At 50.2% G+C, this 72089-nt stretch overlaps 1 protein-coding gene across 1 annotated transcript; it reads right to left on the bottom strand.

The window, feature by feature from the left end:
* Positions 1–14826: 14826 nt before the first annotated feature.
* LOC140128407 (asialoglycoprotein receptor 1-like) lies at positions 14827–55337 on the bottom strand. The gene is made up of 9 exons (XM_072150109.1): positions 55320–55337; positions 53986–54061; positions 49286–49396; positions 48287–48382; positions 47760–47819; positions 31815–31889; positions 31457–31617; positions 24041–24147; positions 14827–14990 (listed from the first exon to the last, which is right to left on the bottom strand). The coding sequence occupies exons 2-9, from the start codon at positions 54056–54058 to the stop codon at positions 14846–14848; spliced, it is 828 nt and encodes a 275-aa protein (XP_072006210.1). The 5' UTR covers positions 54059–54061; positions 55320–55337; the 3' UTR covers positions 14827–14845.
* Positions 55338–72089: the final 16752 nt, after the last annotated feature.

Raw genomic sequence — 72089 nt, 5'->3', positions numbered from 1 at the left:
TTCCTGGTGCATGTGAGTGCTTGATCTTGCGACACAAATCGATTTTTTAAATTCTGCGGTTTTTCCAAATCCGACAGGTTGTCTGACGGCCACGCCCCCCGATTTCTGTCGCGTGAAAGCCGGCGCTGATGCACCACAATCCAATCGCGTGCGCCAAAAACCTGGGGCAATTTGGCGCAAAACTGCACAAATCGGAAATATTCTGGAAAACCCGACGCAATCGTGGCCGCTGGACCCTTAGTAAATGAGCCCCATTGTCTCTATTACCCTCCATGTCATGATCCATTTTAGTCTTTATTTTTTGATGCAGCTTTTCAGTTTTTCCTTCTTTGGTGCCCCCTTAGGATATCCCAGGATATGTAGAAGTAGGGCCCACTAATCCTGCAATCTGTATAGGTTCCATAGGACAGGCACCTTTAAGGAAGAGTATTATACCTAATGTGAAATGTCCTTGTCTTAGCAGAGCCGCCAACTTCTGGGCCTATCTGGCACCTCAACTGTTCTATTTGCCTGAGAAGGAATCCGGTGTCCCTATGTGACCAATCGCCTCGCGAAGGGGGCTTCTAAAACCTTGTGGCTGGAAGGTTCTCTCTCTTACATGGGTCTGACACCCAGCATGCTCAGTCCTGCAGGACCCTGAGCTATACCAGGCCCTCCCTCTGAACCCTGAGGCTGGAGCAGCCACTCATACCTATAACAGGCTACCACCATCCCACCAGCCATGGTGACCCAGGTGAATTCCTGTGTTCCTGAATCAATGAACTGTAAGTGTAATGGTTGACATTCCTTGTCTCCGAGTGATCCCTGCATAAGGCTGATACCACCAAGGGCTCCCCATTAACCATCACCCAGGGATCCCTACATCTACATCAGGTTGTCCCAGGGAGACACATCCTACACCTTCAGCCTCTCTTGTGCTCTCACCTGCCGGGCAGTGGATGAGGCCTCTGTCCCCTGGTACCCAGCCCCGTGACCGCAGACCAGCGCTAGGCCGTGCTCCACCAACCACTAACCTACCTAAGGATCCGGCTGCCCCCAGGCCAGGAGTAGGACCGGGGGGGGGGGGGGGTTGGGGGGTTGTATATGTACACAAATGGGGGGTACATCTGGGCTGTGTACAATGAGACGTCTTCCTCTGCACAGCATGCAGAGGCTCAGATATGAAAGGTCATAGGTTATAGGGAGGGCAAAATAATGGCAATGCCCGGTGGTTCCCAGGACTTGTACACCACAAAGCTGACACAAGTCCTGGTAAATGTCTCCTACCATACACTGACCTAGGAGGACATCTACCACCAGGATGAGGGACTGTATGCAAATGAGGGGCTCCAGGCCTGCGGGGGGGTGGGGGGGCCGGCCTGCGGGGGGTGGAGGGGCTGTGAGGTCACTGGTCTACAACTCAAGCAGCCGGGCTGTTCCCATCCCCTGTCTCTGCAGCTTGTATGTACCAGGATAGTACACAATCCCCCTGCACATAGTACACACACCCCCTGCACATAGTACACACCCCTGCACATAGTACTCACCCCCTGCACATAGTACACAGGACCCTGCACATAGTACACACACCCCCTGCACATAGTACACACCCCCTGCACATAGTACACAGGACGCTGCACATAGTACACAATCCCCCTGCACATAGTACACAATCCCCCTGCACATAGTACTCACCCCCTGCACATAGTACACAGGACCCTGCACATAGTACACACACCCCCTGCACATAGTACACACCCCCTGCACATAGTACACAGGACCCTGCACATAGTACACAATCCCCCTGCACATAGTACACAATCCCCCTGCACATAGTACACCCCCCTGCACATAGTACACACTCCTGCACATAGTACTCACCCCCTGCACATAGTACACAGGACCCTGCACATAGTACACACACCCCCTGCACATAGTACACACCCCCTGCACATAGTACACAGGACCCTGCACATAGTACACAATCCCCCTGCACATAGTACACCCCCCTGCACATAGTACACACCCCTGCACATAGTACTCACACCCTGCACATAGTACACAGGATCCTGCACATAGTACACAATCCCCCTGCACATAGTACACCCCCCTGCACATTGTACACACCCCTGCACATAGTACACAGGACCCTGCACATAGTACACAGGACCCTGCACATAGTACACAATCCCCCTGCACATAGTACACCCCCCTGCACATAGTACACACCCCTGCACATAGTACACACCCCTGCACATAGTACTCACCCCCTGCACATAGTACACAAGATCCTGCACATAGTACACACACCCCTGCACATAGTACACACCCCCTGCACATAGTACACAGGACCCTGCACATAGTACACAATCCCCCTGCACATAGTACACCCCCCTGCACATAGTACACCCCCCTGCACATAGTACACACCCCTGCACATAGTACACACCCCTGCACATAGTACACCCCCCTGCACATAGTACACACCCCTGCACATAGTACACACCCCTGCACATAGTACACCCTGCACATAGTACACCCCCCCTGCACATAGTACACAGGACCCTGCACATAGCAGCCCCCCCTGCACATAGTACACCCTGCACATAGTACACCCCCCCTGCACATAGTACACAGGACACTGCACATAGTACACAGGACCATGCACATAGTACACAGGACCCTGCACATAGCACACACCCCCCTGCACATAGTACACCCTGCACATAGTACACCCCCCTGCACATAGTACACACCCCTGCACATAGTACTCACCCCCTGCACATAGTACACAGGACCCTGCACATAGTACACAGGACACTGCACATAGTACACAGGACACTGCACATAGTACACAGCACCAGCACATAGTACACAGGACACTGCACATAGTACACACCCCCCTGCACATAGTACACTCCCCTGCACATAGTACACACACCCCCTGCACATAGCACACAGGACACTGCACATAGTACTCACCCCCTGCACATAGTACACAGGACCCTGCACATAGTACACCCCCTGCACATAGTACACACCCCTGCACATAGTACTCACCCCCTGTACATAGTACACAGGACCCTGCACATAGTACACAGGACCCTGCACATAGTACACAGGACCCTGCACATAGTACACAGGACACTGCACATAGTACACAAGACCCTGCACATAGCACACAGGACACTGCACATAGTACTCACCCCCTGCACATAGTACACAGGACCCCGCACATAGTACACAGGACCCCGCACATAGTACAAAGGACCCTGCACATAGTACACAGGACCCTGCACATAGCACCCCCCCCCCCCCTGCACATAGTACACCCTGCACATAGCACACAGGACACCCTGCACATAGCACACAGGACCCTGCACATAGCACACACCCCCCTGCACATAGTACACCCTGCACATAGTACACCCCCCTGCACATAGTACACAGGATACTGCACATAGTACACAGGACCCTGCACATAGCACACACCCCCCTGCACATAGTACACCCTGCACATAGTACACAGGACACTGCACATAGTACACAGGACACTGCACATAGTACACCCCCCTGCATATAGTACAAAAGACGTTGCACATAGTACACACCCCCCTGCACATAGTACACAGGACCCTGCACATAGTACACCCCCCCTGCACATAGAACACACATCCCTGCACATAGTACACCCCCCTTCACATAGTAAACACCCCCTGCACATAGTACACACACCCCTGCACATAGTACACACATCCCTGCACATAGTACACCCCCCTTCACATAGTAAACACCCCCTGCACATAGTACACCACCCCTGCACATAGTACACCACCCCTGCACATAGTACACCCCCCCAGCACATAGTACACCCCCCCTGCACATAGTACAACCCCCCCCCCAATGCACATAGTACACCCCCCCCCAATGCACATAGTACACCCCCCCCCCAATGCACATAGTACACCCCCCCCAATGCACATAGTACACACCCTAATGCACAAAGTACACCCCCTGCACATAGTACACCCGCCCCAAATGCACATAGTACACCCTGCACATAGTAGATCCTCTGCACATAGTACACTCCCCTGCACATAGTACACCCCCCTCCACATAGTACACCCCCTGCACATAGTACACCCCCTGCACATAGTAAACACCCCCTGCACATAGTACACCCCCTGCATATAGTACACCCCCCTGCACATAGTACACCCCCCCTGCACATAGTAAACCCCCCCCCCCAATGCACATAGTACACCCCCCCCCAATGCACATAGTACACAGGACCCTACACATAGTACACCCCCCCAATGCACATAGCACACACCCCAATGCACAAAGTACACCCCCTGCACATAGTACACCCCCCAAATGCACATAGTACACCCTGCACATAGTACATCCCCTGCACATAGTACACCCCCCTGCACATAGTACACCCCCCTCCACATAGTACACCCCCTGCACATAGTACACCCCCTGCACATAGTAAACACCCCCTGCACATAGTACACCCCCTGCATATAGTACACCCCCTCTGCACATAGTACACCCCCTCCTGCACATAGTACACCCCCCTGCACAGAGTACACCCCCTGCACAGAGTACACCCCCTGCACATAGTACACCCCCTGCACATAGTACACCCCCTGCATATAGTACACCCCCTGCATATAGTACACCCCCTCTGCACATAGTACACCCCCTCCTGCACATAGTACACCCCCTGCACATAGTACGCCCCCCTTGCATATAGTACACCCCCTGTACATAGAACACCCCCTGCACATAGTACACACCCTGCACAAAGTACACCCCCTGCACATAGTACACCCCCTGCACATAGTACACCCCATGCACATAGTACACCCCCCTGCACATAGTACACCCCCCTGCACATAGTACACCCCATGCACATAGTACACCCCCGCCAATGCACAAAGTACACCCCCTGCACAGAGTACACCCCCTGCACAAAGTACACACCCCCTGCACAAAGTACACACCCCCTGCACATAGTACACCCCCTGCACATAGTACACACTGCACAAAGTACACCACCCCTGCACAAAGTACACCCCCTGCACATAGCACACCCCATGCACATAGTACACCCCCCCAATGCACATAGTACACCCCCCCTGCACATAGTAAACCCCCCCCCCAATGCACATAGTACACCCCCCCCCCAATGCACATAGTACACAGGACCCTACACATAGTACACCCCCCCAATGCACATAGCACACACCCCAATGCACAAAGTACACCCCCTGCACATAGTACAACCCCCAAATGCACATAGTACACCCTGCACATAGTACATCCCCTGCACATAGTACACCCCCCTGCACATAGTACACCCCCCTCCACATAGTACACCCCCTGCACATAGTACACCCCCTGCACATAGTAAACACCCCCTGCACATAGTACACCCCCTGCATATAGTACACCCCCTCTGCACATAGTACACCCCCTCCTGCACATAGTACACCCCCCTGCACAGAGTACACCCCCTGCACATAGTACACCCCCTGCACATAGTACACCCCCTGCATATAGTACACCCCCTCTGCACATAGTACACCCCCTCTGCACATAGTACACCCCCTCCTGCACATAGTACACCCCCCTGCACAGAGTACACCCCCTGCACATAGTACACCCCCTGCACATAGTACACCCCCTGCACATAGTACACCCTGCACATAGTAGATCCTCTGCACATAGTACACTCCCCTGCACATAGTACACCCCCCTCCACATAGTACACCCCCTGCACATAGTACACCCCCTGCACATAGTAAACACCCCCTGCACATAGTAAACACCCCCTGCACATAGTACAACCCCCTGCACATAGTACACCCCCCCTGCACATAGTAAACCCCCCCCCCCAATGCACATAGTACACCCCCCCCCCCAATGCACATAGTACACAGGACCCTACACATAGTACACCCCCCCAATGCACATAGCACACACCCCAATGCACAAAGTACACCCCCTGCACATAGTACACCCCCCAAATGCACATAGTACACCCTGCACATAGTACATCCCCTGCACATAGTACACCCCCCTGCACATAGTACACCCCCCTCCACATAGTACACCCCCTGCACATAGTACACCCCCTGCACATAGTAAACACCCCCTTCACATAGTACACCCCCTGCATATAGTACACCCCCTCTGCACATAGTACACCCCCTCCTGCACATAGTACACCCCCCTGCACAGAGTACACCCCCTGCACATAGTACACCCCCTGCACATAGTACACCCCCTGCATATAGTACACCCCCTCTGCACATAGTACACCCCCTCTGCACATAGTACACCCCCTCTGCACATAGTACACCCCCTCCTGCACATAGTACACCCCCCTGCACAGAGTACACCCCCTGCACATAGTACACCCCCTGCACATAGTACACCCCCTGCATATAGTACACCCCCTCTGCACATAGTACACCCCCTCTGCACATAGTACACCCCCTCCTGCACATAGTACACCCCCTGCACATAGTACGCCCCCCTTGCATATAGTACACCCCCTGTACATAGAACACCCCCTGCACATAGTACACACCCTGCACATAGTACACCCCCTGCACATAGTACACCCCCTGCACAAAGTACACCCCATGCACATAGTACACCCCCCTGCACATAGTACACCCCATGCACATAGTACACCCCCGCCAATGCACAAAGTACACCCCCTGCACAGAGTACACCCCCTGCACAGAGTACACCCCCTGCACAAAGTACACACCCCCTGCACAAAGTACACACCCCCTGCACAAAGTACACACCCCCTGCACATAGTACACCCCCTGCACATAGTACACACTGCACAAAGTACACCCCCCCTGCACAAAGTACACCCCCTGCACATAGCACACCCCATGCACATAGTACACCCCCCCAATGCACATAGTACACACCCCCTGCACATAGTACACCCCCTGCACATAGTACACCCCATGCACATAGTAAACCCCCTGCACATAGTACACATCCTGCACATAGTACACATCCTGCACATAGTACACCCCCCAATGCACATAGTACACCCCCCAATGCACATAGTACACCCCCCTGCACATAGTACACACCCCCTGCACATAGTACACCCCCTGCACATAGTACACCCCCTGCATATAGTACACCCCCTCTGCACATAGTACACACCCCCTGCACATAGTACACACCCCCTGCATATAGTACACCCCCGGCACATAGTACACCCCCTGCACATAGTAAACCCCCTGCACATAGTACACCCCCCCTGCATATAGCACACCCCCTGCACATAGTACACCCCCTGCACATAGAACACCCCCTGCACATAGTACACCCCCCAATGCACATAGTACACCCCCTGCACATAGTACACCCCCTGCACATAGTACACACCACCCCCTGCACATAGTACACACCCCCTGCACATAGTACACACACCCCCTGCACATAGTACACCCCCTGCACATAGTACACCCCCCCCTGCACAAAGTAAACCCCCTGCACATACTACACCCCATGCACATAGTACACCCCCCAATGCACATAGTACAACCCCTGCACATAGTACACCCCCTGCACAAAGTACACCCCCCTGCACAAAGTACACCCCCTGCACATAGTACAGCCCCCAATGCACAAAGTACACCCCCTGCATATAGTACACCCCCCTGCACATAGTACTCCCCCTGCACATATTACACCCCCCTGCATATAGTACAGCCCCCAATGCACACAGTACACCCCCTGCAGATAGTACACCCCCCTGCACACAGCACACCCCCTGCACATAGTACACCCCCCCTGGCCATAGTACACCCCCCATGCACATAGTAACCCCCCTGCACATAGTACAACCCCCCCTGCACATAGTACAACCTCCCCTGCACATAGTACACCCCCAAATGCACATAGTACACCCCCCCAATGCACATAGTACACCCCCCAATGCACATAGTACACCCCCCCAATGCACATAGTACAGCCCCCTGCACATAGTACACCCCCCCAGCACATAGTACACCCCCCTGCACGTAGTACACCCCCCTGCACATAGTACACCCCCCCTGCACATAGTACACAGGACTCTGCACATAGTACACATACCCAATGCACATAGTACTCTACCCCAATGCACATAGTCCATACCCCCTGCACATAGTCCACACCCCATGTGCATTGTCCACACCCCCTGCACATAGTACACCTCCGCTGCACATAGCCCACGCCCCCTGCGCATAGTACACACCCCCTGCACATAGTACACCCCCTGCACATAGTACACACCCCCTGCACATAGTACACACCCCCTGCACATAGTACACACCCCCTGCACATAGTACACACCCCCTGCACATAGTACACCCCCTGCACATAGTACACCCACTGCACATAGTACACCCACTGCACATAGTACACCCCCTGCACATAGTACATCCCCCTGCACATAGTACACTCCCTGCACATAGTACACTCCTGCACATAGTACACACCCCCTGCATAAAGTACACAGGACCCCTGCACATAGTACACAGGACCCCTGCACATAGTACACACCCCCTGCACATAGTACACAGGACCCCTGCACATAGTACACAGGTAACTGCACATAGTACACACCCCCTGCACATAGTACACACCCCCTGCACATAGTACACACCCCCTGCACATAGTACACACCCCCTGCACATAGTACACCCCCCCTGCACATAGTACACCCCCCTGCACATAGTACACCCCCCTGCACATAGTACACCCCCTGCACATAGTACACACCCCCTGCACATAGTACACCCCTTGCACATAGTACACACCCCCTGCACATAGTACACACCCCCTGCACATAGTACACCCCCCCTGCACATAGTACACACCCCCTGCACATAGTACACCCCCCCTGCACATAGTACACACCCCCTGCACATAGTACATTCCCCTGCACATAGTACACCCCCCTGCACATAGTACACCCCCTGCACATAGTACACACCCCCTGCACATAGTACACCCCTTGCACATAGTACACCCCTCGCACATAGTACACCCCTCCCTGCACATAGTACACACCCCCTGCACATAGTACACCCCCTGCACATAGTACACCCCCCCTGCACAAAGTAAACCCCCTGCACATACTACACCCCATGCACATAGTACACCCCCCAATGCACATAGTACACCCCCTGCACATAGTACACCCCCTGCACAAAGTACACCCCCCTGCACAAAGTACACCCCCTGCACATAGTACAGCCCCCAATGCACAAAGTACACCCCCTGCATATAGTACACCCCCCTGCACATAGTACTCCCCCTGCACATATTACACCCCCCTGCATAAAGTACAGCCCCCAATGCACACAGTACACCCCCTGCAGATAGTACACCCCCCTGCACACAGCACACCCCCTGCACATAGTACACCCCCCCTGGCCATAGTACACCCCCCATGCACATAGTAACCCCCCTGCACATAGTACAACCCCCCCTGCACATAGTACAACCTCCCCTGCACATAGTACACCCCCCTGCACATAGTACACCCCCAAATGCACATAGTACACCCCCCCAATGCACATAGTACACCCCCCAATGCACATAGTACACCCCCCCAATGCACATAGTACAGCCCCCTGCACATAGTACACCCCCCCAGCACATAGTACAACCCCCTGCACATAGTACACCCCCCTGCACATAGTACACCCCCCCTGCACATAGTACACAGGACTCTGCACATAGTACACATACCCAATGCACATAGTACTCTACCCCAATGCACATAGTCCATACCCCCTGCACATAGTCCACACCCCATGTGCATTGTCCACACCCCCTGCACATAGTACACCTCCGCTGCACATAGCCCACGCCCCCTGCGCATAGTACACACCCCCTGCACATAGTACACCCCCTGCACATAGTACACCCCCTGCACATAGTACACACCCCCTGCACATAGTACACACCCCCTGCACATAGTACACACCCCCTGCACATAGTACACACCCCCTGCACATAGTACACCCCCTGCACATAGTACACCCACTGCACATAGTACACCCACTGCACATAGTACACCCCCTGCACATAGTACATCCCCCTGCACATAGTACACACCCCCTGCACATAGTACACACCCCCTGCACATAGTACACACCCCCTGCACATAGTACACCCCCCCTGCACATAGTACACCCCCCTGCACATAGTACACCCCCCTGCACATAGTACACCCCCTGCACATAGTACACACCCCCTGCACATAGTACACCCCTTGCACATAGTACACCCCCCTGCACATAGTACACACCCCCTGCACATAGTACATTCCCCTGCACATAGTACACCCCCCTGCACATAGTACACCCCCTGCACATAGTACACACCCCCTGCACATAGTACACCCCTTGCACATAGTACACCCCTCGCACATAGTACACCCCTCCCTGCACATAGTACACACCCCCTGCACATAGTACACACCCTGCACATAGTACACACCCCCTGCACATTGTACACCCCCTGCACATAGTACACACCCTGCACATAGTACACACCCCCTGCACATAGTAAATCCCCCTGCACATAGTACACACCCCCTGCACATAGTACACACCCCCTGCACATAGTAAATCCCCCTGCACATAGTACATCCCCCTGCACATAGTACACACCCTGCACATAGTACACACCCCCTGCACATAGTACACCCCCTGCACATTGTACACCCCCTGCACATAGTACACACCCCCTGCACATAGTACACACCCTGCACATAGTACACCCCCCTGCACATAGTACACCCCCCTGCACATAGTACACCCCCTACACATAGTACACCCCCTGCACATAGTACACACCCCCTGCACATAGTACATCCCCCTGCACATAGTACACCCCCTGCACATAGTACGCACACCCCTGCATACAGTACATCCCCCTGCACATAGTACACCCCGCACATAGTACACACCTTCTGCACATAGTACACACCCCCTGCACATAGTACACACCCCCTGCACATAGTACACACCCCCTGCACATAGTACACCCCCTGCACATAGCACACCCTGCACATAGTACACCCCCTGCACATAGCACACCCTGCACATAGTACACCCCCTGCACATAACACACCCACCCTACATCACTGCTGATAAATGTGGGCCAGAGTTTTCCAGGACTCGTATCTTGATGGACCAGGTTTGTCGATGACTAAAGAATCAGTGCGATTATTTTATTTGTTTCACTTGGTCATAAAGATTTGTAGCAAAGCCATAATAAGGAATATTCTCCATCTATGGATCCCCAGATCAGCGGTGAAGCTGGAAATTCATCTTGTGATTGTTTTGCAGTTTTAGGATAATCTGCTGCCAGTTTCCTGATTTTCCTCTGGGTCAGCACCGGCGCCGCTTCCACTGCTGATATCATCTGCTGGTGCACAAGTATCTTCTCCTCTTCCTGTTGTTGTCTTCATTATTTTCTGCAGAAAGAAGGGGCATTTAGGGGCAGAAAAGAGAGTGGATGTCCATCGCTATTACCTCCACCCCTCTGTGGTCAACCTGATGGACAACCACAGACAACCATGGCCACAGGGAGGAGCTCTATCTCTGTATAGACGCTGGTCCACCTGATGGACAACCACAGACAACCGTGGCCACAGGGAGGAGCTCTACCTCTATATACACGCTGGTCCACCTGATGGACAACCACAGACAACCGTGGCCACAGTTAGAAGCTCTACCTCTGTATAGACGCTGGTCAACCTGATGGACAACCATGGCCACAGGAAGGAGCTGTACCTCTGTATAGATGCTGGTCCACATGATGGACAACCACAGACAACCATGGCCACAGGGAGAAGCTCTACCTCTGTATAGACGCTGGTCCACCTGATGGACAACCACAGACAACCATGGCCACAGGGAGAAGCTCTACCTCTGTATAGATGCTGGTCCACATGATGGACAACCACAGACAACCATGGCCACAGGGAGAAGCTCTACCTCTGTATAGACGCTGGTCCACCTGATGGACAACCACAGACAACCATGACCACAGGGAGAAGCTCTACCTCTGTATAGACTCAGGGAGAAGCTCTACCTCTGTATAGACTCTGGTCCACCTGATGGACAACCACAGACAACCATGGCCACAGGGAGAAGCTCTACCTCTGTATAGACGCTGGTCAACCTGATGGACAACCATGGCCACAGGAAGGAGCTCTACCTCTATATAGACGCTTCTCCACATGATGGACAACCACAGACAACCATGGCCACAGGGAGAAGCTCTACCTCTGTATAGACGCTGGTCAACCTGATGGACAACCATGGCCACAGGAAGGAGCTCTACCTCTATATAGACGCTTCTCCACCTGATGGACAACCACAGACAACCATGGGCACAGGGAGAAGATGTACCTCTTTATAGACGCTGGTCCACCTGATGGACAATCACAGACAACCATGGCCACAGGGAGGAGCTCTACCTCTGTATAGACGCTGGTCCACCTGATGGACAACCACAGACAACCATGGCCACAGGGAGGAGCTCTACCTCTATATACACGCTGGTCCACCTGATGGACAACCACAGACAACCATGGCCACAGGGAGAAGCTCTACCTCTATATAGACGCTTCTCCACATGATGGACAACCACAGACAACCATGGCCACAGGGAGGAGCTCTACCTCTGTATAGACGCTGGTCCACCTGATGGACAACCACAGACAACCATGGCCACAGGGAGGAGCTCTACCTCTGTATAGACGCTGGTCCACCTGATGGACAACCACAGACAACCATGGCCACAGGGAGGAGCTCTACCTCTGTATAGACCCTGGTCCACCTGATGGTGAACCACAAATAACCATGGCCACAGGGAGAAGATGTACCTCTTTATAGACGCTGGTCCACCTGATCGACAACCACAGACAACCATGGCCACAGGGAGAAGCTCTACCTCTGTATAGATGCTGGTCCACCTGATGGACAACCACAGACAACCATTAGCGCAGGGAGAAGCTCTACCTCTGTATAGACGCTGGTCCACCTGATGGACAACCACAGACAACCATGGCCACAGGGAGAAGCTCTACCTCTGTATAGACGCTGGTCCACTTGATGGACAACCACACACAACCATGGCCACAGGAAGGAGCTCTACCTCTGTATAGACGCTGGTCTACCTGATGGACAACCACAGACAACCATGGCCGAAGGGAGAAGCTCTACCTCTATATAGACCTTGGTCCACCTGATGGACAACCACAGACAACCATGGCAACAGGGAGGAGCTCTACCTCTGTATAGATGCTGGTCCACCTGATGGACAACCACAGACAACCATGGCCACAGGGAGGAGCTCTACCTCTGTATAGATGCTGGTCCACCTGATGGACAACCACAGACAACCATGGCCACAGGGAGGAGCTCTACCTCTGTATAGACGCTGGTCCACTTGATGGACAACCACACACAACCATGGCCACAGGAAGGAGCTCTACCTCTGTATAGACGCTGGTCTACCTGATGGACAACCACAGACAACCATGGCCGAAGGGAGAAGCTCTACCTCTATATAGACCTTGGTCCACCTGATGGACAACCACAGACAACCATGGCAACAGGGAGGAGCTCTACCTCTGTATAGATGCTGGTCCACCTGATGGACAACCACAGACAACCATGACCACAGGGAGAAGCTCTACCTCTGTATAGACGCTGGTCCACTTGATGGACAACCACACACAACCATGGCCACAGGAAGGAGCTCTACCTCTGTATAGACGCTGGTCTACCTGATGGACAACCACAGACAACCATGGCCGAAGGGAGAAGCTCTACCTCTATATAGACCTTGGTCCACCTGATGGACAACCACAGACAACCATGGCAACAGGGAGGAGCTCTACCTCTGTATAGATGCTGGTCCACCTGATGGACAACCACAGACAAGCATGGCCACAGGGAGGAGCTCTACCTCTGTATAGATGCTGGTCCACCTGATGGACAACCACAGACAACCATGGCCACAGGGAGGAGCTCTACCTCTGTATAGACGCTGGAAACTTGATGGACAACCACAGATAACCATGGCCACAGGGAGGAGCTCTACCTCTGTATAGACGCTGGTCCACATGATGGACAACCACAGACAACCGTGGCCACAGGGAGGAGCTCTACCTCTGTATAGACGCTGGTCCACCTGATGGACAACCACAAACAACCATGGACACAGGGAGGAGTTCTAACTCTGTATAGACGCTGGTCCACCTGATGGACAACCACAGACAACCATGGCCACAGGGAGGAGTTCTACCTCTGTATAGACGCTGGTCCACCTGATGGACAACCACAGACAACCATGGCCACAGGGAGGAGCTCTACCTCTGTATAGACGCTGGTCCACCTGATGGACAACCACAGATAAACATGGTCACAGGGAGAAGCTCTACCTCTGTATAGACGCTGGTCCACCTAATGGACAACCACAGACAACCATACCACATGGAGAAGCTCTACCTCTATATAGACGCTGGTCCACCTGATGGACAACCACACACAACCTTGACCACAGGGAGGAGCTCTACCTCTATATAGACGCTGGTCCACCTGATCCAAGACTTTTCTCTCATCATCCAAAATCATTTATTTTATTACATATAATCATCAAACTGTCCCCTCTATGTGTGGAGGCCGCTGTGCACGGCTCATGACATCATGTGATGGGGCGTCTACGTAGGGGATGACAATCTCAATGTATAAGTCTTCCACCTCCATGTCTGACGATGTCACCCACCAGATCCAACATGGAAGCTTTAGATTTCTTTCTCGCAGATGTATTGAAATTTTCTGGAGCAGTGGTCATCATTCCAGGCATCTCTATACCACAACAGCGCACAGTCCTCCCCTCCACCAAGACCATGGCCGTACCAGTTATCTGGCTGATCCTTAGCCCAAAATCTGGAAAAGAGAAGACAGGAAATGGTCAGAATGGACATGGAGATTGTGGTGGAACATAAACGTGGAACAAGACTCTCCCAGGTCCTGGCTCTTCCCCCTCAGTTAGGAGGACTTTGGATCCTGAACCTCTTGCTCATTTCCTGGTCTTGTTTTGTTTCCCAGTGAGCTTCACCCTTGGACTTTGTATATTAGTCATCCCTCACCACCCCATCCCTGCCACGTTATCACCCCATCCCTGCCACGTTATCACCCCATCCCTGCCACGTTATCACCCCATCCCTGCCACGTTATCACCCCATCCCTGCCACGTTATGAGGCCTCCAGCTCCTGTCCCTGAGCGTCTTATGGAGCAAGTTCCTTCTCAATGTCCTGTGCTTGGATTGTTAACAGACTCCCGGCGCCCATATTGTCTTTCCTCTGAGTCTTTACCTATAGGAGGTATTAGAGTATGACTGAAGACTCCAGGATCACGGAGGAAACCTGAAGGCACCAAGGAGGAGCGTAGAAGAAGACCAGATCTCCTCATGTCCATGTAATTACATCCACAGAATAAATCAGGACCCTCAGACACATAAGATTTGTGTAACGGCACATAGTACACCCCCTGCACATAGTACACCCCCTGCACATAGTACACCCCCTGCACATAGTACACCCCTTGCACATAGTACACCCCTTGCACATAGTACACCCCCTGCACATAATACACAGGACCCTGCACATAGTACACACCCCCTGCACATAGTACACCCCCCTGCACATAGTACACCCCCCCTGCACATAGTACACCCCCCCCTGCACGTAGTACACACCCCCTGCACATAGTACACCCCCTGCACATAGTACACACCCCCTGCACATAGTACACACCCCCTGCACATAGTACACTCCCCCCTGCACATAGTACACACCCCCTGCACATAGTACACGCCCCCTGCACATAGTACACGCCCCCTGCACATAGTACACGCCCCCTGCACATAGTACACACCCCCTGCACATAGTACACACCTCCTGCACATAGTACATCCCCCCTGCACATAGTACATCCCCCCTGCACATAGTACATCCCCCTGCACATAGTACATCCCCCTGCACATAGTACACACTGCACATAGTACATACCCCCTGCACATAGTACACACCCCTGCACATAGTACATCCCCCTGCTGTCAGGTTCGCTAGGGAGAATGCTGGTACTTCTGGTGGTGCCAGCAGCGTTCTCCGAACCCCGGCGCGTGTCCGTGCAAACTCCACCTCTCGTCCTGAGCAGCGGCTGCTAAGATCTCGCGCTGTCTAGGAGTGGCTGGGACTTTTTACCTCTGCTTGGTGCCTGTTGTTGCACCGTTAGGGGTTAATTCCCAGATGCTGTCCAGCTCCTATCAGGTTCTGGAGGTGGAGTTCTGGCTGCATAAATTGCAGCTTCACTGGTCACCTGTGCCAGTGTTTGAAATCTCTTCTCCACTTGCTTGCTGCACTAGGTTGTATTGCTCTGTATCTGTATTGTTGTTACCTCGGCTAGTTTTTTGTGACATTGACTCTTTGCCTACTGATTTTGCTATTGACGTACCCTCCCGTTGTGACTCCGGCTAGTTTACGATTCTTTTGTGTTTTATGTTTGTCAGTCTGTTTGTAATTCCCTTCCCACACTTATCCAGTGTATTCCGAGTCTTCAAGTAGTCGCCCCACGGTTTAGCGTGGGGGGGCAATAGGAAGGGACAGAGGCTGGGGCAAGCTCAGGGCACACACTCCCCTGTCTTTTGTGTACCCTATCCTAACAGAAACACTGGCCAATACATAGGTCTGCATCCTGTATCCGACCTGCTACATTCTCTCCTCCCATGGAGCCTTTGTCAGCTGTGGTCGTTCAGGTCCAGACCCTAACTCAGCTTGTTCAGGATCTAGCTTCCCGTCTCCAAATTCAGGAATCTATGCAGGTTCCACGGCAGACATCACCGCAGGACCCACTGCCACCCACGCCTGAACCTAAGGTTCCTCTTCCTGACGTGTTTTTTGGTGACCGTAAAAAAATTTTTTCATTTCGGGAGGGCTGTAAACTTTACTTTTCTTTACGCCCTCGTTCATCGGGCACAGAGATTCAAAGGGTGGGCGTGGTCATTTCCCTGTTGCGTGGGGATCCGCAAAATTGGGCTTTTTCACTCCCACCTGACTCTCCATCCCGTTCTTCTCTTGACGCTTTTTTTTCTGCTTTAGGCCAGATTTATGACGAACCTGACCGCCGAGCACTTGCAGTTTCCCACCTTAGATCTCTGTGTCAGGGAAAACGGACAGCAGAAGATTATTGTGCCCAGTTCAGACAGTATGTGACTGACTCGCAATGGAATGACTGCGCCCTAAAAGACCAATTTATGTCCGGACTGTCAGACCGAGTACAGGACTTAGTCTTAGCTTATGCCGAGCCTCAGACATTAGATGATGCTATGACTCTGGTCATCCGGGTTGATCGTCGCCTAAGATCCAGGCGATCACCTCGGGTGTCCTCTGACTGTCAGCCAGCGGCCAGTCTGTCTCCAGGTAGTCCAGAATGGGAATCCATGGAGCTGGATAGCATCTCTCCTGCACAGCGGAAGCAACATCGACTGAGACGTCATCTTTGTTTCTGCTGTGGAAGTCCTGATCATCAGATACACACCTGTTCCAGGAGGCAGCAGCAGGAAAACTTCCGCTCCTAAGCAGTAGTCGGGGGGACTGCTTAGGAGCTCAGGTACTCCCAGTTGTGTCTAGAATGTATTTACCTTGTACGGTTAAGTTTCAGTCTGTCTCCTGCACTGGTCGCGCCTTTTTGGATTCAGGCGCTGCATCTAATTTAATTGATTATAATTTTGTCTCTCAGTTTTCTGTGTCATTGATTCCATTGTCCACTCCTATCCAGATGTTGGGTGCGGATTTGACCCCTCTACAGGCAGGGTTGATTAAATTCCGAACCCCGCAGATAAAGCTTATGGTAGGAGCTATGCATGAAGAATGGTTCTTTCCTAGTTATGGAAAACTTGTCTGAAAATGTCATTCTTGGTCTACCCTGGCTCCGGATCCATAATCCGGTAATTAATTGGGAAACTCTGGAGCTGGTTCATTGGGGTCCTCACTGTAAGGATCACCTGACCAGAGTTTCATTATGTACAGTAGTGGCGGAAGATCAGAGTCTTCCAGGTTTTCTCTCTGATTACTCAGATGTCCCAAGTCCTTCCTCCTCACAGGGAGTATGATTGTAAAATTGACCTTCTTCCTGATGCTAGATTGCCAAAGGGTCGTATATATAACCTGTCAGTACCTGAACGGGAGTCACTGAAGAGTTATATTGATGAGAGTTTGGCAATCGGACATATCCGTCCCTCTGAGTCGCCCACTGGGGCCGGGATCGGATGGTGGTTTACGGCCGTGCATTGATTATCGAGAATTAAATAAGATAACGGTAAAAAACTCAGGTCCTCTCCCCTTGATCATGGATCTCATAAATCAGGTTTCTGGGGCCCATGTTTTCTCTAAATTAGATCTGAGGGGCTTATAACCTGATTCGGATCCGAGAAGGGGATGAGTGGAAGAGCGCAGTTAATACACCTTTGGGGCACTTTGAATACCTGGCTATGCCCTTTGGTTTGAGTAATGCCCCAGCGGTTTTTCAAGGGTTTATGAACTCCATCTTTCATGATTACCCGTGTGCTTATGGTGGTGTATCTGGACGATATCTTGATTTTCTCTCCTGATATAGTTTCTCACCAGCAACATCTCCGCCAAGTACTTACCAGGTTGCGCAAGAACCACCTCTTCGCTAAACTGGAAAAGTGTGTTTTCTGCGTCCAGAAGGTTTCCTTCTTAGGTTATGTTGTTACTCCCTCTGATGTTCAGATGGATCAGAGTAAGGTTCAGGCGCTCACGGACTGGGTTCGGCCTACCAATCTTAAGGCTCTACAACGTTTTTTAGGTTTCGCTAACTATTATCGGAACTTTATAAAAAACTTTTCCGTGATCGCCAAACCCCTCACGGATCTAACCCGTAAGGGTGCTGATCCGAACAATTGGTCCCCTACCGCTTGCTCTGCGTTTGGAACTTTAAAAGCGGCATTCTCGTCAGCCCCAGTTTTGGTTCAACCTGACCTCTCTCTACCGTTAGTTGTGGAGGTAGATGCCTCCGAGGTAGGAGTAGGTGCAGTGTTGTCTCAGGGGTCCTCCACTCTCACCAGACTCAGGCCCTGTGCATATTTCTCTAGAAAGTTTTCTTCTTGTGAGAGGAATTATGATATTGGTAATCGAGAGCTCCTTGCCATTAAGTGGGCATTTGAAGTCTGGCGACACTTTTTGGGAGGAGCTCTTCATCCGATAACTGTGCTCACGGATCATAAGAACTTAGCATATTTGGATACGGCTAAACGCTTGAACTCACGTCAGGCTAGGTGGGCCTTGTTTTTCTCTCGCTTCAATTTTGTGGTCACCTACCGACCTGGGTCAAAAAATGTGAAGGCTGATGCCTTGTCCCGTAGCTTCGGGACTCCTGAGCTTCCAGAGGCTGCTGACAGTAATATTTTGTCTCCAGGTGTTGTGCTGGCAGCTGTCTCCTCCCACCTCTCCTCTCAAATTTTAGCAGGACAAAGATCTGCACCTAAAGACCTTCCGGAAGGCAAATTATTTGTTCCTCTTGCTTGTCGTTTGAGAGTGTTGGAGGAGATGCATTGCTCGGTGTTGGCAGGTCATCCGGGAATGCGGAGCACCTTGGATCTCTTAAAGAGAAGTTACTGGTGGCCTCACATGACTAAAGATGTGCACGCATTTGTCCAAGCCTGTCAGGTCTGTGCGCGAGGAAAGACTCCCAGGAGACGTCCTGAGGGGCCTCTTCTTCCGCTTCCAGTTCCCACCAGGCATTGGTCTAAAGTGTCTATGGACTTTGTCACTGATCTGCCAGCGTCTCAAGGCTGTACAGTGGTTTGGGTGGTAGTGGACCGTTTCTCTAAAATGGGACACTTTGTTCCATTAAAAAAGTTACCTTCAGCTGAAGAATTAGCTGAATTGTTTATACAGAATATTGTACGCCTCCATGGTATACCAGATGATATTGTGTCAGATAGGGGCGTACAATTTGTTTCCAAATTTTGGCGAGCATTTTGTTCTAGACTGGAAGTTAATTTGTCGTTCTCGTCGGCGTTTCACCCTGAGTCTAATGGTCAGTCCGAGAGAATGAATCAGGAGATGAGTCAATATCTGCGACTCTTTGTCTCGGACAGTCAGGACCAGTGGGTGAAATTCCTTCCGTTGGCAGAATTTGCTATTAATAATCACTGTAGTTCGTCCACACAGGTATCTCCGTTTTTCTGCAATTATGGTTTTCATCCTCGTTTCTCTTTTTCATCTGTGCCTGTCTCTAACATTCCTCGGGCAGAAGCTATTACATCCAAGTTGCGCTCACTCTGGTCACAGGTTCGGGGGAATATTCAGAGGGCACAAAGTTCTATGGTCCAACAAACTGAAAGAAGACGCACCAACTCCGATACGTTTGTGGTGGGGGATAAAGTGTGGTTATCCACGAAAAACCTTAAATTGAAGGTCCCCTCTTTGAAGTTTGCGCCCAGGTTTGTGGGTCCATTTGTTGTTACTCATATTGTTAACCCGGTTTCCTTTAAGATTACACTTCCAGCAGGGTGGCGGGTCCATAACACCTTCCATAAGAGTCTTCTGAAGCGCTATGTTGAGCCTGTTTTGCCTCTTTCTGACCCTCCTTCTCCATCTATTGTGGAGGGGAATCTGGAATTTGAGGTGGAAAAAGTTGTGAATTCCAGATGGGTAGGTAACTCCCTGCAGTACCTGGTCCACTGGAAAGGTTTTGGTCCTGAGGATAGGTCTTGGGTTCCGGCTAGAGATGTTCATGCTCCACGGTTACTCAGGTTGTTTCATCAGACCTACCCTCAGAAGCCATCTTTAAGATCTAGGGGTCCGAAGGCCCCCCGTCAGGGGGGGGGGGGGTACTGTCAGGTTCGCTAGGGAGAATGCTGGGACTTCTGGTGGTGCCAGCAGCGTTCTCCGAACCCCGGCGCGTGTCCGTGCAAACTCCACCTCTCGTCCTGAGCAGCGGCTGCTAAGATCTCGCGCTGTCTAGGAGTGGCTGGGACTTTTTACCTCTGCTTGGTGCCTGTTGTTGCACCGTTAGGGGTTAATTCCCAGATGCTGTCCAGCTCCTATCAGGTTCTGGAGGTGGAGTTCTGGCTGCATAAATTGCAGCTTCACTTGTAACCTGAGCCAGTGTTTGAAATCTCTTTCTCCACTTGCTTGCTGCACTAGGTTGTATTGCTCTGTATCTCTATTGTTGTTACCTCGGCTAGCTTTTTGTGACATTGACTCTTTGCCTACTGACTTTGCTATTGACGTACCCTCCCGTTGTGACTCCGGCTAGTTTACGATTCTTTTATGTTTTATGTTTGTCAGTCTGTTTGTAATTCCCTTCCCACACTTATCCAGTGTATTCCGAGTCTTCAAGTAGTCGCCCCACGGTTTAGCGTGGGGGGGCTATAGGAAGGGACAGAGGCTGGGGCAAGCTCAGGGCACACTATCCCCTGTCTTTTGTGTACCCAATCCTAACACCTGCACATAGTACACACCCTGCACATAGTACACAGGACCCAGCACATAGTACACCCCCTGCACATAGTACACACCCCCTGCACATAGTACACACTGCACATAGTACATCCCCCTGCACATAGTACACCCCCCTGCACATAGTACACCCCCTGCACATAGTACACACCCCCTGCACATAGTACACCCTGCACATAGTACACACCCCCTGCACATAGTACACACTGCACATAGTACATCCCCCTGCACATAGTACACACCCCCTGCACATAGTACACACTGCACATAGTACATACCCCCTGCACATAGTACATCCCCCTGCACATAGTACATCCCCCTGCACATAGTACATCCCCCTGCACATAGTACACACCCCTGCACATAGTACATCCCCCTGCACATAGTACACAGGACCCTGCACATAGTACACCCCCTGCACATAGTACATCCCCCTGCACATAGTACACACCCCCTGCACATAGTACACACTGCACATAGTACACACTGCACATAGTACACACCCCTGCACATAGTACACACCCCTGCACATAGTACACACCCCTGCACATAGTACATCCCCCTGCACATAGTACACACCCTGCACATAGTACACAGGACCCAGCACATAGTACATCCCCCTGCACATAGTACACACCCTGCACATAGTACACAGGACCCAGCACATAGTACACCCCCTGCACATAGTACACACCCCCTGCACATAGTACACACTGCACATAGTACATCCCCCTGCACATAGTACACCCCCCTGCACATAGTACACCCCCTGCACATAGTACACACCCCCTGCACATAGTACACCCTGCACATAGTACACACCCCCTGCACATAGTACACACTGCACATAGTACATCCCCCTGCACATAGTACACACCCCCTGCACATAGTACACACTGCACATAGTACATACCCCCTGCACATAGTACATACCCCCTGCACATAGTACATCCCCCTGCACATAGTACATCCCCCTGCACATAGTACATCCCCCTGCACATAGTACACACCCCTGCACATAGTACATCCCCCTGCACATAGTACACAGGACCCTGCACATAGTACACCCCCTGCACATAGTACATCCCCCTGCACATAGTACACACCCCCTGCACATAGTACACACTGCACATAGTACACACTGCACATAGTACACACCCCTGCACATAGTACACACCCCTGCACATAGTACACACCCCTGCACATAGTACACACCCCTGCACATAGTACATCCCCCTGCACATAGTACACACCCTGCACATAGTACACAGGACCCAGCACATAGTACATCCCCCTGCACATAGTACACCCCCTGCACATAGTACACAGGACCCAGCACATAGTACATCCCCCTGCACATAGTACACACTGCACATAGTGTACACACTGCACATAGTACACACCCCCTGCACATAGTGCATCCCCTGCACATAGTACACACTGCACAAAGTACACCCCCCCTGCACAAAGTACATCCCCCCTGCACATAGTACACCGCCTGCACATAGTACATACCCCCTGCACATAGTACACCGCCTGCACATAGTACACACCCCCTGCCCACATTACACAGGACACTGCACATAGTACACACCCCCGGCACATAGTACACACCCCCTGCACACATTACACAGGACACTGCACATAGTACACACCCCCGGCACATAGTACACCCCCGGCACATAGTACACACCCCCTGCCCACATTACACAGGACACTGCACATAGTGCACACCCCCGCCACAAAGTACACACCCCCTGCACACATTACACAGGACACTGCACATAGTACACCCCCCCCTGCACATAGTACACCGGACCCTGCACTTAGTACACACCCCCTGCACTTAGTACACACACCCTGAACATATTACACACCCCCTGCACATAGTACACACCCCCTGCACATAGTACACACCCCCTACACATAGCACACCCCCTGCACATAGTACACACCCCCTGCACATAGTACACCCCCCTGCACATAGTACACACCCCCTGCACATAGTACACTCCCTGCACATAGTACACTCCCTGCACATAGTACACTCCCTGCACATAGTACACACCCCCTGCACATAGTACACACCCCCTGCACATAGTACACCCCCCCTGCACATAGTACACCCCCCCTGCACATAGTACACCCCCCCCTGCACATAGTACACCCCCCCTGCACATAGTACACACCCCCTGCACATAGTACACACCCCCTGCACATAGTACACACCCCCTGCACATAGTACACCCCCTGCACATAGTACACCCCCCTGCACATAGTACACACCCCCTGCACATAGTACACACATAGTACACCCCCCTGCACATAGTACACACCCCCTGCACATAGTATACACATATTACACACCCCCTGCACATAGTATACACATAGTACACCTCCCCTGCACTTAGATTTGCACCTACAATGATATCAGCAGCAGAACTCACTTGGGTGTAGACTCATAGGACGTCCCATCCACCCACTTCCACTGTCCATCCACATCCGTCAGTCCGATCCAGGTGTGAAGTCCAGCTGTAATTTGCTTCATCTTCTCCTACAACAGCAAGAACCAAACAATAACGCGCCCGATTTCTGTATTTAAAGGGGTTTCTCCCACAAAAGAAAATTCTGACATTTCCATCCCCAGTGATGTCACACAATAAAGATCAGGACTTGGGGACAGTGAAACTGACGCTGTGGAGCCTAAACCCCTTTTACCCCTTTTACCCTTCCAAGAACGACACAAGACTCTGAAATAGGTGGAAGAAAAAAGGCCACAGAAAAAATGGAGGGGTCCTCGAAGGCTTTCCATGAGCATTACTCCCCAGGTCTCCACTTGCCCACGGTCGTTGATCACCAAACCTGCGGGCACCCCAATTGGAGACCTAAAACCCATCCTGGGGTCCTTGCGTACATGAATATATCCAACCTGCTGGGTGCTTATCCCGGCTCACCTGCACCCTTACATTCCTAAGAACTGGAATCCCAATTCCTAGTTCGCTACTTTAAACGCCTCAGAGAGCCCCTCCGAGAGCCCCTCCTACCCTGCCGCTGCGACAAAGAATTATAATACAGCAAACAACACTTAACCCTAATCCACCTCCATTACTAATGACAAATTCCCACTCAATGTTACATCCCCTTTCCTTATTATATACTCGATACATATATCCTCGAGTATAAGCCTAGTTTTTCAGCACAAAATTTGTTCTCAAAAACCCTAACTCGGCTTATACTTGAGTCAAGAAAAAAAATAGTCAAAACTCACCTTTCTGACGTCACCTGTAGGTCCTATGCTTGATTCGATGCTCCGGTGTCTCCGCGGGTCCTTCGGTTCCTCTTCGGGTTTCTCCGCTCCTCTTCGGAAGAATCCGAAGAGGATCGAAGGACCCGAGGCAGCGCCAGAGGCTGGCAGGCTGTACACTACAGGGTCTGGTAGGCTATACACTACAGGGGTCTTGCTGGCTATATACTGAGAGGCTGTGACCAATGCATTTCCCACCCTCGGCTTATACTCGAGTCAATAGGTTTTCCCAGTTTTTTGTGTTGAAATTAGGGGTCTCGGCTTATACTCGGGTCGGCTTGTACTCACCTGCTGTAGCATAAACAAACCCCCTACCATCTAAACTCTGTGACACCTACACTACTATACCGCTAGTTCACTACCCTTGTCATGTGCTGATTGCAGTACACTACGTTCCCCTTCATCGCATGCTTTATTTACCCGTTAGTTACAATGTTACTAAGCGTTATTGCTGTTTAAGCTCCTATCACTGATTCCAGAGTGTGGGCGGGGATTCTCTCAGCAGACACTTCATGATCCCTCTGTGCTGTAAGATGTGCTTAGATTATCAGGGTCCAGGGTTTATCTACACTATCATTTACCTTCTAAACATTCACTAGTATCTGACAGAGAGAAAGACATAAAAATAGATCAGAGATGATGAGATCCATGAGATGCATATTACACACAATAGGGCTCATTTACTAAGGGTCCGAATGTCACATTTTCGTTGGGATTCCCGAATATTTCCGGCTTGCACACGACAGAAATCAGGTCGGACGACCCAACGGAATCGGAAAAACCGCGGAATTTAAAAAAAAACGAATTGTGTCGCAAGATCAGCACTCACATGCACCGGGAAGAAGAAGGTGAACTCCGGCGGACCTCGGCGCAGCAGCGACATAAGCAGGAACTCAGACGCACGATGTTAGTGAATCACGCCAGACCCGAATCCTCGTCGGACAACGCACCGCAGGATCGTGACAGGAGCGGGTAAGTAAATGTGCCCCATTGACACTCTCCAGCTCTGCTATATGCCTCCCTCCCCTGAATAAGGACTTCATCTGTCTGTAGCTTGTAGATTTACTCTCCTCAGGCTGTGTGCCTTATGTGCAGGAGGCTTTTCCAGATGCAGTTTTGGAAGCCATATGCAGGTGCTGATCATAAGGGATGAGGACTTATCATTAGGAAGTGGCTCCTCCTGTTTTTAATCCACTCCTGGTTTGGGAATCAAAAACTGCATCCACAAAATGGAACGTGTGGACGCAAATTTGTGTCTCATAAAGAATAGTGCTGCTGCACCAGAAAAGGGTCACGTGAGTTGGGTCACACGTGGTGTTCTGGGGGCACTCACGCTCGGTGTTCGGTGAACAGTGGTATTAAGAAGACATGGAAATCACATTGCTTTTTATAAACACAAATGTTAACAGCAATATCTAGCCACGTCTCCTCCATATCTACTGTTCTTATAGTAATCTACTCCACCAACCACTGCTCCTCCATATCTACTGATCTTATAGTAATCTACTCCACCAACCACTGCTCCTCCATATCTACTGATCTTATAGTAATCTACTCCACCAACCACTGCTCCTCCATATCTACTGATCTTATAGTAATCTACGCCACCAACCACTGCTCCTCCATATCTACTGATCTTATAGTAATCTACTCCACCAACCACTGCTCCTCCATATCTACTGATCTTATAGTAATCTACTCCACCAACCACTGCTCCTCCATATCTACTGATCTTATAGTAATCTTCTCCAGCAACCACTGCTCCTCCATATCTACTGATCTTATAGTAATCTACTCCACCAACCACTGCTCCTCCATATCTACTGATCTTATAGTAATCTACTCCACCAACCACTACTCCTCCATATCTACTGATCTTATAGTAATCTACTCCACCAGCCACTGCTCCTCCATATCTACTGATCTTATAGTAATCTACTCCACCAACCACTGCTCCTCCATATCTACTGATCTTATAGTAATCTACTCCACCAACCACTGCTCCTCCATATCTACTGATCTTATAGTAATCTACTCCACCAACCACTGCTCCTCCATATCTACTGATCTTATAGTAATCTACTCCACCAACCACTGCTCCTCCATATCTACTGATCTTATAGTAATCTACTCCAACCACTGCTCCTCCATATCTACTGATCTTATAGTAATCTACTCCACCAACCACTGCTCCTCCATATCTACTGATCTTATAGTAATCTTCTCCACCAACCACTGCTCCTCCATATCTACTGATCTTATAGTAATCTACTCCACCAACCACTGCTCCTCCATATCTACTGATCTTATAGTAATCTACTCCACCAACCACTGCTCCTCCATATCTACTGATCTTATAGTAATCTACTCCACCAACCACTGCTCCTCCATATCTACTGATCTTATAGTAATCTACTCCACCAACCACTGCTCCTACATATCTACTGATCTTATAGTAATCTACGCCACCAACCACTGCTCCTCCATATCTACTGATCTTATAGTAATCTACTCCAACCACTGCTCCTCCATATCTACTGATCTTATAGTAATCTACTCCACCAACCACTGCTCCTCCATATCTACTGATCTTATAGTAATCTACTCCACCAACCACTGCTCCTCCATATCTACTGATCTTATAGTAATCTACGCCACCAACCACTGCTCCTCCATATCTACTGATCTTATAGTAATCTACTCCACCAACCACTGCTCCTCCATATCTACTGATCTTATAGTAATCTACTCCACCAGCCACTGCTCCTCCATATCTACTGATCTTATAGTAATCTACTCCACCAGCCACTGCTCCTCCATATCTACTGATCTTATAGTAATCTACTCCACCAGCCACTGCTCCTCCATATCTACTGATCTTATAGTAATCTACTCCACCAACCACTGCTCCTCCATATCTACTGATCTTATAGTAATCTACTCCACCATCCACTGCTCCTCCATATCTACTGATCTTATAGTAATCTACTCCACCAACCACTGCTCCTCCATATCTACTGATCTTATAGTAATCTACTCCACCAACCACTGCTCCTCTGTATCTACTGATCTTATAGTAATCTACTGCACCAACCACCGCTCCTCCATATCTACTGATCTTATAGTAATCTACTCCACCAACCACTGCTCCTCCATATCTACTGATCTTATAGTAATCTACTCCACCAACCACTGCTCCTCCATATCTACTGATCTTATAGTAATCTACTCCACCAACCACTGCTCCTCCATATCTACTGATCTTATAGTAATCTACTCCACCAACCACTGCTCCTACATATCTACTGATCTTATAGTAATCTACTCCACCAACCACTGCTCCTCCATATCTACTGATCTTATAGTAATCTACTCCACCAGCCACTGCTCCTCCATATCTACTGATCTTATAGTAATCTACTCCAACCACTGCTCCTCCATATCTACTGATCTTATAGTAATCTACTCCACCAACCACTGCTCCTCCATATCTACTGATCTTATAGTAATCTACTCCACCAACCACTGCTCCTCCATATCTACTGATCTTATAGTAATCTACGCCACCAACCACTGCTCCTCCATATCTACTGATCTTATAGTAATCTACTCCACCAACCACTGCTCCTCCATATCTACTGATCTTATAGTAATCTACTCCACCAGCCACTGCTCCTCCATATCTACTGATCTTATAGTAATCTACTCCACCAGCCACTGCTCCTCCATATCTACTGATCTTATAGTAATCTACTCCACCATCCACTGCTCCTCCATATCTACTGATCTTATAGTAATCTACTCCACCATCCACTGCTCCTCCATATCTACTGATCTTATAGTAATCTACTCCACCAACCACTGCTCCACCATATCTACTGATCTTATAGTAATCTACTCCACCAGCCACTGCTCCTCCATATCTACTGATCTTACAGTAATCTACTCTACCACCCACTGCTCCTCCATATCTACTGATCTTATAGTAATCTACCCCACCAACCACTGCTCCTCCATATCTACTGATCTTATAGTAATCTACCCCACCATCCACTGCTCCTCCATATCTACTGATCTTATAGTAATCTACCCCACCATCCACTGCTCCTCCATATCTACTGATCTTACAGTAATCTACTCCACCACCCACTGCTCCTCCATATCTACTGATCTTATAGTAATCTACCCCACCAACCACTGCTCCTCCATATCTACTGATCTTATAGTAATCTACCCCACCAACCACTGCTCCTCCATATCTACTGATCTTATAGTAATCTACTCCACCAACCACTGCTCCTCCATATCTACTGATCTTATAGTAATCTACTGCACCAACCACTGCTCCTCCATATCTACTGATCTTATAGTAATCTACTCCACCATCCACTGCACCTCCATATCTACTGATCTTATAGTAATCTACTCCACCAACCACTGCTCCTCCATATCTACTGATCTTATAGTAATCTACTCCACCAACCACTGCGCCTCCATATCTACTGATCCTATAGTAATCTACTCCACCAACCACTGCTCCTCCATATCTACTGATCCTATAGTAATCTACTCCACCAACCACTGCTCCTCCATATCTACTGATCTTATAGTAATCTACTCCACCAACCACTGCTCCTCCATATCTACTGATCTTATAGTAATCTACTCCACCAACCACTGCTCCTCCATATCTACTGATCTTATAGTAATCTACTCCACCAACCACTGCTCCTCCATATCTACTGATCTTATAGTAATCTACTCCACCAACCACTGCTCCTCCATATCTACTGATCTTATAGTAATCTACTCCACCAACCACTGCTCCTCCATATCTACTGATCCTATAGTAATCTACTCCACCAACCACTGCTCCTCCATATCTACTGATCCTATAGTAATCTACTCCACCAACCACTGCTCCTCCATATCTACTGATCTTATAGTAATCTACTCCACCAACCACTGCTCCTCCATATCTACTGATCTTATAGTAATCTACTCCACCAACCACTGCTCCTCCATATCTACTGATCTTATAGTAATCTACTCCACCAACCACTGCTCCTCCATATCTACTGATCTTATAGTAATCTACTCCACCACCCACTGCTCCTCCATATCTACTGATCTTATAGAAATCTACTCCACCAACCACTGCTCCTCCATATCTACTGATCTTATAGTAATCTACTCCACCAACCACTGCTCCTCCATATCTACTGATCTTATAGTAATCTACTCCACCATCCACTGCTCCTCCATATCTACTGATCTTATAGTAATCTACTCCACCAGCCACTGCTCCTCCATATCTACTGATCTTATAGTAATCTACTCCACCAACCACTGCTCCTCCATATCTACTGATCTTATAGTAATCTACTCCACCAGCCACTGCTCCTCCATATCTACTGATCTTATAGTAATCTACACCAGCCACTGCTCCTCCATATCTACTGATCTTATAGTAATCTACTCCACCAACCACTGCTCCTCCATATCTACTGATCTTATAGTAATCTACTCCACCAACCACTGCTCCTCCATATCTACTGATCTTATAGTAATCTATTCCACCAACCACTGCTCCTCCATATCTACTGATCTTATAGTAATCTATTCCACCAACCACTGCTCCTCCATATCTACTGATCTTATAGTAATCTACTCCACCAACCACTGCTCCTCCATATCTACTGATCTTATAGTAATCTACTCCACCAACCACTGCTCCTCCATATCTACTGATCTTATAGTAATCTACTCCACCAACCACTGCTCCTCCATGTCTACTGATCTTATAGTAATCTACGCCACCAACCACTGCTCCTCCATATCTACTGATCTTATAGTAATCTACTGCACCAACCACTGCTCCTCCATATCTACTGATCTTATAGTAATCTACTCCACCAACCACTGCTCCTCCATATCTACTGATCTTATAGTAATCTACTCCACCATCCACTGCTCCTCCATATCTACTGTTCTTATAGTAATCTACGCCACCAACCACTGCTCCTCCATATCTACTGATCTTATAGTAATCTACTCCAACCACTGCTCCTCCATATCTACTGATCTTATAGTAATCTACTCCACCAACCACTGCTCCTCCATATCTACTGATCTTATAGTAATCTACTCCACCAACCACATCTCCTCCATATCTACTGTTCTTATAGTAATCTACTCCACCAACCACTGCTCCTCCATATCTACTGTTCTTATAGTAATCTACTCCACCAACCACTGCTCCTCCATATCTACTGATCTTATAGTAATCTACTCCACCAACCACTGCTCCTCCATATCTACTGATCCTATAGTAATCTACACCAACCACTGCTCCTCCATATCTACTGATTTTATAGTAATCTACTCCACCAGCCACTGCTCCTCCATATCTACTGATCTTATAGTAATCTACTCCACCAACCACTGCTCCTCCATATCTACTGATCTTATAGTAATCTACTCCACCAACCACTGCTCCTCCATATCTACTGATCTTATAGTAATCTACTCCACCATCCACGGTTCCGCTCGGTCCTACCTGCTCTTCTTGACTGTTGATCACCACCAGATGGGCCTCCTGATCCTCGCAGTGTTTCTTGGCGTGTGACCAGGATCTGAGTTGACTGGTGACGTAGTAGCAGCTCAGTGCAAAGTGTTTCCATCCGGTCTTACAGCGAGGATCCTGGATATCCGCACTTCCTGGGATATTTCATATGATCCGGTAATTAGTGTTTGATTTCACCTACATCATATTATCACATCCTATAGAAAGGCGGAGCCTGTGATGTCACTCGTAGATCCAGATATCAGGGTAATTATTACATAAGGAGGGAGGTAGTAACAGAAGTAACTGGTCTGATAGGAGGAGTAAGAGACATGAGAGGGAAGATACTCACTGTTATTCTGCACCAGATCAGAGAGATGACCCACAGCCCAGAGGACCCTCTGTATATCACTCTCCAGAGAACTCACTGTGTACAAGAGAAGGTAAGTACCAGACACTGATCATATATCACACATGTAATACACCCCCTCCCCCGTGTAATATCACACATGTAATACACCCCTCCCCCCATGTAATATCACACATGTAATACACCCCTCCCCCCATGTAATATCACACATGTAATACACCCCCCTCCCCCCATGTAATATCACACATGTAATACACCCCCCTCCCCCCATGAAATATCACACATGTAATACACCCCCTCCCCCATGTAATATCACACATGTAATACACCCCCTCCCCCCATGTAATATCACACATGTAATACACCCCTCCCCTCATGTAATATCACACATGTAATACACCCCCTCCCCCCATGTAATATCACACATGTAATACACCCCTCCCCCCATGTAATATCACACATGTAATACACCCCCTCCTCCCATGTAATATCACACATGTAATACACCCCCCTCCCCCCATGTAACATCACACATGTAATACACCCCCTCCCCCCATGTAATATCACACATGTAATACACCCCCTCCCCCCATGTAATATCACACATGTAATACACCCCCTCCCCCATGTAATATCACACATGTAATACACCCCTCCCCCCCCATGTAATATCACACATGTAATACACCCCCCTCCCCCCATGTAATATCACACATGTAATACACCCCCCTACCCCCATGTAATATCACACATGTAATACACCCCTCCCCCATGTAATATCACACATGTAATACACCCCCTCCCCCATGTAATATCACACATGTAATACACCCCCTCCCCCCATGTAATATCACACATGTAATACACCCCTCCCCCATGTAATATCACACATGTAATACACCCCTCCCCCCCATGTAATATCACACATGTAATACACCCCCCTCCCCCCATGTAATATCACACATGTAATACACCCCTCCCACCATGTAATATCACACATGTAATACACCCCTCTCCCCATGTAATATCACAAATGTAATACACCCCCTCCCCCCATGTAATATCACACATGTAATACACCCCACCCCCCATGTAATATCACACATGTAATACACCCCCCTCCCCCCATGTAATATCACACATGTAATACACCCCTCCCCCATGTAATATCACACATGTAATACACCCCCTCCCCCCATGTAATATCACACATGTAATACACCCCCCTCCCCCCATGTAATATCACACATGTAATACACCCTCTCCCCCCATGTAATATCACACATGTAATACACCCCCTCCCCCCATGTAATATCACACATGTAATACACCCCCCTCCCCCCATGTAATATCACACATGTAATGCACCCCTCCCCCATGTAATATCACACATGTAATACACCCCACCCCCCATGTAATATCACACATGTAATACACCCCCTCCCCCCATGTAATATCACACATGTAATACACCCCCTCCCCCATGTAGTATCACACATGTAATACACCCCTCCCCCATGTAATATCACACATGTAATGCACCCCTCCCCCATGTAATATCACACATGTAATACACCCCCTCCCCCCATGTAATATCACACATGTAATACACCCCCTCCCCCATGTAATATCACACATGTAATACACCCCTCCCCCATGTAATATCACACATGTAATACAACCCTCCCCCCATGTAATATCACACATGTAATACACCCCTCCCTCCCCCATGTAATATCACACATGTAATACACCCCTCCCCCATGTAATATCACACATGTAATACACCCCCCTCCCCCATGTAATATCACACATGTAATACACCCCCTCCCCCATGTAATATCACACATGTAATACACCCCTCCCCCCATTTAATATCACACATGTAATACCCCCCTCCCCCCATGTAATGTCACACATGTAATACACTCCTCCCCCCATGTAATATCACACATGTAATACACCCCTCCCCCATGTAATATCACACATGTAATACACCCCTCCCCCCATGTAATATCACACATGTAATACACCCCCTCCCCCCATGTAATATCACACATGTAATACACCCCCTCCCCCCATGTAATATCACACATGTAATACACCCTCTCCCCCCATGTAATATCACACATGTAATACACCTCCCTCCCCCCCATGTAATATCACACATGTAATACACCCCTCCGCCATGTAATATCACACATGTAATACACCCCCTCCCCCCATGTAATATCACACAAGTAATACACCCCTCCCCCATGTAATATCACACATGTAATACACCTCCTCCCCCCATGTAATATCACACATGTAATACACCCCTCCCCCCATGTAATATCACACATGTAATACACCCCCTCCCCCCATGTAATATCACACATGTAATACAACCCCCTCCCCCATGTAATATCACACATGTAATACACCCCTCCCGCATGTAATATTACACATGTAATACACCCCCTCCCCCCATGTAATATCATACATGTAATACCCTCCTCCCCCCATGTAATATCACACATGTAATACACCTCCTCCCCCCATGTAATATCACACATGTAATACACCCCCCTCCCCCCATGTAATATCACACATGTAATACACCCCTCCCCCCATGTAATATCACACATGTAATACACCCCTTCCCCCATGTAATATCACACATGTAATACACCCCCTCCCCCATGTAATATCACACATGTAATACACCCCCTCCCCCATGTAATATCACACATGTAATACAACCCCTCCCCCATGTAATATCACACATGTAATACACCCCCTCCCCCCATGTAATATCACACATGTAATACACCCCCTCCCCCATGTAATATCACACATAATACACCCCTCCCCCATGTAATATCACACATGTAATACAACTTCTCCCCCATGTAATATCACACATGTAATACACCCCCCTCCCCCATGTAATATCACACATGTAATACACCCCTCCCCCATGTAATATCAGACATGTAATACACCCCCTCCCCCCATGTAATATCACACATGTAATACACCCCTCCCCCATGTAATATCAGACATGTAATACACCCCCTCCCCCCATGTAATATCACACATGTAATACACCCCTCCCCCCATGTAATATCACACATGTAATACACCCCCTCCCCCATGTAATATCACACATGTAATACAACCCCTCCCCCCATGTAATATCACACATGTAATACACCCCTCCCCCATGTAATATCACACATGTAATACACCCCTCCCCCCATGTAATATCACACATGTAATACACCCCCTCCCCCCATGTAATATCACACATGTAATACACCCCTCCCCCCATGTAATATCACACATGTAATACACCCCTCCCCCCATGTAATATCACACATGTAATACACCCCCCTCCCCCATGTAATTTCACACATGTAATACACCCCTCCCCCCATGTAATATCACACATGTAATACACCCCCTCCCCCCATGTAATATCACACATGTAATATATCCACCTCCACCATGTAATATCACACATGTAATACACCCCCTCCCCCATGTAATATCACACATGTAATACACCCCCCTCCCCCATGTAATATCACACATGTAATACACCCCCTCCCCCATGTAATATCACACAAGTAATACACCCCCTCCCCCATGTAATATCACACATGTAATACATCCCCCTCCACCATGTAATATCACACATGTAATACACCCCCTCCCCCCATGTAATATCACACATGTAATACACCCCCTCCCCCCATGTAATATCACACATGTAATACACCCCTCCCCCCATGTAATATCACACATGTAATACACCCCCTCCCCCCATGTAATATCACACATGTAATACACCCCTCCCCCCATGTAATATCACACATGTAATACACCCCTCCCCCATGTAATATCAGACATGTAATACACCCCCTCCCCCCATGTAATATCACACATGTAATACACCCCTCCCCCATGTAATATCACACATGTAATACACCCCTCCCCCCATGTAATATCACACATGTAATACACCCCCTCCCCCCATGTAATATCACACATGTAATACACCCCTCCCCCCATGTAATATCACACATGTAATACACCCCTCCCCCCATGTAATATCACACATGTAATACACCCCCCTCCCCCATGTAATTTCACACATGTAATACACCCCTCCCCCCATGTAATATCACACATGTAATACACCCCCTCCCCCCATGTAATATCACACATGTAATATATCCACCTCCACCATGTAATATCACACATGTAATACACCCCCTCCCCCATGTAATATCACACATGTAATACACCCCCCTCCCCCATGTAATATCACACATGTAATACACCCCCTCCCCCATGTAATATCACACAAGTAATACACCCCCTCCCCCATGTAATATCACACATGTAATACATCCCCCTCCACCATGTAATATCACACATGTAATACACCCCCTCCCCCCATGTAATATCACACATGTAATACACCCCCTCCCCCCATGTAATATCACACATGTAATACACCCCTCCCCCCATGTAATATCACACATGTAATACACCCCCTCCCCCCATGTAATATCACACATGTAATACACCCCTCCCCCATGTAATATCACACATGTAATACACCCCTCCCCCCATGTAATATCACACATGTAATACACCCCCTCCCCCCATGTAATATCACACATGTAATACACCCCTCCCCCCATGTAATATCACACATGTAATACACCCCTCCCCCCATGTAATATCACACATGTAATACACCCCCCTCCCCCATGTAATTTCACACATGTAATACACCCCTCCCCCCATGTAATATCACACATGTAATACACCCCCTCCCCCCATGTAATATCACACATGTAATATATCCACCTCCACCATGTAATATCACACATGTAATACACCCCCTCCCCCATGTAATATCACACATGTAATACACCCCCCTCCCCCATGTAATATCACACATGTAATACACCCCCTCCCCCATGTAATATCACACAAGTAATACACCCCCTCCCCCATGTAATATCACACATGTAATACATCCCCCTCCACCATGTAATATCACACATGTAATACACCCCCTCCCCCCATGTAATATCACACATGTAATACACCCCCTCCCCCATGTAATATCACACATGTAATACACCCCCTCCCCCATGTAATATCACACATGTAATACACCCCCTCCCCCATGTAATATCAAACATGTAATACACCCCCTCCCCCATGTAATATCACACATGTAATACACCCCCTCCCCCATGTAATATCACACATGTAATACACCCCCTCCCCCCATGTAATATCACACATGTAATACACCCCCTCCCCCCATGTAATATCACACATGTAATACACCCCTCCCCCAATGTAATATCACACATGTAATACACCCCCTCCCCCCATGTAATATCACACATGTAATACACCCCTCCCCCATGTAATATCACACATGTAATACACCCCTCCCCCATGTAATATCACACATGTAATACACCTCCTCCCCCCATGTAATATCACACATGTAATACACCCCTCTCCCCATGTAATATCACACATGTAATACACCCCCCTCCCCCATGTAATATCACACATGTAATACACCCCCTCCCCCATGTAATATCACACATGTAATACACCCCCTCCCCCATGTAATATCACACATGTAATACACCCCTCCCCCCATGTAATATCACACATGTAATACACCCCTCCCTCCATGTAATATCACACATGTAATACACCCCTCCCCCCATGTAATATCACACATGTAATACACCCCTCCCCCCATGTAATATCACACATGTAATACACCCCCCTCCCCCATGTAATTTCACACATGTAATACACCCCTCCCCCCATGTAATATCACACATGTAATACACCCCCTCCCCCCATGTAATATCACACATGTAATATATCCACCTCCACCATGTAATATCACACATGTAATACACCCCCTCCCCCATGTAATATCACACATGTAATACACCCCCCTCCCCCATGTAATATCACACATGTAATACACCCCCTCCCCCATGTAATATCACACAAGTAATACACCCCCTCCCCCATGTAATATCACACATGTAATACATCCCCCTCCACCATGTAATATCACACATGTAATACACCCCCTCCCCCCATGTAATATCACACATGTAATACACCCCCTCCCCCATGTAATATCACACATGTAATACACCCCCTCCCCCATGTAATATCACACATGTAATACACCCCCTCCCCCATGTAATATCAAACATGTAATACACCCCCTCCCCCATGTAATATCACACATGTAATACACCCCCTCCCCCATGTAATATCACACATGTAATACACCCCCTCCCCCCATGTAATATCACACATGTAATACACCCCCTCCCCCCATGTAATATCACACATGTAATACACCCCTCCCCCAATGTAATATCACACATGTAATACACCCCCTCCCCCCATGTAATATCACACATGTAATACACCCCTCCCCCATGTAATATCACACATGTAATACACCCCTCCCCCATGTAATATCACACATGTAATACACCTCCTCCCCCCATGTAATATCACACATGTAATACACCCCTCTCCCCATGTAATATCACACATGTAATACACCCCCCTCCCCCATGTAATATCACACATGTAATACACCCCCTCCCCCATGTAATATCACACATGTAATACACCCCCTCCCCCATGTAATATCACACATGTAATACACCCCTCCCCCCATGTAATATCACACATGTAATACACCCCTCCCTCCATGTAATATCACACATGTAATACACCCCTCCCCCCATGTAATATCACACATGTAATACACCCCTCCCCCCATGTAATATCACACATGTAATACACCCCCTCCCCCCATGTAATATCACACATGTAATACACCCCCCTCCCCATGTAATATCACACATGTAATACACCCCCCTGCCCATGTAATATCACACATGTAATACACCCCCTCCCCCATGTAATATCACACATGTAATACACCCCCCTCCCCCATGTAATATCACACATGTAATACACCCCTCCCCCCATGTAATATCACACATGTAATACACCCCCTCCCCCATGTAATATCACACATGTAATACACCCCCCTCCCCCATGTAATATCACACATGTAATACACCCCCTCCCCATGTAATATCACACATGTAATACACCCCCTCCCCATGTAATATCACACATGTAATACACCCCCTCCCCCATGTAATATCACACATGTAATACACCCCCTCCCCCCATGTAATATCACACATGTAATACACCCCTCCCCCCATGTAATATCACACATGTAATACACCCCCTCCCCCCATGTAATATCACACATGTAATACACCCCCCTCCCCATGTAATATCACACATGTAATACACCCCCCTGCCCATGTAATATCACACATGTAATACACCCCCTCCCCCATGTAATATCACACATGTAATACACCCCCTCCCCCCATGTAATATCACACATGTAATACACCCCTCTCCCATGTAATATTACACATGTAATACACCCCTCTCCCATGTAATATTACACATAATACACCCCTCCCCCATGTAATATCACACATGTAATACACCCCCCTCCCCATGTAATATCACACATGTAATACACCCCCCCCCCATGTAATAACACACATGTAATACACCCCCTCCCCCCATGTAATATCACACATGTAATACACCCCTCCCCCATGTAATATCACACATAATACACCCCTCCCCCATGTAATATCACACATGTAATACACCCCCTCCCCCATGTAATATCACACATGTAATACACCCCTCCCCCATGTAATATCACACATGTAATACACCCCCCTACCCCCATGTAATATCACACATGTAATACACCCCCCTCCCCATGTAATATCACACATGTAATACACCCCTCCCCCATGTAATATCACACATGTAATACACCCCATCCCCCATGTAATATCACACATGTAATACACCCCTCCCCCATGTAATATCACACATGTAATACACCCCCCTCCCCCCATGTAATATCACACATGTAATACACCCCCTCCCCATGTATTATCACACATGTAATACACTCCCTCCCCCATGTAATATCACACATGTAATACACCCCCTCCCCCATGTAATATCACACATGTAATACACCCCCCTCCCCCCATGTAATATCACACATGTAATACACCCCTCCCCCCATGTAATATCACACATGTAATACACCCCCCTGCTCATGTAATATCACACATGTAATACACCTCCTCCCCCATGTAATATCACACATGTAATACACCCCCTCCCCCATGTAATATCACACATGTAATACACCCCTCCCCCATGTAATATCACACATGTAATACACCCCCCTCCCCCCATGTAATATCACACATGTAATACACCCCCCTCCCCCCATGTAATATCACACATGTAATACACCCCTCCCCCCATGTAATATCACACATGTAATACACCCCCTCCCCCATGTAATATCACACATAATACACCCCTCCCCCATGTAATATCACACATGTAATACACCCCCCTCCCCCCATGTAATATCACACATGTAATACACTCCCTCCCCCATGTAATATCACACATGTAATACACCCCCTCCCCCATGTAATATCACACATGTAATACACCCCCTCCCCCATGTAATATCACACATGTAATACACCCCTCCCCCATGTAATATCACACATGTAATACACCCCCCTCCCCCCATGTAATATCACACATGTAATACACCCCCCTCCCCCCATGTAATATCACACATGTAATACACCCCTCCCCCCATGTAATATCACACATGTAATACACCCCCTCCCCCATGTAATATCACACATAATACACCCCTCCCCCATGTAATATCACACATGTAATACACCCCCCTCCCCCCATGTAATATCACACATGTAATACACTCCCTCCCCCATGTAATATCACACATGTAATACACCCCCTCCCCCATGTAATATCACACATGTAATACACCCCCCTCCCCCCATGTAATATCACACATGTAATACACCCCTCCCCCATGTAATATCACACATGTAATACACCCCCCTCCCCCCATGTAATATCACACATGTAATACACCCCCTGCCCATGTAATATCACACATGTAATACACCCCCCTGCCCATGTAATATCACACATGTAATACACCCCCTCCCCCATGTAATATCAGACATGTAATACACCCCCTCCCCCCATGTAATATCACACATGTAATACACCCCCTCCCCCCATGTAATATCACACATGTAATACACCCCCTCCCCCATGTAATATCACACATGTAATACACCCCCTCCCCCCATGTAATATCACACATGTAATACACCCCCTCCCCCCATGTAATATCACACATGTAATACACCCCCTCTCCCCATGTAATATCACACATGTAATACACCCCCTCCCCCCATGTAATATCACACATGTAATACACCCCCTCCCCCATGTAATATCACACATGTAATACACCCCCTCCCCCATGTAATATCACACATGTAATACACCCCCTCCCCCATGTAATATCACACATGTAATACACCCCCTCCCCCATGTAATATCACACATGTAATACACCCCCTCCCCCCATGTAATATCACACATGTAATACACCCCCTCCCCCATGTAATATCACACATAATACACCCCTCCCCCATGTAATATCACACATGTAATACACCCCCCTTCCCCCATGTAATATCACACATGTAATACACCCCCCTCCCCCCATGTAATATCACACATGTAATACACCCCTCCCCCCATGTAATATCACACATGTAATACACCCCCTCCCCCATGTAATATCACACATAATACACCCCTCCCCCATGTAATATCACACATGTAATACACCCCCCTCCCCCCATGTAATATCACACATGTAATACACCCCCTCCCCCCATGTAATATCACACATGTAATACACCCCTCCCCCCATGTAATATCACACCTGTTATACACCCCTCCCCCCATGTAATATCACACCTGTAATACACCCCTCCCCCCATGTAATATCACACATGTAATACACCCCTCCCCCCATGTAATATCACACCTGTAATACACCCCTCCCCCATGTAATATCACACATGTAATACATTCCCTCCCCCATGTAATATCACACATGTAATACACCCCCCTGCCCATGTAATATCACACATGTAATACACCCCCTCCCCCATGTAATATCACACCTGTAATACACCCCTCCCCCATGTAATATCACACATGTAATACACCCCTCCCCCATGTAATATCACACCTGTAATACACCCCTCCCCCATGTAATATCACACATGTAATACATTCCCTCCCCCATGTAATATCACACATGTAATACACCCCCCTGCCCATGTAATATCACACATGTAATACACCCCTCCCCCCATGTAATATCACACCTGTAATACACCCCTCCCCCATGTAATATCACACATGTAATACATTCCCTCCCCCATGTAATATCACACATGTAATACACCCCCCTGCCCATGTAATATCACACATGTAATACACCCCCTCCCCCCATGTAATATCACACATAATACACCCCCTCCCCCATGTAATATCACACATGTAATACACCCCCCTCCCCCCATGTAATATCACACATGTAATACACCCCCCTCCCCCCATGTAATATCACACATGTAATACACCCCTCCCCCCATGTAATATCACACCTGTAATACACCCCTCCCCCATGTAATATCACACATGTAATACACCCCCCTCCCCCCATGTAATATCACACATGTAATACACCCCTCCCCCCATGTAATATCACACCTGTAATACACCCCTCCCCCATGTAATATCACACATGTAATACATTCCCCCCCCCCATGTAATATCACACATGTAATACACCCCTCCCCCATGTAATATCACACATGTAATACACCCCTCCCCCCATGTAATATCACACATGTAATACACCCCCCTCCCCCCATGTAATATCACACATGTAATACACCCCTCCCCCATGTAATATTACACATGTAATACACCCCCTCCCCCATGTAATATCACACATGTAATACACCCCCCTCCCCCCATGTAATATCACACATGTAATACAGCCCTCCCCCAATGTAATATCACACATGTAATACACCCCCTCCCCCATGTAATATCACACATGTAATACACCCCTCCCCCCATGTAATATCACACATGTAATACACCCCTCCCCCATGTAATATCACACCTATAATACACCCCTCCCCCATGTAATATCACACATGTAATACACCCCCCTCCCCCATGTAATATCACACATGTAATACACCCCCTCCCCCATGTAATATCACACAAGTAATACACCCCCTCCCCCATGTAATATCACACATGTAATACATCCCCCTCCACCATGTAGTATCACACATGTAATACACCCCCTCCCCCCATGTAATATCACACATGTAATACACCCCCTCCCCCATGTAATATCACACATGTAATACACCCCCTCCCCCATGTAATATCACACATGTAATACAACCCCTCCCCCATGTAATATCACACATGTAATACACCCCATCCTCCATGTAATATCACACATGTAATACACCTCCTCCCCCCATGTAATATCACACATGTAATACACCCCTCCCCCCATGTAATATCACACATGTAATACACCCCTCCCCCCATGTAATATCACACATGTAATACACCCCCCTCCCCCATGTAATTTCACACATGTAATACACCCCTCCCCCCATGTAATATCACACATGTAATACACCCCCTCCCCCCATGTAATATCACACATGTAATATATCCACCTCCACCATGTAATATCACACATGTAATACACCCCCTCCCCCATGTAATATCACACATGTAATACACCCCCTCCCCCATGTAATATCACACATGTAATACAACCCCTCCCCCATGTAATATCACACATGTAATACACCCCCTCCCCCATGTAATATCACACATGTAATACCCCCCTCCCCCCATGTAGTATCACACATGTGCAACATCCGCTACTGGGGCCTAGCCTTTTCGTGGGGCCTGGAGGCAGCCGGGTCCCAGAATACCTGAGTGGTTGCGGTCTAGGCACGCTGATGTCACGGTGCTTGGTATGGGGACCGGAGGGCTGTCCTACAGCCTGGCAGCTCTCCAGCAGGTGGTGTGTGTAAGAAATATGGAGGGAGAGGCTGATGTACTGGTCCTCCCTGGGGCAGCACCTTTGGTGTCTGTAATATGAGCCCCTGGGTAATGGATGGGGAAACCCGTGGTTGTAACAGCTGTATCCAGGGAACATACGAAGGCAACGTTGTGCAAAATAATTCACGGTTCTTTATTAGAACAACTTCAGGCAACGGGCCAAACGGTCTTGTTGGATTGTTGGAGATTCCGGATTACTGGAGTGGTCATGGAGAGTAGATTCACCAGCCAGGTAGTAGGGGCAGGCTGGCATGTAGCTGTGTCCAGATATGTGTAGCACTGAAGGTGTGCGTCACACTGTCTCTCTGGTCACTGACAGATCTGTGCTCTCTGGGAGAGCTGGGGCCAAGGAGCTGCTCTCTCCCTTTGCTCCTCTCTGAATAAGGGTTTTATTACAACCTGGTCAGGTGGTGGACAACTCTCCAATCACACTCCAGTTCACATAAAGGAATATCATTGGTTGTCATATCACACATATCTTAACCCTTGCCTGTACAGGCAGTGTCTACAGCTGCCGGTGCCCAACAATGACTGTATTCTTCCTGAGGTGAGTTGTGCACGCTCACCCGCTGGGGAGATACAGATGGAGGGCCTCATTCGCAATACCCCTCTACCTATACGTTGGCAGGGGTGTTGCATACCCCCGGGCAGTTGAAAGAGCGGATCTCGGCTCGACTATGGACCAGATGGGTGAAAGATAACCATCTCTGGCCAGCAGCAGGTGGCCTCCAGAGGGTCCAGGTACATAGGAGCAGATAGGGGTGTGGATGGCAAAGTTGCACCTGCTGTGAAGTGCTGGCTATGTGAGTACACAAAATACATTGAATATGTGACAGTTGGTAGCTAACGCCCTTAAACCAACTGTATGATGAGGGAAAGGTGTGGTGTCATGTCCTGTAATCCACTCCACTTGCACCAAGGCCTGACAATTTGTTCCCAAACTCTTCTTCCTTGGCGACAACATAATACACGTAACAGTATATGTAGTGCATACAATACAATTTACCTGCCGTCTGACGGTCTTACCCCTCAATATGACATCTAGGTGTTTCTAGGTGAACAACCTGGTCCCCTAAAGACCCGCGGTTTACAGAAACCATACCATACGAAGCTTAGGTTTGAGGTGTAATCCTTCGGTCAGGATTTACATATAAAGGACGGTCCAACACAGTCTCACTACAGTCCTGCAAAGCCTGAAAAGATGTCAACTACAAACTGACTGGAAATACTATGTTGACAGTTGTGCAAAACATACGAAAAGCACATTGGCTGAAGCCGCCCAATGGGAAGGTGACTCGTTTTGTTTTGTTTTAAAACTTTCTTTATTGAAAAAGATTTTTGAGATAAAGGTAGTATAAAACATTCCATCAGTCAGGCTTATTAGTTAGTTAATTGACTTTTTAGTTTACAGGCAGTGGCATTGGGAAGGTGACTTGAACGTTACAAACGTTATGACTACTCAGGGTAGCATGAAAACAAAATGCACAATGTCCATTTTCCTGGAAAGAAAAGGCATAAATGGCAAAGATAGGGGCACATTTACCAAGGGTCTGAACACCGCATTTTCGTCGGGTGTCGCAATTTTTTTTCCATTTTACGCTGAATTTCCCCGGGTTTTTGCCGCACTTGATCGGATTGTGGCGCATTGGCGATTGGGACAAACCGCAGAATTTAAAAAGCAAATTGTGTCGCAAGATCAGCACTCACATCCAACGGGAAGAAGAAGTTGAAATCCGGCGGACCTCAGCGGGGGAAGCAACACATGCAGGAAATTGGACGCACTCTTAGTGAATCGAGGCAGCTCCGAATCCTCGTCGGACATTCCGGATCGGCGTCATCAACAGGATGGGTAAGTAAATTTGCCCCATAATGTCCGTCATTGAAAAGGAAAGGCATTAAGTGCAAAACATTGAAATGGCAAGTTTTCCCTTGTTGTGTATGGCCGAGTCTCTGAGAAGGCTCCAGTGGAAAGAGTCCATGTTCTGGGCGCAGCCCTTGATGTGGGGAAAAAGTGCAAAACAAAGGGTCTCCTCTTCAGTGGAGGGACCGAGTCCTTTGAAGATGTTGGTGACTCTGCTTCACCAGAGGTTGGTGCTAACATAGCACATGTAAATGGATTACAGTTCAAGGAAAGTCTCTTCACTGGACAATAAATAAATAGGGGAAGAGTCTCGGGATAGTCTCTGGCTCAGAGGGTATGAGGGCACAGAGAGAAAATACCTGTTAGGGGCTACTGCCCATCAGGGGTTACTCTGTATCAGAGTCTGAAACAGGATCCGGGAGCCAAGCAAGATCCTGGGACAAAGAACAAACAGCCGGCTAGAGACACCCGTTGGCAGCTTCAGGGACTGCATGCTCCTCGGCATCCTCCTGATATTCCGGGGGAAGGATGCTGTTCGCCGGGGTGTCAGCTGCTCCAGCCGGTGGATCCATAGGACCCAGCATCAATGATGAATCCAGAAACAAGTAGATAGGTGCTTGGCCTAGCGCCCTTCCAGCCTCCAACTATTCTGGGGTCGGGTCATCACCCCATTGGTACGGAGTTGTTGGAGGGTCGTCCCTTGCTGGAACTTTGGGTTCTCCTCCCTCCTCAGCTGCTTCATCTGCCACGGAAGACCTGTGAGAACCCCCCACACTTGCCACCGGAGAGGCCGCTGGGGTATTTTCTTGAACCAATCCTGGCCCATGGATGGCAGGATGGATGGAGGGTAGACAGCAACAGCAGGAGCGGTGAGGTTGTTGGCAGCTGCAGTAGGCCCAGGCACTGGCTCAGAAGCAGGAATCAGGGCCCCCCATGTGACACCTCCACGTAGGCCCGAGGTACCAGCATCGTGGCCCAGAGAAGCAGCAGATACCGCCCGGGTAGTCCATGGCGCTCCGTCACTGATTGGAGGTATTTCCGCAGGACGGAGACCCGGGTCAGGCCTCGGTGCAGCAGTTGTCCCGTGGAGGGTCTTTGGACCGGCTGGGCGGAGACCACTATCGCCATCTCCAGGGCTTCCAGGAACTCAGGTTCCTCAGCAGGGGGTAGAGGACCCAACATCCGCTGACCGCTGACATCTCTGCTCAAAGTCCACAGAAGTTCTGCCCTGGTGATGAGGTGTGGCAGGAAGTCAGCTTTGTGCCAAAGGGTGGAGTCAAAGTCTTTCCCGCCAAAGGCTGTGGTGAGTTTTATTTTCTGCTGCGCCACAGTAGGCAGGGTTCGTGCCATTCGTGCATGGGTGGAACTTGGTGAGTCACCTGGATTTCCCGCCAGTGAAGGTTTTGGCAGGCTGGGGCAACCCCTGACTGTCTGTAATATATGTCCCAGGGTAATGGATGAGGAGCCCGTGGTGGTGACAGATCCAGGGATTAGACAGAGGCAACGTGGTGCAAAATAACTCACGGTTCTTTATTAGAACAACTGCAGGCAACGGGCTAAACAATCTTGTTACAGATGCCGGAATTTCTCAGATTCCGGATTACTAGAGTGGTCTTGGAGAGTGATCCTCAGGAGTAGATTCACCAGCCTGGAAGTAGGTGACGGCTGGTGCCCAACAATGACTGTATTCTTCCTGAGACGAGTTGTGCAGGCTCTCCCGCTGAGGAGATACAGATGGAGGGCCTCATTCGCAATACCCCTCTGCCTATACGTTGGCTGGGGTGTTGCACATGTATTACACCCCCCACCCCTGTAATATCACACATGTAATACAATCCTCTTACCTCTTATGATTTCGGAGATGATCCTCTTCAGGGATTTATCGATATTCTGCATCTCGTCCCCTGGAATGAAGGTCACAGGATTGTGATATAGTGGATGCTGGGCCAGGTGTGCAGGTCCTATCCCCCCCTGTAGTTACAGGATACACCAGGTGTGCAGGTCCTACGCCCCCTCTGTAGTTACATGGAGGATACACCAGGTGTGCAGGTCCTACGCCCCCCCTGTAGTTACATGGAGGATACACCAGGTGTGCAAGTCCTAAGCCCCCCTGTAGTTACATGGAGGATACACCAGGTGCAGGTCCTATCCCCCCCCTGTAGTTACATGGAGGATACACCAGGTGCAGGTCCTACCCCCCCCCCTGTAGTTACATGGAGGATACACCAGGTGTGCAGGTCCTACGCCCCCCCTGTAGTTACATGGAGGATACACCAGGTCAGGAGATACTACACAGTATATATATATTTGGGGTCTTTCCTACATGTTATGGTTTCCCCCCCGGGTTGAGCAGCTTTACCTCATGTCTCACCTCGTACTGACAGATGCTCCGCATTAGATTGTAGCGTGGCACTCAGGTTCTGGAACTTGTCATTGATGTTCTTCTCGGTTCTGGTGACTCCATGGTCTGTAAGAGAAGGACCATCTGTATCACCTCCTCAGTGTCAGAACCTGACCCTCTATCCCCCAGCCGAGGGTGTCAGGGAGCAGAGACCCGATGGTGTGCCAGTGGTGGGGGGCAGAGAGCCGAGGGTGTGTGGGAGTCAGGGCGCAGAGGGCCGAGGGTGTGCTGGTAGCGGGGTGCAGAGAGCCGAGGGGGTGCCGGTACTGGACGCAGAGAGCCGGGGGTGTGCTGGTAGTGGGGTGCAGAGAGCCGGGGGTGTGCCGGTAGTGGGGCGCAAAGAGCCGGGGGTGTGCCGGTAGTGGGGTGCAGAGAGCCGAGGGTGTGTGGGAGTCAGGGCGCAGAGGGCCGAGGGTGTGCTGGTAGCGGGATGCAGAGAGCCGAGTGGGTGCCGGTACCGGACGCAGAGAGCCGGGGGTGTGCCGGTAGTGGGGTGCAGAGAACCGAAGGTGTGCGGGTGTCGGGGTGCTGAGAGCCGAGGGTGTGCCGGTAGTGGGGCGCAAAGAGACGGGGGTGTGCCGGTAGTGGGGCGCAGAGAGCCAGGGGTGTGCTGGTAGCGGGGTGCAGAGAGCCGAAGGTATGCGGGTGTCGGGGTGCAGAGAGCTGCACCCGGACACCTACACTCCCTCCGCTCTGCACCCTGACACCCGGTCTCCCCCCAGCCAATCACAGGCATGGCTAGTTGTTGGTGTTATTTGCATGTGGGGGGAATGGTGTGTTTTTCTGGTGTATTAGTGATTGTGTATTGTGTAGTGTAGAGTGAATGTTGATGGTGATACATATGGTGTGAGGTGTTGTATAAGTGATTGTATAACATGTTCTATAGGGTGATGCTTGTCAGTGTGTAGGTTGTTGCTTGTGTATGTGTGTGTGGTGTAGGATATTTGTATAAACTATTGTCATACTCACTGGACACAATCACAATAAGGATGATGATGAGAAGGAGGAGGGTGCAGAGTGCGGACAGGGCACAGATGAGGATGTGGGAAGGTTGTTGGATCCATCTCTTCATAACCTTAGCTGTAAAAGAGACAGAATACATGATGGGGGTACAACACGGGGTGACATCTGTGGGGTCAAGGTCTCACCAGTGGCTATGACTGCCAGAAGCTCCAGTCTGTCCCATACACGTCTCCAATCCTCCAGCAGCTGAGGTCTACACTACTACCACCACAAGTCTCCAATCCTCCGGCAGCTGAGGTCTACACTACTACCACCACAAGTCTCCAATCCTCCGGCAGCTGAGGTCTACACTACTACCACCACAAGTCTCCAATCCTCCGGCAGCTGAGGTCTACACTACTACTACCACCACACGTCTCCAATCCTCCGGCAGCTGAGGTCTACACTACTACTACCACCACACGTCTCCAATCCTCCAGCAGCTGAGGTCTACACTACTACCACCACAAGTCTCCAATCCTCCGGCAGCTGAGGTCTACACTACTACCACCACACGTCTCCAATCCTCCGGCAGCTGAGGTCTACACTACTACCACCACAAGTCTCCAATCCTCCAGCAGCTGAGGTCTACACTACTACTACCACCACACGTCTCCAATCCTCCACCAGCTGAGGTCTACACTACTACCACCACACGTCTCCAATCCTCCACCAGCTGAGGTCTACACTACTACCACCACAAGTCTCCAATCCTCCGGCAGCTGAGGTCTACACTACTACCACCACATGTCTCCAATCCTCCGGCAGCTGAGGTCTACACTACTACTACCACCACACGTCTCCAATCCTCCGGCAGCTGAGGTCTACACTACTACTACCACCACACGTCTCCAATCCTCCGGCAGCTGAGGTCTACACTACTACTACCACCACACATCTCCAATCCTCCGGCAGCTGAGGTCTACACTACTACTACTACTACCAACACATGTCTCCAATCCTCCAGCAGCTGAGGTCTACACTACTACTACCACCACAAGTCTCCAATCCTCCGGCAGCTGAGGTCTACACTACTACTACCACCACAAGTCTCCAATCCTCCGGCAGCTGAGGTCTACACTACTACTACCACCACATGTCTCTAATCCTCCAGCAGCTGAGGTCTACACTACTACTACCACCACATGTCTCCAATCCTCCAGCAGCTGAGGTCTACACTACTACTACCACCACAAGTCTCCAATCCTCCAGCAGCTGAGGTCTACACTACTACCTGTTCCATATCATGTCTTTGTGGCGCTTTGAACCTGTTTTGGCCCGTTTTTAAGCAGAATGTTAAAAAAACGCATCTGTTTTTGACAGGTTTTACCAATTTATCTTTATTAAAACTGGTCAAAAACATATGCGTTTTTTGACAGACTGCTTAGAAACGGCCAAAAACAGGTTCAGCTGAGGTCTACATAACATCCACCACCACCACAAGTCTCCAGTCCTCCATCAGCTGAGGTATACATAACATCCACCACCCCAACAAGTCTCTAGTCCTCCAGCAGCTGAGGTCTACACTACTACTACCACCACATGTCTCCAATCCTCCAGCAGCTGAGGTCTACACTACTACCACCACAAGTCTCCAATCCTCCGGCAGCTGAGGTCTACACTACTACCACCACACGTCTCCAATCCTCCGGCAGCTGAGGTCTACACTACTACCACCACAAGTCTCCAATCCTCCGGCAGCTGAGGTCTACACTACTACTACCACCACACGTCTCCAATCCTCCGGCAGCTGAGGTCTACACTACTACTACCACCACACGTCTCCAATCCTCCAGCAGCTGAGGTCTACACTACTACCACCACAAGTCTCCAATCCTCCGGCAGCTGAGGTCTACACTACTACCACCACACGTCTCCAATCCTCCGGCAGCTGAGGTCTACACTACTACCACCACACGTCTCCAATCCTCCAGCAGCTGAGGTCTACACTACTACTACCACCACACGTCTCCAATCCTCCACCAGCTGAGGTCTACACTACTACCACCACACGTCTCCAATCCTCCACCAGCTGAGGTCTACACTACTACCACCACAAGTCTCCAATCCTCCGGCAGCTGAGGTCTACACTACTACCACCACATGTCTCCAATCCTCCGGCAGCTGAGGTCTACACTACTACTACCACCACACGTCTCCAATCCTCCGGCAGCTGAGGTCTACACTACTACTACCACCACACGTCTCCAATCCTCCGGCAGCTGAGGTCTACACTACTACTACCACCACACATCTCCAATCCTCCGGCAGCTGAGGTCTACACTACTACTACTACTACCAACACATGTCTCCAATCCTCCAGCAGCTGAGGTCTACACTACTACTACCACCACAAGTCTCCAATCCTCCGGCAGCTGAGGTCTACACTACTACTACCACCACAAGTCTCCAATCCTCCGGCAGCTGAGGTCTACACTACTACTACCACCACAAGTCTCCAATCCTCCGGCAGCTGAGGTCTACACTACTACCACCACAAGTCTCCAATCCTCCGGCAGCTGAGGTCTACACTACTACTACCACCACACATCTCCAATCCTCCGGCAGCTGAGGTCTACACTACTACTACCACCACACATCTCCAATCCTCCGGCAGCTGAGGTCTACACTACTACTACTACTACCAACACATGTCTCCAATCCTCCAGCAGCTGAGGTCTACACTACTACTACCACCACAAGTCTCCAATCCTCCGGCAGCTGAGGTCTACACTACTACTACCACCACAAGTCTCCAATCCTCCGGCAGCTGAGGTCTACACTACTACTACCACCACATGTCTCTAATCCTCCAGCAGCTGAGGTCTACACTACTACTACCACCACATGTCTCCAATCCTCCAGCAGCTGAGGTCTACACTACTACTACCACCACAAGTCTCCAATCCTCCAGCAGCTGAGGTCTACACTACTACCTGTTCCATATCATGTCTTTGTGGCGCTTTGAACCTGTTTTGGCCCGTTTTTAAGCAGAATGTTAAAAAAACGCATCTGTTTTTGACAGGTTTTACCAATTATCTTTATTAAAACTGGTCAAAAACATATGCGTTTTTTGACAGACTGCTTAGAAACGGCCAAAAACAGGTTCAGCTGAGGTCTACATAACATCCACCACCACCACAAGTCTCCAGTCCTCCATCAGCTGAGGTATACATAACATCCACCACCCCAACAAGTCTCTAGTCCTCCAGCAGCTGAGGTCTACACTACTACTACCACCACATGTCTCCAATCCTCCAGCAGCTGAGGTCTACACTACTACTACCACCACAAGTCTCCAATCCTCCGGCAGCTGAGGTCTAAACTACTACTACCACCACATGTCTCCAATCCTCCGGCAGCTGAGCTCTACACTACTATCACCACACGTCTCCAGTCCTCCATCAGCTGAGGTCTACACTACTACCACCACATGTCTCCAATCCTCCAGCAGATGAGGTCTACACTACTACCACCACATGTCTCCAATCCTCCAGCAGCTGAGGTCTACACTACTACCACCACATGTCTCCAATCCTCTAGCAGCTGAGGTCTACACTACTACTACCACTACGTGTCTCCAATCCTCCAGCAGCTGAGGTCTACACTACTACCACCACATGTCTCCAATCCTCCAGCAGCTGAGGTCTACACTACTACCACTACATGTCTCCAATCCTCCAGCAGCTGAGGTCTACACTACTACCACCACATGTCTCCAATCCTCCAGCAGCTGAGGTCTACACTACTACCACCACATGTCTCCAATCCTCTAGCAGCTGAGGTCTACACTACTACTACCACTACATGTCTCCAATCCTCCAGCAGCTGAGGTCTACACTACTACCACCACATGTCTCCAATCCTCCAGCAGCTGAGGTCTACACTACTACTACTACTACCACCACATGTCTCCAATCCTCCAGCAGCTGAGGTCTACACTACTACCTGTTCCATATCATGTCTTTGAGGCTGCGGTCACACGTGGCATTTTGAACCTGTTTTGGCCCGTTTTTAAGCAGTATGTTAAAAAAACGCATCTGTTTTTGACAGGTTTTACCAATTATCTTTATTAAAACTGGTCAAAAACGTATGCGTTTTTTGACAGACTGCTTAAAAACGGGCCAAAAACAGGTTCAGCTGAGGTCTACATAACATCCACCACCACCACAAGTCTCCAGTCCTCCATCAGCTGAGGTCTACATAACATTCACCACCACCACAAGTCTCCAGTCCTCCATCACCTGAGGTCTACATAACATCCACCACCCCAACAAGTCTCTAGTCCTCCAGCAGCTGAGGTCTACACTACTACTACCACCACATGTCTCCAATCCTCCAGCAGCTGAGGTCTACACTACTACCACCACATGTCTCCAGTCCTCCATCAGCTGAGGTCTACACTACTACCACCACGTCTCCAGTCCTCCAGCAGCTGAGGTCTTCATAACCACCACACGTCTCCAGTCCTCCAGCAGCTGAAGTCTATCACCATCACCACATGTCTCAAATCCTTTAGTAGCTAAGATCTACAATTCTACCTGCTCCATGACTTGTCTCCAGTCCTCCATCTACATAAACACCACACGTCTCCAGTCCTCCATCAGCTGAGGTCTACATTACTTCCACCTCTAACACATGTCTCATTATCCCTCAATTTCTTTTACCTTTTCCAAACTTTTTGTGAGTAAAGTGCTCATTGTTCTCGAAATCTTGAAAGTCATGAAATGTGTCATCCATGTCCTGTGCCAGAAAAAAAGAACATACTGTTGTTGTTAAGCCCATGCCATAACTGTCTAGTTGGGACGAGTCTGGTGACCAGTTGGGACGAGTCTGGTGACCAGTTGGGACGAGTCTGGTGACCAGTTGGGACGAGTCTGGTGGCCAGTTGGGACGGGTCTGGTGGCCAGTTGGGACGGGTCTGGTGGCCAGTTGGGACGGGTCTGGTGGCCAGTTGGGACGGGTCTGGTGACTAGTTGGGACGAGTCTGGTGTAGTGGACATAGTGGAGTTCTGTCCAGGAAGGAACAAGACTGGTGGTTTGTGACTGACACAGAATGGGTTGTTGAACCCAATTGAACTTAGTGAGCAGGTTATGATGGCTGCACTTAATAAGATTAGGAGTGACGTAGCTTTAGTTTACTGGTTGGGTCAGTTCCTGGCAATCATTTGGGATGGCTGTTGGTTGGAAAGGTTAGCTGCATTTGACAGACTTGGAGAACAGTGAGTACATTGAGGTTAGAATAAGTGTCGGACTATACCACTGGAGTATCGGAGGATCCTCTAGTGTGCCTGGGCTCTGACTTAATACAGAAGCCATAGATAGAGCAGTAGAAAACCTAATTTGCTAGGAATCCCAGTCCAACACTTTCTGGGGTTACTTGCAGTTCTCAGATGATGGTAGATTGGGCCAACTGAAGTGGTAAAGGATGGTAGTTGACTATATTGATGAAGTTATTAAGTTATAGATTGCTGTAGTTGGATTGAAGTGTTGGAGCAGGTTACCTTGGAGGTCAGGGCTGGTGGTGGTTGGATAAGATAAAAACTGAAGCTACCACATTTAACTGGACTCATTGCCACATTAATAAACCCAACATGCTAGCTCACCAGGCTGCAGTCCCCCCACTCTCTTCTCACCAGGCAGCAGTCCCCCCTCTCTTCTCACCGGGCAGCAGTCCCCCCTCTCTTCTCACCGGGCAGCAGTCCCCCCTCTCTTCTCACCGGGCAGCAGTCCCCCCTCTCTTCTCACCGGGCAGCAGTCCCCCTTCTCTTCTCACCGGGCAGCAGTCCCCCCTCTCTTCTCACCGGGCAGCAGTCCCCCCTCTCTTCTCACCGGGCAGCAGTCCCCCCTCTCTTCTCACCGGGCAGCAACCCCCTTTCGTCTCACCGGGCAGCAGTCCCCCCTTTCGTCTCATTGGACAGCAGTCCCCCCCCTCTCGTCTCACCGTGCAGCAGTCCCCCTTCTCTTCTCACCAGGCAGCAGTTCCCCCCTCTCTTCTCACCGTGCAGCAGTCCCCCCTCTCGTCTCACTGGGCAGCAGTCCCCCCTTTCGTCTCACCGTGCAGCAGTCCCCCCTCTCTTCTCACCAGGCAGCAGGTGCTCTTCTTCCTCTACTTCGGCAGAAGATATAAAGCAGATGACCACAGGATCATAGAAAGCTGAGGTTATTATATATGAAATATTGGCTTATTGCCAAATATTTTAACTAAATGGGAACTTGGCATTTTTGGAATTATGAAGAATTATGGTTTGTATTTTGCCACTAAATTCCTTCGAAAACCTATTTTGACAGGAAAGAGGAAGGGGCTTGGGAGGGAAAGGGGTTGTATTCTGAAGAAATTCACAATGTGCAGTCACTTGCAAAACAGAAGAATTGTCCTTTACCTCTCTGACTGTAACGTGCAAATTATCATCCATGAGGATATGATAGAGATATTAAATGACCGCTGGATGACTTGTAATGTCCGGCACTGGACACTATCCGAGACAGCAGGGCTCCTAATGGCAAAAATAAAGACTGGTTCTTACTAGCTCTGCTTTCCTCATCACTTAGTTTGGGCCATAAAGAGCCTTCAGGCAGCGGGCATCAAGCAATTTTCCCCCATACTACTAACCCCACAGCAGGCGCCCTCTCCTCTTGCCGGGCAGCAGTCCTTCGCCCTCTAACTGGCCGGGCACCAGTCCTTCGCCCTCTAGCTGGCCGGGCAGCAGTCCTTCGCCCTCTAGCTGGCCGGGCAGCAGTCCTTCGCCCTCTAGCTGGCCGGGCAGCAGTCCTTCGCCCTCTATCTGGCCGGGCAGCAGTCCTTCGCCCTCTAGCTGGCCGGGCAGCAGTCCTTCGCCCTCTATCTGGCCGGGCAGCAGTCCTTCGCCCTCTAGCTGGCCGGGCAGCAGTCCTTCGCCCTCTCCTCTATCTTCCCGGGCAGCAGTCCCTCGCCCTCTATCTGGCCGAGCAGCAGTTCTTCGCCCTCTATCTGGCCGAGCAGCAGTCCTTCGCCCTCTATCTGGCAGAGCAGCAGTCCTTCGCCCTCTAGCTGGCCGGGCAGCAGTCCTTCGCCCTCTCCTCTATCTTCCCGGGCAGCAGTCCTTCGCCCTCTATCTGGCAGAGCAGCAGTCCTTCGCCCTCTATCTGGCAGAGCAGCAGTCCTTCGCCCTCTAGCTGGCCGAGCAGCAGTCCTACGCCCTCTCCGCTATCTTCCCGGGCAGCAGTCCTTCGCCCTCTATCTGGCCGTGCAGCAGTCCATCGCCCTCTATCTGGCCGGGCAGCAGTCCATCGCCCTCTATCTGGCCGAGCAGCAGACCTTCGCCCTCTATCTGGCCGGGCTGCAGTCCATCACCCTCTATCTGGCTGAGCAGCAGTCCTTCGCCCTGTATCTGGCCGAGCAGCAGTCCTTCGCCCTGTATCTGGCCGAGCAGCAGTCCTTCGCCCTCTATCTGGCCGGGCTGCAGTCCTTCGCCCTGTATCTGGCCGAGCAGCAGTCCTTCGCCCTCTAGCTGGCCAAGCAGCCGTCCTTCGCCGTCTATCTGGCCGGGCTGCAGTCCTTCGCCCTCTATCTGGCCGAGCAGCAGACCTTCGCCGTCTATCTGGCCGGGCTGCAGTCCTTCGCCCTCTATCTGGCCAAGCAGCAGTCCTTCGCCCTCTATCTGGCCAAGCAGCAGTCCTTCGCCCTCTATCTGGCCGAGCAGCAGACCTTCGCCGTCTATCTGGCCGGGCTGCAGTCCTTCGCCCTCTATCTGGCCAAGCAGCAGTCCTTCGCCCTCTATCTGGCCAAGCAGCAGTCCTTCGCCCTCTATCTGGCCGGGCAGCAGACCTTTGCCCTCTATCTGTCTAGGCTGCAGTCCTTCGCCCTCTATCTGGCCAAGCAGCAGTCCTTCGCCCTCTATCTGGCCAAGCAGCAGTCCTTCGCCCTCTATCTGGCCGGGCAGCAGACCTTCGCCGTCTATCTGGCCGGGCTGCAGTCCTTCGCCCTCTAGCTGGCAGTGCAGCAGTCCTTCACCCTCTATCTGGCCAAGCAGCAGTCCTTCGCCCTCTATCTGTCTAGGCTGCAGATGAATCCTTCTCCAAGAAACAGACCTTTCATAACAGTAAAGAGGGTCCAGGGGCAAAGGGAAGATGAGGAGCTAAAATAAATGACTGTGGGCAGAGATTTTCTTCTCAATGAACCAGAACTCCATTTTATGCTTTTAGTTTACATAGGAAGTTCATATTCTGATGCTACTGCAGTAGGTGGAGGAGGTCTTTGAAATGTGTGACTGCGGGGACTAATTTACCCCATTACCACCTGGCGGGCAAGCAACCTCACATTACCAAGTAAAAACACAGCATTTTGGGAAATTGTGGGGCGGTCACAGCTTTATTTAAAACAATTTAACATTAATAACTTTATAAACATTTTTACCTTTGCCCTTTAAACCCGAAACCTTCTTTAGCCCTTCCTGTGCAGCTCGCCTGAATGCTCAAGCATGAGGCGTCGAGCTGCCCCTTCTTCCCGAGGGCAAGGTCCTGACCCGCCAACTGTGACACAACAGGAATGTCGCAGAATTCTGAAGACCCTGGACCTTCCCCTGATTTATATGTGAGCAGAGATGAAGCAGGTAAGTTACACCATGGCTCTGGGGTAAGTGCTCGGTGTGTCTGGGCCCCCGTGCAGCCTCAGGACCTACACTGGTTCCAGCACTCTGTGGGGTATGTGCTCCGTGAAGCCTCAGGACCTGCACTGGTTCCAGCACTCTGTGAGGTATGTCCTCCGTGTGTCCGGGCCCCGTGCAGCCTCAGGACCTGCATTGGTTCCAGCAATCTGTGGTGTATGTGCTCCGTGTGTTCGGGCCCCGTGCAGCCTCAGGACCTGCATTGGTTCCAGCAATCTGTGGTGTATGTGCTCCGTGTGTCTGGTCCCAGTGCAGCCTCAGGACCTGCACTGGTTCCAGCACTCTGTGGTGTATGTGCTCCGTGTGTCCGGGCCCCCTGCACTGGTTCCAGCACTCTGTGGTGTATGTGCTCCGTGTGTCCGGGCCCCGTGCAGCCTCAGGACCTGCATTGGTTCCAGCAATCTGTGGTGTATGTGCTCCGTGTGTCCGGGCCCCGTGCAGCCTCAGGACCTGCACTGGTTCCAGCACTCTGTGGTGTATGTGCTCCGTGTGTCCGGGCCCCGTGCAGCCTCAGGACCTGCACTGGTTCCAGCACTCTGTGGTGTATGTGCTCCGTGTGTCCGGGCCCCCATGTAGCCGCAGGACCTGCACTGGTTCCAGCACTCTGTGGTGTATGTGCTCCGTGTGTCCGGGCCCCGTGCAGCCTCAGGACCTGCACTGGTTCCAGCGCTCTGTGGTGTATGTGCTCCGTGTGTCCGGGCCCCCATGTAGCCGCAGGACCTGCACTGGTTCCAGCACTCTGTGGTGTATGTGCTCCGTGTGTCCGGGCCCCCATGTAGCCGCAGGACCTGCACTGGTTCCAGCACTCTGTGGTGTATGTGCTCCGTGTGTCCGGGCCCCGTGCAGCCTCAGGACCTGCACTGGTTCCAGCACTCTGTGGTGTATGTGCTCCGTGTGTCCGGGCCCCCATGTAGCCGCAGGACCTGCACTGGTTCCAGCACTCTGTGGTGTATGTGCTCCGTGTGTCCGGGCCCCGTGCAGCCTCAGGACCTGCACTGGTTCCAGCGCTCTGTGGTGTATGTGCTCCGTGTGTCCGGGCCCCCATGTAGCCGCAGGACCTGCACTGGTTCCAGCACTCTGTGGTGTATGTGCTCCGTGTGTCCGGGCCCCCATGTAGCCGCAGGACCTGCACTGGTTCCAGCACTCTGTGGTGTATGTGCTCCGTGTGTCCGGGCCCCGTGCAGCCTCAGGACCTGCACTGGTTCCAGCACTCTGTGGTGTATGTGCTCCGTGTGTCCGGGCCCCCATGTAGCCGCAGGACCTGCACTGGTTCCAGCACTCTGTGGTGTATGTGCTCCGTGGGTCCGGGCCCCGTGCAGCCTCAGGACCTGCACTGGTTCCAGCGCTCTGTGGTGTATGTGCTCCGTGTGTCCGGGCCCCGTGCAGCCTCAGGACCTGCACTGGTTCCAGCGCTCTGTGGTGTATGTGCTCCGTGTGTCCGGGCCCCGTGCAGCCTCAGGACCTGCACTGGTTCCAGCACTCTGTGGTGGATGCTGACTCTTGCACTTCTGGATAACCTCCCACTTCCTCATTGCTGGCTTCATCCTCTCTGACTCTGGTTTTGTTTGTCTGCTCGATTTCCCCTGACGGCTCAAATAAGAATGCACTCTCTGACCCGGAGCCGGATTGGCCCCTTAAATACCACATACCCCAAATATAAATAACCACACAGAAACCATTGCTTCACCATTCTCCATTGTGGGGTGACTCGGGGTCGGCCACAGCTTTATTGAAACCATTGATAATTTAACCATTTCTTTGTTTGAATATATACACACTTTTAACCATTCCACTTTACCATAACACCAGATAACACCCTGTATGCCGCCATATGTAAGGGCATGTAGGGCAGTGTTACCCCCCTGTATGCCGCCATATGTAAGGGCATGTAGGGCAGTGTTACCCCTAAAAAACCACCACGGAGGAGGTCATGTATCCACAACTACATAACCCTCCGACCCCCAGCCAACCAAAAACCACACCATCTCCATTCCAACCTGGTGTCCAACAGATGGACGCCAACAGGTAACAGCAAACAATCCCTGGTGTCCTCCAGCTGATGTGATACCACTCTTCCTCTGGCGACACCCTGGTATTGTCACATCCACTATTGCTGCATCTATTGCTGCCCCGTACCATCCTGCCGCAGGATTATGTCCCACCACGCCAACTCGGGGTAGCAGAAGAAAGACGGGAATCGCTCCAGGTCGGGCTGGATTAGTGTAATCTGTCGCCTAAGGCGAATGTAGCAGATGACGACGCCCCTTAAATGACGACCACTGAATAATGGCCGATTATCGTAACCTCTAGCTGTTTTTTGCAAGCCGTGCAGGACCCGGAGACCTCACCCACAGATGTTGGATGAGAAAACCTGAAAAAGATAATTCGCGTTTTCCCGACGTGTTACCCGAATATTTCCGATTTGCGCCGCTTGTACATGAATTGCCCCGGGTTTTTGACGCACGCGATCGGATTGTGGCGCATCGGGGCCGGCATGCGCGCGACAGAAATCGGGGGGCGTGGCCGAACGAAAACCCGACGTATTCGGAAAAACCGCCGCATTTAAAAATCGAAAATGTGTCGCTTGGGGAGCGCTCACCTTCACCTTCTATGGGATGGTGCATTCCGGGGCGTTAAGATTATTTTCGGCGCTGCAGCGCCACCTGGTGGACGGTGGAGGAACTACCATCTTAAATCCCAGCCGGACCCGAATCCTGTGCAGAGAACGCGCCGCTGGATCGCGAATGGGCCGGGTAAGTAAATGTGCCCCAATGCGTTAGCAAAGAAGCAAAATTAAAGTAATATAACCTGCAAAACAAGTAGAACGCCAGCCCCCGATACATGGCCCCCGATACATGGCCCCCGATACATGGCCCCCGATACATGGCCCCCCAGCCACAGCACCCTATACACAGGCCCCTATCCATCCATCCCCTGAAACTAAAAGACCTTACGCACTAGTTGTATGTGCAGCGCCAATTCTAAGTGAATGAACTACATTCCTAAGAAGGAGCCCGAACTTCACTAAAACCTTCATAAAACAGCGGCAAATTGTAAACAGCAAAACTAAGTCCTACGCACCCGAACCTCAAAATACAAGGAAACCTCAATTACATGACAAGTCTCACCCAAAATGCCATAAGGCCACCCCAATACCCTTATCCAGTAACTTGACACAATGACATCCACATAAAGCCAGGGCCAGAGACAGCCATCAGCCCCTACAACACATGTGTCCACCCATTGTGGACATGGAGCCCCTACTAGCAACCCCCCCCCCCCCCCATCGTCATAACACGACATACAGCAACCAGAAGGCCCAAGACTGACCACGCTGCAAAAGTAACTCAAACACGCACAACCAGGACGACGAGACAGCGCAAGGCAGTAACTGCTTCCCCCTCTCCCAGGCAAAACATGGTCCCTGAAATAAATCTCCAATACGACTGAACTAGGATTCAGCTGAAGAGGGGACAACCTAAACCCAGTGAGGGAAACTAAAGAAAAATAGGAATTAGTCCTCAGCGGTAAATCGGTTTCCATAAGTCCCCCATGACGGCCCCTGGAGGTTCCTTCCCCTTCTTCTGTAGGGACAGGAAATTGAGAGTATTAAAAGGCCCCACCCACAACCCCCCACCAGTGTTACCAATAACTACACCGTATAGGATCCAACTCCATTTTATTTAGTATGTTATATTCATATACACAGGTAATAACATAAACTTCTTATACAAGTGGGAGGGAATAAACAGGGCCGTCATGGTGGACATGGAAACCGAATTACCAGTGAGGACTAATTACCATATCCATATCGTCCCCCATGACGGCCCCCTGGAGACATACCAAATTATCCCCAGTTAGGGAGGGACCACAGCCTGAAGCACCGAAGGCCAGATCTCTGGAAGCTAGGATGCTCAGTCTATTGTGCCTTACAAATGTGATATTTGAGCTCCATGTGGCAGCTTTGCAGATTTCTTCAATAGATGCCCCCCCCCTCTCAGCTCAAGATGTAGACAAGGATTGGACGCTTCAAGATAATTAATCACCGTACGCCTTACACCCAAAAGATGCCACTTCTCCTCCGTGGGACTTTTTGGATGATGACAAAACGTTGGTAAAATATCTTGATTCCTATGGAAATTAGAGACAACCTTAGGCAAAAAATTCCTGTCAAGCTTAAGTGTGATCCTATCCTCAGATACAGACAGATAGGGCTCACAGATACAAGGCTTGTAACTCGCTTAGCCTTCCAGCCGAGGTGATGGCTATTAGGAAAGCGGTCAAGAAACGCGTGTAGCTGGAGTCAAAGGTTCAAAGGGGCTCGTAGTTAGGGCATCCAAGACTAAAGATGGATCCCACTGAGGAGATGACTCCCTCATAGTAGGACGTAAGCTCGTACAGGCCTGGAAAACCCTTTTTCCCCACCTGTGTTCTGCTGGCGCTGGCCTGGACTTTCAAGGTGCTGGGTCGTAGCCTTTTATAAACCCGTCCTGCAGAACATCAAGGATCTGACAGATATTAGGAGAATCCTGGTTAGGGGCATCCATTGACCAAGATATTTTAAGATATACGGCATGAGTTACCGGCTTCCTACTACTTTTTAAGGTTTTATTCCCTTATACGATAGTCCTTTTGCTTTCAGGATCCAGACTGATAATTTTTGAAACCCCGGGTTCTGATGCAGGACTGGTCCCTGATGCAGAAGGTCCGGCCTCTCGGGAAGAATGAATGGAAGGTCCACTGCTAACTTCTGTAGAATTGGAAACCAACTCTTCTTCGGCCAGAAGGATGTGACCAGGATAAGACTGGCTGGACTGACCAATAACTGCTACAGCACCTCATCAACAGGATTGGAGGAAAAGCATGTCACGGGTGCTCCCGCGATCGCTGTCTCGGATCGCGGGCGCACCCGTGTTCCTGCTGCTGCCCCCGGTCCCGGGTCCCGCTCACCTTCCCTGGCTCCCACGATGTCCTCCCTGGCTCCCGCAGCTCGGCGCGCGCGTCCCCGTCACCTAGGGCGCACGCGCGCCGTCACTCTTAGATTCAAAGGGCCAGCGCGCCAATAATTGGCGCTGGCCTGTTATAAGTTTCTTCCCCTTCCTGTGACCCTTGCCGGATCTTTGTGCCTCATAGCCTTAGAGAAAGCTTCCAAGCGAGTATTCCTGCGTTCCTGTGTTTTCCTGCGTTCCTGTGTATTCCTACGTTCCTGTGTGTCTCCGCTCCCAAGTCCTGTGTTTCCCGTGTTCCTCCGTGTTGCTGTGTTCCTGTGCCTGTGTTCCCGTCCCCTTCTGCCTGGACCTCCTGTTGCTGACCCCGGACTTGAACCTGACGTTGCATCTCTGCCGCCTGCCCTGACCCTGTGCCTGGACCTGTCTACGAGATTGTCATCCGCTAAGGTACCTCGACCTCGGCTGCCACCGTGGGCTAGTCACACCTGGGAACGACCTAGTGGTATCCTACCGCAGCAAGTCCAACCCGCTTTGCGGCGGGCTCTGGTGAATACCAGGTGCCGCTAGGCTCCGGTTCCGGGTGTTGGCTAGTTACATCTCCCGCGGTGGTCCAGAGGATCCACTGATCCTGACAAAGCATATCCCAGATCTTGTCTCCAGATCTGTGAGAACGCATCCAGCCCCATGCATCCAGAACCTCTCGTGGATTCAGAGAGTAGAATTTTTCCACCTTGCAGTTCTTCCTTGAGGCAAATAAATCAATGGCGGGTAGCCCCCATCTTAAAATGATCTCCTGGAAGACCTCCTGGTTCAGAATCCACTCGTGTGGGAGGATCTGAGATCTGCTGAGATAATCTGCCACCACATTCTCTGAGCCCTTCAGATGGATGACTGAAATCGAGCGTACATTTTCTTCTGCCCATAAGAATATCTTCCGAGATATCCTTAGCAGCTCCCTGGATCCGGTTCCGCCCTGTCTTTTTAGTAGTAGTATTGTCTGACATGACTTTCACATGATGCCCCTCAGATCGTTGGTACAGGCTTCCGGTGTCCTCAGGACTTCTCTCAATTCTCTTTCGTTTGAAGAGTTTTCCGCCTTCTCCCGGGACCAACATCCCTGAACATATTTTCCTGTCAGGAGAGCTCCCCATCCAGAACTGCCGGCATCCGACTGAATCTGGATCAATAGCCGTTGCACCCATTCTACTCCTTTCTGTAGGATCCTGGGATTCTTCCACCAATTTAATGATATTTTTACTTTTCAGAGGAATTACTAATGGCCGATGCAAGTGATGATGGTTCTGGTCCCAAGTTGAAAGGATCCAGGATTGTAAAGTCCTCGAGTGATTTTGACACCAGGCCACACTCTGGATACATGATGTCATGGTCCCCAGAAGACTCATTGCTGTCCGAAACTACTGGAAATTCCTGATTTTCCCAAGAAGCTTGTCCACCTTCTCCTGTGGAAGATAAGAAGTCTGTGTTACAGAATTCAGTGATAACCCTAGGAATTCTTTTATGTGATTTAACCGTAACCCCAACCCTAAGCCCAACCCTAACCCCCAAACCCTAACCCTAACCCCTACCCTTACCCCAACCCCCTAACCATAACCCTAACCCTTTCCCCAACCCCCTAACCGTAACCCTAACCGTAACCCTAACCCTTACCCCAACCCCCTAACCCTAACCCTAAACCTTACCCCTAACTGTAACCCTAACCCCCAAACCGTAACCCTAACCCCAACCCTTACCCCAACCCCCTAACCGTAACCCTAACCCTTTCCCCAACCCCCTAACTGTAACCCTAACCGTAACCCTAACCCTTACCCCAACCCCCTAACCGTAACCCTAAACCTTACCCCTAACCGTAACCATAACCATAACCCCCTAACCGTAACCCCAACCCCCTAACCATAACCATAACCCCGTAACCGTAACCCCAACCCTTAACCCCTAACCGTAACCCTAACCCCCAACCCTAACTCCCTAACCGTAACCCTAACCCCAACCCTAACTCCTTAACCGTAACCCCAACCCTAAGCCCAACCCTAACCCCCTAACCCCAACCCCCTAACCATAACCCTAACCCCCTAACCGTCACCATAACCCCAACCCTAAACCCCTAACCGTAACCCTAACCCCAACCCTAACTCCCTAACCGTAACCCTAACCCCAACCCTAACCCCCTAAGCGTAACCCTAACCCCAACCCTAACCCTTTCCCCAACCCCCTAACCGTAACCCTAACCCTAACCCCCTAACCGTAACCCTAATCCCAACCCTTACCTCAACCCCCTAACCGAAACTCTAACCCTTACCCCTAACCGTAACCCCAAGCCCCTAACCATAACCCTAACCCCCTAACCATAACCCCCTAACCGTAACCCTAACCCCAACTCTAAACCCCTAACCGTAACCCTAACCCCAACCCTAACTCCCTAACCGTAACCCTAACTCCAACCCTAACACCCTAACCGTAACCCTAACCCCAACCGTAACCCCCTAACCGTAACCCTAACCCCAACCCCCTAATTGTAACCCTAACCCTTTCCCCAACCCCCTAACCCTTACCCCAACCCCCTAACCGTAACTCTAACCCTTACCCCTAACCCTACTAACCCTAACCGTAACCCTAACCGTAACCATATCTTCCGAGATATCCTTAGCAGCTCCCTGGATCCGGTTCCGCCCTGTCTTTTTAGTAGTAGTATTGTCTGACATGACTTTCACATGATGCCCCTCAGATCGTTGATACAGGCTTCCGGTGTCCTCAGGACTTCTCTCAATTCTCTTTCGTTTGAAGAGTTTTCCGCCTTCTCCCGGGACCAACATCCCTGAACATATTCCCTGGCAGGAGAGCTCCCCATCCAGAACTGCCGGCATCCGACTGAATCAATGGCCGTTGCACCCATTCCACTCCTTTCTGTAGGATCCTGGGATTCTTCCACCAATTTAATGATATTTTTACTTTTCAGAGGAATTACTAATGGCCGATGCAAGTGATGATGGTTCTGGTCCCAAGTTGAAAGGATCCAGGATTGTAAAGTCCTCGAGTGATTTTGACACCAGGCCACACTCTGGATACATGATGTCATGGTCCCCAGAAGACTCATCGCTGTCCGAAACTACTGGAAATTCCTGATTTTCCCAAGAAGCTTGTCCACCTTCTCCTGTGGAAGATAAGAGGTCTGTGTTACAGAATTCAGTGATAACCCTAGGAATTCTTTTATGTAGTTTAACCGTAACCCCAACCCTAAGCCCAACCCTAACCCCCAAACCCTAACCCTAACCCCTACCCTTACCCCAACCCCCTAACCATAACCCTAACCCTTTCCCCAACCCCCTAACCGTAACCCTAACCGTAACCCTAACCCTTACCCCAACCCCCTAACCCTAACCCTAAACCTTACCCCTAACTGTAACCCTAACCCCCAAACCGTAACCCTAACCCCAACCCTTACCCCAACCCCCTAACCGTAACCCTAACCCTTTCCCCAACCCCCTAACTGTAACCCTAACCGTAACCCTTACCCCAACCCCCTAACCGTAACCCTAAACCTTACCCCTAACCGTAACCATAACCATAACCCCCTAACCGTAACCCCAACCCCCTAACCCCAACCCCCTAACCATAACCATAACCCAGTAACCGTAACCCCAACCCTTAACCCCTAACCGTAACCCTAACCCCCAACCCTAACTCCCTAACCGTAACCCTAACCCCAACCCTAACTCCTTAACCGTAACCCCAACCCTAAGCCCAACCCTAAGCCCCTAACCCCAACCCCCTAACCATAACCCTAACCCCCTAATCGTCACCATAACTCCAACCCTAAACCCCCCCCCTAACCATAACCCCCTAACCGTAACCCTAACCCCAACTCTAAACCCCTAACCGTAACCCTAACCCCAACCCTAACTCCCTAACCGTAACCCTAACCCCAACCCTAACACCCTAACCGTAACCCTAACCCCAACCGTAACCCCCTAACCGTAACCCTAACCCCAACCCCCTAACCGTAACCCTAACCCTTTCCCCAACCCCCTAACCCTTACCCCAACCCCCTAACCGTAACTCTAACCCTTACCCCTAACCCTACTAACCCTAACCGTAACCCTAACCGTAACCATATCTTCCGAGATATCCTTAGCAGCTCCCTGGATCCGGTTCCGCCCTGTCTTTTTAGTAGTAGTATTGTCTGACATGACTTTCACATGATGCCCCTCAGATCGTTGGTACAGGCTTCCGGTGTCCTCAGGACTTCTCTCAATTCTCTTTCGTTTGAAGAGTTTTCCGCCTTCTCCCGGGACCAACATCCCTGAACATATTCCCTGGCAGGAGAGCTCCCCATCCAGAACTGCCGGCATCCGACTGAATCAATGGCCGTTGCACCCATTCCACTCCTTTCTGTAGGATCCTGGGATTCTTCCACCAATTTAATGATATTTTTACTTTTCAGAGGAATTACTAATGGCCGATGCAAGTGATGATGGTTCTGGTCCCAAGTTGAAAGGATCCAGGATTGTAAAGTCCTCGAGTGATTTTGACACCAGGCCACACTCTGGATACATGATGTCATGGTCCCCAGAAGACTCATCGCTGTCCGAAACTACTGGAAATTCCTGATTTTCCAAAGAAGCTTGTCCACCTTCTCCTGTGGAAGATAAGAAGTCTGTGTTACAGAATTCAGTGATAACCCTAGGAATTCTTTTATGTGATTTAACCGTAACCCCAACCCTAACCCCCAAACCGTAACCCTAACCCCAACCCTTACCCCAACCCCCTAACCATAACCCTAACCCTTTCCCCAACCCCCTAACCGTAACCCTAACCGTAACCCTACCCCAACCCCCTAACCGTAACCCTAAACCTTACCCCCAACCCCAACCCTAACCCCCAAACCGTAACCCTAACCCTAACCCTAGGAATTCTTTTATGTGATTTAACCGTAACCCCAACCCTAACCCCCAAACCGTAACCCTAACCCCAACCCTTACCCCAACCCCCTAACCATAACCCTAACCCTTTCCCCAACCCCCTAACCGTAACCCTAACCGTAACCCTACCCCAACCCCCTAACCCTAAACCTTACCCCTAACTTTAACCCTAACCCCCAAACCGTAACCCTAACCCCAACCCCCTAACCGTAACCCTAACCCTTTCCCCAACCCCCTAACCATAACCCTAACCCTTTCCCCAACCCCCTAACCGTAACCCTAACCGTAACCCTACCCCAACCCCCTAACCCTAAACCTTACCCCTAACTGTAACCCTAACCCCCAAACCGTAACCCCAACCCTTACCCCAACCCCCTAACCGTAACACTAACCCTTTCCCCAACCCCCTAACCGTAACCCTAACCATAACCCTAACCCTTACCCCAACCCCCTAACCGTAACCCTAAACCTTACCCCTAACCGTAACCCTAACCGTAACCCTAAACCTTACCCCTAACCGTAACCCTAACCCCCTAACCATAACCATAACCCCCTAACCGTAACCCCAACCCCCTAACCGTAACCCCAACCCCCTAACCCCAACCCCCTAACCATAACCATAACCCCCTAACCGTAACCGTAACCCTTAACCCCTAACCGTAACCCTAACCCCAACCCTAACTCCCTAACCGTAACCCTAACCCCAACCCTAACTCCTTAACCGTAACCCCAATCCTAAGCCCAACCCTAACCCCCTAACCCCAACCCCCTAACCATAACCCTAACCCCCTAACCGTAACCATAACCCCAACCCTAAACCCCTAACCGTAACCCTAACCCCCTAACCGTAACCCTAACCCCAACCCTAAGCCCAACCCTAACCCCCTAAGCGTAACCCTAACCCAAACCCTAACCCTTTCCCCAACCCCCTAACCGTAACCCTAATCCCAACCCTTACCTCAACCCCCTAACCAAAACTCTAACCCTTACCCCTAACCGTAACCCCAAGCCCCTAACCATAACCCCCTAACCGTAACCCTAACCCCAATTCTAAACCCCTAACCGTAACCCTAACCCCAACCCTAACTCCCTAACCGTAACCCTAACCCCAACCCTAACACCCTAACCCTAACCGTAACCCCCTAACCGTAACCCTAACCCCAACCCCCTAACTGTAACCCTAACCCTTTCCCCAACCCCCTAACCCTTACCCCAACCCCCTAACCGTAACTCTAACCCTTACCCCTAACCCTACTAACCTTAACCCTAACCATAACCATAACCATAACCCCGTAACCATAACCCTAACCCCCTAACCGTAACCCTTACCCTAACCCCCTAACCGTAACCCTAACCCTTACCCCTAACCGTAACCCTAACCCCAACCCTAACTCCTTAACTGTAACCCTAACCCCAACCCTAACCCCCTAACCGTAACCCTAACCCCCTAACCGTAACCCTAACCCCAACCCTAACTCCCTAACTGTAACCCTAACCTCAACACTAACCCCCTAACCGTAACCCTAACCCCAACCCTAACCCTTACCCGAACCCCCTAACCGTAACCCTAACCCTTTCCCCAACCCCCTAACCGTAACTCTAATCCCAACCCCCTAACCGTAACCCTAACCCCAACCCCCTAACCGTAACCGTAACCCTAACCCCGTAACCATAACGCTAACCGTTACCCTAACCCCGTAACCCTAACCCCCTAACCGTAACCCTAACCCCCTAACCGTAACCCTAACCCTTACCCCCTAACCGTAACCCTAACCCCCAACCCTAACTCCCTAACCGTAACCCCAACCCTTACCCCAACCTCCTAACCGTAACCCTAACCCTTACCCCCTAACTGTAACCCTATCCCCAACCCCCTAACCGTAACCCAAACACTTACCCCAACCCCCTTACCGTAACCCTAACCCCAACCCCCTAACCATAACCCTAACCCCCTAACCGTAACCCTTACCCCCTAACCGTAATCATAACCCTAACCCCATAACCATAACCCTAACCCTACCCCCCTAACCGTAACCCTAACCCCTAACCGTAACCCTAACCCCCTAACCGTAACCTTAACACTTACCCCAACCCCCTAACCGTAACCCTAACCCCCTAACCGTAACCCTAACCCCAACGCTAACCCCCTAATCCCAACCGTATCCCTAACCCCAACCCCCTAACCGTAACCCTATCCCTTACCCCAACCCCCTAACCCTTACCCTAACCCCTAACCGTAACCCTAACCCTTACTCCCTAACCGTAACCCTAACCCCAACCCCCTAACCGTAACCCCAACCCCCTAACCACAACCCTAACCCCCTAACCATAACCCTACGCCCAACCCTAACCCCAACCCCCTAACCGTAACCCTAACCCCCTAACCGTGACCATAACCCTAACCCCCTAACCGTAACCCTAACCCCAACCCTAACTCCCTAACTGTAACCCTAACCCCAACTCTAACTGTAACCCTAACCCTAAAAGTAACCCCAACCCCCTAACCATAACCCTAACCCTTACCCCCTAACCGTAATCATAACCCTAACCCCATAACCATAACCCTACCCCCCTAACCGTAACCCTAACCCCCTAACCGTAACCCTAACCCCAACCCCCTAACCGTAACCCTATCCCTTACCCCCTAACCGTAACCCTAACCCCAACCCCCTAACCGTAACCCCAACCCCCTAAACATAACCCTAACCCCCTAACCCTTACCCCCTAACCGTAACCCTAACCCCAACCCTAACTGTAACCCTAACCCTAAAAGTAACCCCAACCCCCTAACCCTAACCGTAACCCTAACCCCAACCCAACCCCCTAACCGTAACCCTAACCCTTAACCCCTAACCGTAACCCTAACCCCCTAACCGTAACCCTAACCGTAACCCCAACCCTAACCCCCTAACCCCAACCCCCTAACCGTAACCCTAACCCCAACCCCCTAACCGTAACCCTATCCCTTACCCCAACCCCCTAACCCTTACCCTAACCCTAACCCCAACCCCCTAACCGTAACCCCAACCCCCTAAACATAACCCTAACCCCCTAACCATGACCCTAACCCCAACCCTAACCCCCTACCCTTACCCCAACCCCCTAACCGTAACCTTAACCCCAACCCCCTAACCGTAACCCTAACCCCGTAACCATAACCATAACCCTAACCCCCTAACCGTAACCTAAACCCCAACCCCCTAACCCTATCCCTTACCCTAACCCCCCAACCGTAACCGTAACCCTAACTCCGTAACCATAACCCTAACCCCAACCGTAACCCTAACCGTAACCCTAACCCCCTAACCGTAACCCTAACCCCCTAACCGTAACCCTAACCCCGTAACCATAACCCTAACCCCCAACAGTAACCCTAACCGTACCCCAACGCCCTAACCATAACCCCCTAACCCCAACCCTAACCCCCTACCCTTACCCCAATCCCCTAACCGTAACCCTAACCCCAACCCCAACCCCCACCCCCTAACCGTAACCCTAACCCCGTAACCATAACCCTAACCCCCTAACTGTAACCGTAACCCTAACCCCAACCCTGTTGTTTATTTGCAGAGCTGTAAAGAAACTGCGCGCTTCTTCCCCCTGTAGACGCATTCCCGTATCCTTGTCTCCGGGTCCGTCTGCCCTTGAATTTTGATTGTTCTCCGGTTGATCGAAAGCTTAGAAAAAAACGGTTTTTGGTTGTTGCTTCCCTTCCGGAAATCCTTTATTATCATCCGCTTTATCCAGGATCTCATCCAATTCTGCGCCGAACAGAAACTCCCCAGAAAGTGGAAGCTACAAAGCTTTGGCGTAGAGCGCACATCTCCAGACCACTGCTGGCGCTCTTCTAGGCGCGTCGGATTGTGCGGCCGCTTTCCCCGCTCCCTTCACCATAAGCCGGAGATTCATCACAAGTGCGAGAACAAAACTGTTCTAGTTACTCATAGCAACCAATCAGAGATCAAGTTATATTTTACAAACTAAGAGAGGAAACTGAAAGCTGAGCTCTGATTGGCTGACACTAGGCACTTCTGATACATCCAATAACTTTTACCCAAAATATATAATTATATGGACCCCCTAATAATAATAACAACCACTCACAGCTCGGCTATCATCTTTTCAGAGATTTACTATTAGCAGCAATAAAAACATGATGAGCCCAGCAGCTGGTATCTCCTAATCTACTGAAGGGCGCACTCACACGTTTCATTGCGTTACAACAGCTGAGGAGGGGATT

Source organism: Engystomops pustulosus, chromosome 4 (assembly GCF_040894005.1).
Source record: "Engystomops pustulosus chromosome 4, aEngPut4.maternal, whole genome shotgun sequence".
Taxonomy (NCBI): domain Eukaryota; kingdom Metazoa; phylum Chordata; class Amphibia; order Anura; family Leptodactylidae; genus Engystomops; species Engystomops pustulosus.
This window is presented reverse-complemented; position numbering and strand designations above follow the sequence as displayed.

Bases quoted from the DNA above. Each gene is read 5' to 3' on its own strand.
- LOC140128407 (XM_072150109.1), bottom strand. From the start codon at position 54,058: ATGGATGACACATTTCATGACTTTCAAGATTTCGAGAACAATGAGCAC. The intron at 31,890-47,759 runs GTAAGAGGATTG...TCTTGTACACAG, and splicing joins CATCTCCGAAATCATAAGAG to TGAGTTCTCTGGAGAGTGAT. The intron at 24,148-31,456 runs GTAGGACCGAGC...TTGCTGTTGTAG, and splicing joins TCAACAGTCAAGAAGAGCAG to GAGAAGATGAAGCAAATTAC.